Genomic DNA, 65,586 nt, shown 5'->3' on the forward strand with positions numbered 1-65,586 from the left:
TAGTGTTATTAGTGATAAAAAATTTGCATCGCTAAAAGTACATTAAAATAAACACTATCGGTCACTTTGTCTACTACTCGCTCTCCGTGAAACGTCGAAACCCTCTCCCTCTCTTGAACCCCTCTCCTTCTCCATGAAACCTTGCACAACGAGTGAGCCCCCCTCTACTACTGTTGATGCTGCCGCTACTGCCGACTGAAATGCCATTGACTTTTAATGTAAATCATTTTTTTTTGGTTGGCTTTGCTGGGAAGGAAAGGGAGGGAGTGGTGGGGGGGGGGGGGTGGTTGTCACCTGGGGTTGGAGGAGGGGGGGTTTTTGGTGGGGGTGGGTCACGTCGGGTCGGAGGGGGGTTTCGTGAGGGCAGGGGTTGGTGGGGGGGCGAATGGGTTTGGCGGGGGTAGGTCACACTAGGGCCAGAGGGGGTGGGGGTTGTTTGGCGGGAGTGGGTCATGCCAGGGTCGGAAGAGGGGGTTTTCGTGAGGGTGGGGGCCGGAGAGAGAAGGGGGGTTTTTGGCGGGGGTGGGTCACGCTGGGGTCGGAGGGGGGGGTTTCATGAGGGTAGGGGGCCGGAGAGGGAGGAGGGGTTTTTGGCGGGGGTGGGTCATGCCGGGGCTAGAGGAGGGGGGTTTGGCCAGGGTGGGTCATGCTGGGGGATGGAGTGTTTGGCAGGGGTGGTCACATCGGGAGATGGGTCGGGGAGGGAGGAGCTGGGGGTGGGGGTTTTGGGTGGGGCTGCAGGGGGTTAGGCGGGGCTGCAGGGGCTTTTTTCTTTTTGTACCCATGGTGGAGGTGGGCCAGGGGCAGAGCGGATGGGGGGGCTGGTCACGGGGAGGTGGGTTGGGGGCAGAACGGAGGTGGGCCAAGGGGGTGGGGGTGACATGAGGTGGGGCGAAGGATCGAGGGGGGTTGGGGCCATGGGGGGTGGGGGGCGGAGGGCGCCATGGGGGGTGGTGATGATAGGTCGGGGGCCAATGATTGGTGGGGGAGGGTAAGAAAAATAATATTAATAATAATAATAATACTAACTATTAAAAATAATAATGATAATTAAAATTAGATAAAATGTTATAAAATATTTAAAAATAAATATTTTTTGTAATAAAAATAGTTAGTTTTTAAAATAATGATAAAATATTATTTTTTAAAAAATATTTAATTTTTTTGCTTGTTGTAATTTAATACTTTTGCTTGTTTAGTCCTTATATTTTATTATCATAATAATTTAATGCTTTTACTTTTGCTTGTTATGCTTTTGCTTGTTTAATCGGGATCTGGTCCGAGATTGGATCGAATAAACTCGGATCCAATCCAGGATCTAGGTTAGAATCCTGGTCAGGATCCAATCCGGATCTTGATCAAGATTTGGATCCAGATCCGATCAGGATCCAGGTCAGGATCCAGATTCGGGTCGGGACTCGGATCGGGATCCAATCCAGATCTGGATCAGGATCTGGATCGATTCTGACTACATCTCTCTATTTCCTTAGAGAGATGCAAGGTAGTCATTTAATGTATGCATTGATGTAACCTTAGACTTTCGTTCAAGAGTCGGTTACAGGTTTGCCAAAACGGACTTTGTGAATGGCCCTTGAATATTTCATTTGGGCAGTTCAAAAATGCATCAATTTTTTATTATTTTCATGATGTTCTTTATTCTATTATAAAAAATTTCATCATAATTATCTCGTTTGTTCTTTGGATACCTATTAGATATGGTTAAAATATGATCCATCTGTATCGTGTACTTGAAAAATTGTAGGGAGATGTTGCTAGATTTTCTTTGGATATGGAACAAAGAACAAAGCTATGGCAACAATAAAAGTGATACATTTTTGAAAGGGATAGAACCATACCTATTAGGAAGGAGTTGGTGGTGTTAGGACCCATTAAGCATTATTCTTCATTGTTAGATGGATATCGATAAAAGTTGGATGAATTATGTACATTAGTTAATTGATCATCTGGGTTGGAAATTGGATCGGGATTTGATCCGAATTTAGATCGAGATCTAGTCTGAGATCCATGTTGGGATCCAGATTGGAATTCGATCCGAGATCTAGTTCGAGATCTTGTCCGAGATCTGGGTTGGGATTCAGTTTGAATGATTGCTAGGGATAGTTTCTTTATTGTTAACGATTTTTTTTGTTGTCGGTGGATATTGACAAAAGTTGGATGAATGCTAGGATATTTTCTTGCTTGAATACTGAGCAGGTATTCAAATTTTATTGAATTTGCACGGCATAAGGCTGACAGTGCTGGTAGGATAAAGTGTCCATGTAAGAGATGCATCAATATGATATATCATCATATATCATTTGTTGAGGAGCATTTGCTGTGTTATGATATGGACAAGAAGTATACTCGTTGGATATGGCATGAGGAGGATAATCTGAATGAAATTGTGAGTGATGATGATGATATTGAAGATTATAGTGATGCTGCTGAACCTATCGAATATGGTGTATAGGTTCACTATTAGATGATTTATATTAGGATGTTTGCTTAAATATACCCATAAGTACTAGTGCATCTGAAGGCAGTTCTAATCATGAACGCAGTATTAATGAGGTAGAAGGGACTTTTGAACAGTTTGTAAAGCTTATAAGGGATGCACGAGAGCCACTCTACCCAAATTATGTAAAATTTTTCAAGTTAGAGTTTTTGATCAAATTACTTTATCATAAAATCGTAAACCAATAGAGTCAAAATCATTTGATCAAATTTGGTGTTGATTAAAGTAGTTCTTTTCGATGGAGAGAGACTTCTAAAATTATATTCTGAAGCAAAAATATATATGCAAAAATTGAGACTTGGCTATATTTCTATTCATGCCTACAAAAATGACTGTATATTATTTTATAGGATGAACGAACAAGCAAGTGAATATCTGAAATATGGTAAGCCTAGGTACAAAACTGATAATAAAAAAGAAAGAAGATACCTCATAAAGTTTTGAGATATTTTTCATTGATTCTAAGACTTCAAAGATTGTATATGTCCACAAGATAGCTGAAGAAATGAGATGGCATCATGAGCAATGGGTTCTAGAGGAGAACATACTTAACCATCCGACCGACTCTGTAGTGTGAAAAGACTTCGATGCAAACATCCACACTTTGTGAATGATCCATGCAATATCTGGCTTGGTCTAGCGACAGATGGATTTAATCTCCTGGCAATTTGAGTACTTTCTACAGTATGTGGCCTATGATGCTAATATCATATAATGTGTCACCTTGAAAGTGCATGAAAGAATCATTTATTTTTATATCACTATTGATTTTGGGTCTGAAAGTACTAGATAATGAACTTGATATATATCTACGACCCTTAATCGATGATCTAAAAGAGCTATGAGAAAATGGAGTATAGATATGATTCTGTCAGTCAAAAAAATTTTAAGTTGCATGCTTCAATTTTATGGATCATAAATGATTTTTCAGCATATGAAAACTTATCTTGATGGAGTACCAAAAGATATCTGGCATCTCCATTATGCAACAAGGATACGTCCTCCTTACATTTAAAGTATGGAAGAAAATCTACTTCATGGGTCATCGATGGTTTCTACTTGCTAATCACTCTTAGAGGATCCGTTATAATGAATATTGATAGTAAGTTCGACCGACGTCTGCCACCTATGGAGCTAAGTAGAGCATTAGTTTAGAATAACTTTAAGTCATTGAAAATGTAAAATTTAGAAAAATATCAAGTACTCACAAGTAGAAGCATACTGTAGTGGAGCTGAATTGGATGAAGAAAAGCATATTTTTTGAACTACCATACTGAAAGTAGCTACTACTTCATCATAACCTAGATGCAATGCACATTGAGAAGAAATATTTATAATAATGTTATCGGTATAGTATTGAACATCGCAAAAAAATAAAAGATAATTCAAAAGCTCATCTTGATTTGTAAGAAATAAAAATTGATCGAAGTTGCATTTAGTTCATCGAGGTGATAAATTTTTTATGCCACATGCATGTTGTTCGCTATTTGACGAGGAGAAGAAGAGTTTCTGTAGATGGTTCAAAATCATAAAATTTTTTGATGCTTACGCTTCAAATATATTACGATGCATTGGCAACAACGATGGTAATATCTCTGGTATGAAAAGTCATGACTCCCATGTGATGATGTAGCACTTACTTTCTATGGTCATACATAGCTATCTGAATGGTGATGTTTAAGCTGCATTGATTGAGTTGGAAGTATTTTTTGAGAACTATGTTGTCAAAAATTAAAGATTGACTTACCTGAAAAGTTTGAGAAGGATATTGTGCTCATTTTTTATAAATTAAAAAAATATTTTCATCATCATTTTTTGATGTTATGATGCACCTGGCTATTCATCTCCCAAAAGAAGCTCTTTTGGCTCGACCAGTACATTATCGATGGATATATCCTATTGAAAGGTAAAGAAATTATAATTTTTTATCATATCTGTTATAAGATGTAAATGTATTAGTTAAATTTAAATTTATTTTTATTTATAAATTATTATGTACTCTAAAAAAGTATGTACGCAATAAAGAATGATCTAAAAGGTCTATAGCGAGAGCATACATAGCTATGAAGTATGTCATATTTTACTTGATGTATCTTGATGATATCAAAATAAGATTCAATTGTACAGATCGTAACATAGACTGTGAATGGGGTGACGATAAGCCGACGCTGTTCATATTCAAACAAACAGTTTAACCCATGAGTGGAAGGAGATATGAGTTTATGGACGTGAATGAGCTATCCATGGCACACTTCTATATTCTAAATAATTATGAAAAAAATTGAAAATTTTATTTAGTAAGTACCATCTTAGCATACTTTTTAGTGTTTTAACTAATTTTTTCATGTCGATATAAAAATTATAATTTATTGCAATGAACACAAGAGGATACTGTCCTTGGAGAATAATATAGATATTAATAATCGATAAGTAGGAAATTTATAAAATAATTTGGAGACCATGTAAGTTCACTAATATTATGTTATATTTTAATAATTATAAAATTAATTATTTAAACCAAATAATTTTTTATTTTATGTTGTAGATGAAATCTAAATATTTCAATAAAGAAGAGAGTGCGATCGATGAATTATACGATTTAGCATGTGGCCTTGATCGAAGGATTAACCACTACGCATCCTGCACCATTAGAAGAATAAAATTTCATACAAAAGAGCTTGAGATGCAAAGACGGATCCATAATAGTAGGATTGCTATGATAGAATATAAAAGAAAGTGGAGATTGAATATCTTAGTGTATTGATAGATATCATAGAACTGAAGTATGGATCCAACAATTTTGTATTCTTATTTTAGTGTGAATGGTGGGATATTAACAATAAAAAGATCGGTATTCATATCGATCCACACTTTATCAGTGTAAATTTTGCACGAACATAGTATCAAAATGAGTCGTATCTATTAGCAACTCAAGAAAAATAAGTAATATATTTGAAGGATCCAAAGTATCGAGATGATTGGCATGTCGTACAAAGAATAATATTTAGAGACGTATATGACATACCAATCCAACTAGAAATGGACAAAAATTTAGATCTACATGAAGAGGAAGCTTTTCAAGAGGAAGAACAAACATTGACCGAGCTCCTTGTTGACGAAGAACTTGTGACAACTCCTTTGAATAGGGCGAATCTACTGTCCAATAAAGTTGAAGTTGATTTTATATTTAATCTTGATAATTCAGAGGGCGACGATCAGTTTATAAATGATGATGAGATAGAAGACAATACATCAATCGATTATTGTGATTCGAAGAAAGACCTACAAATCAGAAGGATATATATATTGATGAGTTGATCTATATTCTTTGTTAAATCTTCTCTTATAATAATGGTATGCAATATAATTTATTCATTAGTATTTATGTATTTTTTGCTATTATTGCTTATTATTATATTTATTTATATGTCAAGTTAGTTATATGTATGATTTAAGCATTGCAGGTATGGCATCAGGAGGGAGACGACCACGTCCAAGTTTCTAGCCTCCCCTTAAGGAGCCTTCCCCCATTTCCACTGCCACACCATTGGAGCCGCCAGAGGATGCTGCAGAGGTGGGTTCGAGTAGTATTTTAATATTTTTTATACAATGATATTAGATTTTAGCTGTATCTATTAAGTTTATAGATAGCTATCATACTAATGATTTATTCATTATTTTTTCAAGCCATTCAGTGCAGGTGGTGAGGCGAGGGTGAGGTCCGTCGAAGAATCTCATCCTGGAGCATTGGAGATGCGAGCATGAGGGATAGTATCTCCATATCGAGATTGCGCATGGCTACACCATGCCATTTTGGGATGGTGCGAGCCATGATGGACTGTGCTAGGCATCGTATGCCGCAGCTATGCCCTGTGACGCTCTCCGATTGGCATCACATTACACGACTTAGAGGGAGGTCTTCTATAGCCACTTACAGATAAAATAATATTTAGTAAAATATTTAATTGGCACTGTATTTTTATAATGATAGGCCATATTTGATATTATTGATTTTGAACACGATTACGGGTGGTGAGCTGTGGATGATCATCTATACTCGCACTTCAAGGATTATTAGCATCATGTTCATCACCATTGGTACACTATAGTGCATGATCGGAGGGTGGAGGCAGTGCGACAGCGATCATATCATAGCATCAATATCGAGGACTGGGCTATCATATACCTAGGTGTGAGGATCCAACATATCAGATTAAGCATCCAAATTTTTTTTAGAGTTTAATAATTGAATCATTTATACTTAAATTTAGTTAGTTACTAATTTGACTATTAACTATACAGGGTTGATATACCCAAAATATTGCTAATCGGGTGAGACAGACCATCGTGCACAGTGGGGTTCGAGGTCGTTCGCTCGCCATATAGAGTAGATGGTAAGTAATTTTTATTTAGTATATTTTAACTCTTTAACTATTTAAATTTTTTATTAATTATTCTCAAATTACAGAGAGATATAGAGAATGACGAGCTTCTTAGTAGGATCGAGATCTACCAGCGGACACACTAGTGATGGTTAGAAAAGTGGATGGTGGGGAGTCAGGAGCTTTATATAAGTTTTTTTTATTATTTTTTTCATTGGTATTTTGACTTTTAGTACAAATATAGAATAGTTATAATTTTAATTTTGAGGATCGTATGATAGTGATTAGATCCCAGCCTACCCCTGAGGGTTCGATCGTACCCATAGACGATGAGATCTGTGATTAGGTGCTTGGTATGAACTTTATTATGTTCGGAGGCTAGGATATGGGATCAGAGCTCCCCCATCCTCATGCTCATCCAGGGCAGACATCCATGCTGCCTGTGGTGTCTAACTAGTGGAGATACAGAGACAGACTACTAAGGATTGATAGCAGGCTAATGAGGATCGATAGTTGATGAGGCAGATGATGGAGCAGATGCATAGATGGAGCAGATGATAGAGCTGATGAGCAGCGGTAGGTCGGTCTGAGCTTCTCCATCCATTCTCTTTCTCTAGATATTAATGCTCGACGGTCAGCGATTTATTTTTATATTTTTATTTTAGATCTATTGTAATTATTAAATTTATTTTTTTATAATTATATTTTAATATAATAAAATTATCAAATTTATTTATGGCTTTATTATGTGAATTTTTTATTTTTATTTTATAGATTATAAATATAAAATATTAAAATATAATTGAAAATATATTTCTAAATTATATTTTAAAAAATTTAAATTTTATTAGTAATGTAATTATTTATGATATAATATGCATCACAAAAAATTTTATTTGGGATGAAAATATTTATCATAAATAATTTATTTTTTAAAATTTAAAAATCTTTTTAAAATTATTTATGATAGAATATTATCATCATGAATAATTTTTTTAGAAAAATATTTATGATAAATTTTTTATGCAAAAAATAATTTATTTATTTTTTAAAAAATAATAAATTTATTTATTAAATTTTTTGTGATGGAAAAATTTTTATCATAAATAATCTTTTTAAGATAGAAATATGTTTCTATTATAAAATAAATTATTTTGACAAAATTTTTTTCATCATAAATAATTTAAAAAATAAAAAAAATTATGATACAAATATTTAGACATAAATAATTGATTATTAGCTACAAATATTTATTTTCATCATAAAATATTATCTGTGATCTCATTTTTAGCGACCAAGTATTAGCAATATAATTTTTATTATAAATTAATATTTGTGATAAAAATTTAGTATTTATGATACTTTTTTTGCATTGCAAATAATCCTTTCTATTGTAGTGATCATGGAAATCCAAATGAAATTCTTGTTTAATGATGGATATTCTATAAATCATCTCCTACTATTTAATAGATCAAATTATTCTTATTAAAAAATTAAGATGAAAATCTTCATACAAGCACATGATTATAATTTTAAAAGATTATTGTCAACGGCCCACAGACACTCAATACATTGATGAATGACAAAGAAATGGTCCACCTGAATGCTAAGATTATGAATATACTTTATTGTTCATTAGATTTAAATAAATTTAACTTAATTTCTTCTTGCATTTCGCTAAACAAATATAGGATAAATTGAAAGTACCTTATCAGAGAGCAAATCAAAAAGAAAAATCAAGCTCCTAAGAAGATAAGGAAGCTCACCTTAACTTATGCCTCATGACTTATGAGGATAAAAAGAAAAAGAAAAAAAGAAACAAAGAAAAAAGAAAGCATCGATTAAGGGAGTGCAAATTAATGAAAAGAAAAATAAGGAAGAAGGAATTGCAAGTCTTTACCTCATAGCTCACAAGATGAGGTAAATATTGAAAACTCATCCAAATATACATTTAAAAATTATTTAAGTCTTCAATGATTTAATAGATGAATACAAAAGGATAAGGCTAAAAAATAAAGAGTTTAAAAACTCAAATCAATTTTTAGCTGAAGAGAAGGACAAAATTTTGATTGAAAAAGCTCAATGATTGAACAAAAAGAACTCTTTGGCTATAGAAAAGGAAAATCTTTTGAAATCAAAAAACCTCTTGTAGAAGAAAATATAAAGTTAAAAAAGAGATTAAAATATTAAAGCCTGTAGTTGAAAAGTTTACATATAGTTCTCAAAAATTCAATTAATGTTGAATAATCTTTTGATAACATGGATTCTTATTTCCCAATGATATCCCAGATGAGACAATTGGCTGAATCCTGTGAAACTATGTCATAGAAGTTCATTGATATCTTCTTTTTATAAAGCAAATCGACTTCGATTCCTGAATGATCCACATCACTTCTGGTTCTATTGTAAAAAAGATTCTCTTTTTATGTGGAAAAGATTGTATCAATAATTATGATCTTATATATGGATAATTTTTAATATCTTATTCATTCGTAAAAAAAATTTTTTTGTGCATCGATAAAAAAAATATTTTTTTGGAGAGGGAGACTATTTCATCAATCCATAAAGCAGGAATTATTTTTAAACCTTTAAGAAAACAGAAACTCATCAAAAATATCTTTACTAGAGCATCACATGAAAATCATTCTATAGTTTGTTTTAAATGTAACAAAGTAGGCCATAAAATTTTTGAATGTAATACTGAAAGAATTGGTCATAATTTGGTGAAACAAATTTGGATTCCAAAAGAAACCATATGCTTTAACTCCAATAGACCCAAGATGGCTTGGATACCAAAAATTGAAAAATGATTTTGTAGGTATGCCAAGCATTCAATGATATGAATAGAGTGAATTCTTGAAAATAGATGCTTAGGATTTAAGATAGATGGAAGATGATGTTTGGTAAAAGCAAACTTATTTTAGCATCATACCATCACAATTGCTGTATTTATTTGGCTAAATTGATTGATTTTTATGATCCATTGACATGTATGCATGTATGCTTATTATGATTCCTTGCTTCAAATATTTTTTATGTATTGCTAAAAATTAACATAATTGACTGATTTTGATGACTTTTCTGTATTTGTAATGATCTTACTCTATAACTTGAATGATTTGATTTCAAAATCAATATGCTCTCTTCTATGTATCATTTTCATTATTATAAGCATAAATTTTTACTTTAAATTCGTATGCTCCCTTCAATCCTCATATCTATTCGATGTGTATCCTAGAAGTCAAATTGGTTGAGATATATACCACTCTAGGGATATAATTTTGTAATTTAAATTTTGAAATAAGTAAAATTTAAATTTTTTTATTCATATTGTGTTCAAATTATGTTCATAAATTATTTAAAAAATTAATGGATGATAACACATATTCTCAAGAGTTAAGAATTTGAGGCACGCATTATTAGTGGTTAATTCTTAAATGCTCTCGATCAATATATGTCATGGGGATGGTGATTAATCAGATTAGATCGGTGTATGGATCATTTCCTTCATGGATAGATGAGTCTCGAGTTGACAGTGTAGGGGAGTGAGAGTGTAGGTGCTTGATAGAGATCAAGGATACTGAGTGTGACCAACACGAGAAGTCACTTGGATGGCTATCCACCCTCGATGACTTGCTCAAACTTGTAGTGGTGTAGATAGTTCTTTGACCTGCGGTGCTCGACTGTTCACATGAGATTGCGGTAGTTTGACTACGCAATCACTTGATTACCTAGCCATTCAAAATCTTATGGTGTATGTTGGCTACAGTAGGTCCATTGTAGAATAGGATATGTACTTAGATGAGATCTATCGATCTTGATAGATAGGAAAAGTCCTATACAATTCATGAGACTGAGTCTTAAAATCTATGCCGTAGTAGGTAATGATGGAAAGGAGTTTCCATAAGATTTTATATGGACTCGAGTCTAACATATGACGGATGAACGATTTGACGAGTCTTTCTTGACCAACATCTTGTCGGGATTCATGATAGAAAAATCAAACAACACAGTAACTACATGTAGAGGTTTATTATTTCGTTATCTAGATTGCCACTACATACTGCTAGATGTTACTAGTGGATCGTGAGAGTATTCGTCAAGCATCATCTTGATGATCGATGATCTTGATGAGAGAGTTAGAATCATTCCAATCCATCGAAAGGAGTTTTGATGATATTTGATGGAGATTACAGTATATCTCACTATTAGATAGAATAGAACCTTTTGGTCACATACAAAAGAGGTCTTTATCTGATTAGATGGTTGATTAGTGATTATGAGTCACTATTGGGTCTAATCATCAATACGATTGATGATTGATCTAGTGCAAGTGAGTTATAGGAGGATTAATTAGCGATTAGATTATTAATTGACTTAATTTGATTGAACAATGAGGTTAGAATTAAATCTAATTGAATTAGATTTAATTTATTTTGATTTGGATTTGATTGGATCAAGTCCTATTGGATTATGTGATAACCCAATTTTCAAGAAATCAATCCCTAGATTGATGGAATTTAACCTAACTAATTTTCTAATTAGATTAGGGCCTAATTGGATTCCTAAGTAGGCTAGCACCTAATTAGCTAATTGGTTATAACTAATTCTTAAGTTAGTTAGGATGGTCCAAGAATTGGATAGAGATTAAACCAAGATTCATGAGAGACCTAGTTGGACTAGGACTCTCCTCCTTGTGCCAACCCCATATGCATGCCAAAAAGAGGAACGCCCCAATCTATTTTGTGTGAGATTTTTCCATACAAAAAGCTGATTGTCACCCCTTCTTAACGCCCCAAGGATGAGATAAAATTGATTTGATTTGAGTTCAAATTTGATTTGGATTCAAGACTCAATCAAATAAGGATTGGTCCTCATCTTGAAGAGTTCTCCCTCATCCAAACTCCTTGATGCCAACCATAAGAAGCCCTTTATTTTGTGCGACTAGAAGAGGCTGTTTCACCATGGAAAATCTATTTTAGGGGTGTGAGAAAATTAAGGAGGTTTGGCACCTTTTCTGGGCGTGAGTTTTCTGAGGAGAGGCATCTCCACTTATGGGGTGTTGATTTAGGATTCCATCTAGAATTTTGGGAAGAGAGAAAAAGAAAAGAGAAAAGAGTTTTCTCAAAAAAAAATTTCTTCCTCCTCCACATCTTCTTTTTTCCTATTCTTCCTTTATATTCATCTTTAGAGTTCTAAGAGAGTCTGAGAGATCTGAAGAAGAAATCAGAATCAACCATCAAGAAGCGACTTTTGCAAGGGAGCTAGCATCCCGATGAAGTCAGGAGCCTCTGATCGGATCACGGATTTCGTGCGGATATCCGTAGAGGTCGGATGCTTATGCGACTCATCGAGGATCTCATCAGTTTACCACAAGATCAGTAGTAGAGATCATCAACCCACACAAAGGTATCGAGATATGATCTTGGGTTTCTTGATTTAAATTTGATTTTAATTTCAGCATCGTAAATCTTGCATGAGATTGATCCTGTTAGCTGTAGATTAGATCTACTTAATACATGTTAGATAGATTAAAAAGCTTTTAATCTAGATCAGATTTTATTCCATCATATTTATCACTATAAGAAAAGAGTATTTTTGCAATAAAATTATTTACGATATAAATTTTTCATCACCACTAATTGTATTTATGATGAAAAAATTGATCATAAATAATAAAATATTTATGATGAAAATAATATTTCATCATAAATAGTTACCTATCAACGATGAAAAAGTTATTTATCATAAATATATATTATTTATGATGAATATTTTTATCATAAATAATACATCATTTATTTTAATTTTAAATTTTTTTAATATTTATGATAAAAATATTTTTATTATAAATAATTTAAGTATTTATGATGAAAAATATTTTTTCATCAAAAATAAGATTATTCTTAATGCAAATATTATCATCACCAATATTTAGAAAAAAAAATTTTAAAAAATTTTAAAAATTATAGATTATTTATGATAAAAATATTTCATCATAAATAATTGAGTATTTGAGATGAAAAAAATTTTCATCATAAATATTTGATTATTTATGATAAAAATATTTTTATCATAAATAGTTAAAATAATCAAAAATTTAAAAAAATAAAAATTACTGATTATTTATGATAAAATTTTTTATCATAAATAAAAACTTTTTATAATGAAAAAAATTCATCATAAATACTTGATTATTTATGATAAAATATTTTTATCACCAATAATTAAAAAATTAAAAATTTTAAAAAATTAAAAATTACTCATTATTTGTGATAAATTTTTTTATCATAAATAAATAGTCTTTATGATGATTCATTATAAATACTCGATTATTTATGATAAAAATATTTTTATTATCAATATTTAAAAAAATTAGTAATTTAAAAAAAATTAAAAATTACTTATTATTTATGATAAATTATCCTCATAAATAATCAAGTATTTATGATGAATATTTTTTTATTATAAATACTTTTATTTATGATGAAAATATTTTCATCACCAATATATAAAAAATTTAAAAATTTAAAAAAATTATAAAATTTAAATTTTGATTTTATGTGAGATTACTGTATCTATTTTTTGTAGTGGTTGTATACATCTTTTATCTTTTTACATAGTAAAGAAGCAAATATGAGTTATGATCCAGACTGAACTTTTTATATGAAAAAAATCATTTGAAACTGGATGATATTCACGGATTAGAATGAATAGATCTTTTTGAATGAAATGAGCTATACATTTATTTGTGACGTATAATTCATTTGTTCATCACTGTCACTATTACTAGTGATATCAATGAATCCTTGTAATGGAATGTCTGCCTTAATCTGCATGAAAGGAGCCTCTTTTCATATAGAAACTATATAGTTAAGCAACACATTCTAGCATAGCTTCCACAATCTCGAAAGATACTATGCTTCCCACATCGATCGATGCTCAAATGTATCTCTGTAGGAGTTTTAATCATGAGAAGATAAACAATATGAGCACTCATTTCCTAGCAATGCAAAGCATAAATATGAGCTTGTGTTTTATAACACAACTTGCGCTACCCGCAGGTCTACTTTGATTCTGATTAATTGCTAGATCTTTGATGCTTATGTAACTTCTTTGATTTCTCAAGCTCGATCCTCACATACATGCAATATACGAGCTTCTGAACCTCTAACTTTTTATCCCTATTCTATCCTTCAAATCTCAATTTTGATAGATTTCTCTCACAATCTTAGAATCATCATGATATTCTCATACTTCGACTTTCAAAATGAGGACTTCAAGAAGAAGACGAGCTCCTCGGAGATTGAAAATCTCAGAGCTATCGATCTCCCATAGTTTCTATTCTATTACAGAAGTCGAAGAGCTATTTTTATAATAATTATTAGCGACGTAAATTAAACCTTTCATTGTAATTATAGTTTTTATGTACGTAATTTTTTTTGGAAAAAAATACTTTTTTTTGAAGAAAAAATCATAAATTAACTATTTATATAATTTTTTTTATTAGTAAAAATTAATTTTTTTGATGAAATTATTTTGAAAAATTTTTTTAGATCAAAAATTTTTTAGATTAAAGAAAATTAATTTTATTTTTTATCATGAATATTTTTAATGTTATTTTTTGTTAAATTTTTGGATGAAAAATTTTTTTGATGAGAAAAATATAAAATTATTTTTTTATAAAATTATTATTGAAAAGATATTTAATTATTAGCAACGTAAAATAAATTTTGTTGCAAATAGTCTTTAAATTTTTTTATAAATTTTTTATGAAATATATTTATGATGTAAATTTATTTTTCATTAATAATGATGTTTTAAAAATATTATTTTAATCAATTTTTGTGAATAAAAATTTATTAATGGAAATTTTTTTATTAGCGATGAAAATATATTTTCATCGAAAAAATCATTTTAAAAATAATTTTTTTAATTTTTTTGAAGGAAAATTGTTAGGGAAAAAAAAAAATTTTGGACGGTATTTATTAGTGACAGAAACTAGATTTTTGTTGTTAATAGACTTATTAACGATGAAAATTTATTTTTTCATCATCAATAATTTATTTTTGGGCAAATTTTTTTTGAGAAAAAAATTTTTTTAGTAGAAAATTTTTTTGATAGAAATTATTGACGATAAAAATAATTTTCTATCATTAATAATGGTATTAGCAACGAAAATTTTTATCGCTAATAGTTTTATATTAATTACACGTCAACTCGACATCCTTTCGTGCGAAATCCTCTTCCTCCCCCCTCCCCTCCCTCTCCGAACGCTCCCCTCTCCCCTCTCCCTTCTCCGACCAAGCTCTCCCTCTCTGAGCTCTCCCCCCTCTTTTCCCATCGACGAGCGCATCTCCACCATCGCCGCCGCCATTGCCGTCCACACCGTTGCCATGGGCTTGTTCGACGCCGCCGTTATCATTCGTCGGCGGTAAGGGTTCTTCCCACCCTTTTTTTTTGGTTGATCGGGCCACCAGAGGGTGGAGGGGGTTACGGGGGTGGGCGGCCGGTGGCGACATAGGGGTCGGGGGACTGAGGGGATTGCTGGGGTGGGGTGGGCGGCCGGGGGCAACATGGGGGCGGGGAGGGGGTCGGGGATGGCCGGGGGCGGGGAGGGGCTTGGTCGGTGGAGGGGGTTGCAGGGTGGGAGTGGGCGGTCGGGGGCGACACAGGGACGAGGATGGGGTCGGGGGGCGACCGGGGGCGACATGAGGGCAAGGAGGGGGCCGTGAGTGATCGGGGGCAATACGAGGCCGGAGAGGGGGTCGACTGGTGGAGGGGGTTGCAGGGGTGGGGGTGGGCAGTCGGGGGCGACATAGGGGCGGGGATGGGGTCAGGGGGTGGCCGGGGGTGACACGGGGTAGGGTCGGGGGCCGTGGGCGGTCGGGGGCAACACGGAGTCGAGGAGGGGGACGGTCGGGGAGGGAGGGAGGGAAGAGAGAAATGAGGAGGAAAAAGGAAAAAAAGATAAAAAAATAAAATATTAATTAAATATTTTATTATTTAATTAATAAAAATAAAATCTGGATCACGATCCGAATTGGATCGAGGTCGGGATTTGGATCGAGATTCTGATTCGGGTTGGGATTCTGATCGGGATATGATCTGGATTCAAGTTGGGATCCGGATCGTGGGGGGTTGGGGAGGATGGCGGCACCATGAGGGGTGGGTCACGAGGGGCAGCATCACAGGAGCGGGGGTCACGGGGGCCGAGTTTGGGCAGCGCGGGGTGGGTGATGGTGCCGGTGCCATGGGAGCAGGGGTCGTAGGAGGTCGAGTCCGAAGCTCGTTTAGGAGAAAAAATATTTAAAAAAAATATTTTAATGTAAAAAATATTTTTATGTAAAAAATATTTTAAAAAATAAAAAATTATTTATTATTTTTAGGTAAAAAATATTTTAGAAAAAAATAAAAAAACCATCGGGCTCTTAGGATTGGGTTTTGTGTTATTATTTTGCATTAATATTATTTTGTATGCCCAACTATTTATAGTTTATTTTATATTTATTACATAAATTTTTTAATATTACTGCTGAAATTTATAATTTTTTATTATTCCACTAGCACAATGCACATTGCTTTGCTTATTATAATTTAATTATTTTATGTATTATTTTGTATGCTTTTACTTATTATAATTAAATATAAAAAATATTTTTATTTTAGAAAAAACTCAACTAAAATTTTTAATGATAAAATTTTAATGTAGGTTACTCTTTTTTGATAAATTAAAAATTTATCTTTGAATGTATGTTCAGATATAGTAGTTAAATTGTATTGAGCCATAGATTTTCATTCAAGAGTCGATCTTGATCGAGATCGACTCTTGGATGTCCCATATTTGAGCTTTTTAAAAAAATAATAATCTTACTATTATTAATAGTTAATATTTTATTTCATTATATAGTACCTAGCAGTTATCTATCTACTGTTCTCTGGACATATAGTGGATAGAATGCGTAGGCACCATATTCACATCGTATACTTGAGAACTATAAAGAGATACTGTCAAAATTTTTATAATAATGAAATAAAATATCAACTAATAATAATAATAATAAGATTATTATTTTTTTAAAAGAGATAGGACCACACCTGTTAGTAATGATTTGAAATGGATAGGATCATGTATTTTTGCTTCATTAAATTAGTGAAAGGAGATTTTCTGTATTACTGTTCAGTTTTTGTTCTTTAATGCATGTTGTTTTATATAAAATGATCCTTGTCTGGATTCAGATCGAGATTTGATTCAGAATTCGGGTCGGGATTCGATCCAAAATTCAAGTCGGGATCCAGTTCGGATGAATACCATTGAAAACTTTTTTATTGTTAATGACTTTCATATTTGTTGTTAGATGGATATCAACAAAAATTGGATGAATACTAGTGATATTTTTTTGCCTGAATATTGAAAAAGTGTTCGAGATTTTATTGAGTTTGCACGGTATAAGGCTGACAGTGCTAGTCGGATAAAGTATCCTTACAAGAGATGTGTCAATATGATATATCATCACATAACACTTGTTGAGGAGTATCTGCTATGTTATGGTATGGATAAGAAGTATACTTGCTTGATATGGCATGGGGAGGATAATCCGAATGAAGTTGTGCGCGATGATGACGATACTGAAGATGATAGTGATGCTGCTGAACCTGTCAAATATGGTGGTATAGGAGAACTATTGGATGATTTATATCAGGATGTTTGTTCAAATATATGCGTGAGTACTAGTGCATCTGAAGGCAATTCTGATCATGAACACAATATCTGACTTGAGATAGAAGGGACTTCTGAACAGTTTGCAAAGCTTGTAGGGGATGCACGAGAGCCACTCTATCCAAATTGTGAAAAATTTTCTAAGTTAGAGTTTTTGATAAAATTACTTTATATTAAAATCATGAATTGATGGAGTCAGAAGTCATTTGACTAAAATTTGATATTGATTAAAGCAGCTCTTCTTGATGGAGAGAGACTTTCGAAATCGTATTCTGATGTAAAAATATACATACAAAAATTGAAACTTGGCTATACTCCTATACATGCCTACAAAAATAACTGTATATTATTTTATAAGGATAATGAACAGGCAACTGAATATCCAAAATGTAGTGAGCTTAGGTACAAAATTGATAACAGAAAAGAAAAGAAGATACCTCAGAAGATTTTGAGATATTTTTTATTGATTCCAAGACTTCAAAGGTTGTATATATCCACAAAGATCGCTTAAGAAATGAGATGGCATCATGAGCAGCGGGTTTTAGAGAAGAACATACTTAGCCATCTAGCCGACTTCATAGTGTGGAAAGACTTCGATGCAAAGCATCCATACTTTGTGAGTGACCCGTGCAATATCCGGCTTGATCTAGTGATAGATGGATTTAATCTTTTTGGCAATTTAAGTACTTCCTACAGCATGTGGCCTGTGATGCTAGTTGTATATAATGTGTCACCTTGGAAGTGCATGAAAGAATCATTTATTTTTATGTCAGTGTTAATTTCGGATCCGAAAACACCAGGTAAGGAAAGTAATGTATATCCACGATCGTTAATCGATGATCTGAAGGAGCTATGAAAAAATAGAGTACAGACATATGATTCTATGAGTCAAAAAAATTTTAAGTTGCATGCTTCGATTTTATGAACCATAAATAATTTTTCTGTATATGAAAACTAATCTGAGTGAAGCACCAAAGTATATCTGACATGTCCAATATGCAACATGGATGCATCCTCCTTACATTTAAAGCATAGATGGAAAATATGCTTCATGGATCATCGATAATTTCTACCTGGTAATCATTTTTGGAGGATCTATTACAATCAATACTTTGATGGTAAGTCTGACTGGTGTTCACCACCTAAGGAGTTAAGTGGAGCAGAAGTTTTAAAACAACTTGAAGTTATTGAAAACATCCAATTTGAAAAAACATCGAGTACTCGTAAGTGGAAGCATACTGAAGCTGAGCTGAATTGGATGAAACGAAGTATTTTTTTTGAACTACCATATTGGAAGCAGCTATTACTTCATTATAATCTGGATGTAATACATATTGAGAAGAATATTTATGATAATATCATCGGTACAGTATTGAACATCTCAGAAAAAATAAAAGATAGTACAAAAGCTCACCTTGATTTGCAAAAAATGAGAATCCGATCAGAGTTGTATTTAGTTCATCGAGGTGATAGATTTTATATGCCACCTGCATGTTATTCACTATTTGGTGAGAAAAAAAAGAGTTTCTGTGGATGATTTAAAATCATAAAATTTTATGATACATATGCTTCAAATGTATCGTGGTGTATTGGCAATAATTATGGTAATATCTCTGGCATAAAAAGTCATGACTTTCATGTGATGGTGTAATGCTTACTTTCTGTGGTTATGCGTGACTATTTGGGCGGTGATGTTCAAACTGCATTGATGGAGTTGGGAGTGTTCTTTCGAGAAGTGTGTTGTCAAAAATTGAAGATTAACTTGAGAAGTTTGAAAAGGATATTGTGCTAATTCTTTGTAAGTTAAAAAAAAAATTCATCATTATTTTTTGATGTTATGATGCACCTGGTTATTCATCTTTCAAAGAAAGCTCTTTTGGCCGGACTGGTACATTATCGGTGGATGTATCTTATTGAAAGATAAAAAAATTATACATACTTTATCATATCAGTTATAAGATATAAATATATTTTTAAAATTTAAATTTATTTTTATTTACAGATTCTTATGTATCCTAAAAAAGTATGTGTGCAATAAAGCACAGCCTGAAGGATCTATAGCGAAAGCATACATAGCTATGGAGTGTGTCACGTTCTGCTCGATGTATCTTGACGATATCGAAATAAGATTCAATCATACTGATCGTAACATAGACCGTGAATAGGATGACAATGAACCGACACTATCTATATTTAAAGAAATAGTTCGACCCATTGGTGGAAAGAGCTATAAATTTATGGATGTGAATGAGCTATCCAAGGCACACTTCTACATTCTAAATAATTATGAAAAAATTAAAGATTTTATTGAATAAGTACTATCTTAACATATTGTTTAATATTCTAAGTAATTTTTTTATATCGATGTAAAATTAAAAATCATGACTTGTTGCAATGAGCACAAAAGTATACTATGCAGAGAGAATAATACGAATACTGACGATCGATATAAAAAAAATTTACAAAATGATTTGGTGACCTTATAAGTTGTACCAATAATATGTTATTTTTAATAATTATAAAAATAATTATTTGAACCAACATAATTTTTTATATTATGGTGTAGATGAAATATAATTATTTCAATAAAGAAGAGGGTGCGATCGATGAGTTGTATGATTTAACATATGGCTTCGATTGAAAGGTTAACCACTATGCATTCTGTATTATTAAAAGAATGAGATTTCACATAAGGGAGCTTGAGATGCAATGATGGACTCAGAATATTTGGATTGCTACGATAGGATATGAAGGAGAAGAAGAGATTGAATACTATGGTGTACTGATAGATATCATAAAACTAAAGTATGGGTCCAGTAATTCTGTATTCTTATTTCAGTATAAATGACAGAAATTAGCAATAAAAACATCAGTATTCATATCGATCTACACTTTATCAGTATAAACTTTGCATGAACATGGTACCAGAATGAGCTAGAAGGATCTAAAGTATCGAGGTAATTGGCATGTCGTACCAAAAATAATTTTTAGAGGTATATATGACATACCAATCTGACTAGAGATGGATAAAAATTTAGATTTACATAAAGAGAAAGCTTTTCAAGAGAAAGAACAAAATTAGCCGAGCTTCTTATTGATAAAGAACTTATAACAGCTCCTTTGGATAGGGTTGATCTGTCGTCCAACGATGTTGAAGCTGATTTTGTATTTAATCTTGATGAATCAGAGGGCGATGAATAGTTCATAAATGACGATAAGATAGAAGACGATACATTAGTTGATTATTGTGACTCGAAGGAGGACCTACACATCGAGAAAGATACAAATATTGATGAGTAGATCTATATTCTTTGTTCAATCTTCTCTTGCAATAATAGTATGTAATATAATTCTATTCATTAAAATATAATTTATTTTTTGCTATTATTATTCAATATTATATTCATTTATATATCAAAAATTATAGGTATGGCATCAGGAGACAGACGATGACGTTCGCGTTCACAGTCTACCCCTGAGACTGAGGTGCCTTCATTCATTTTCACTACCAGACCAGCTCCATCGCCAGAGGGTCCTGCACTGGCAGGTCCCAGTGAGGCAGGTCTAAGTGAGGCGGATCCGAGTGAGACAGATCCGAGTGGTATTATTATATTTTTTATATAATAAAATTTGATTTTTTTTATTTAGATAGCTATTATACTATTGATTTATTTATTATTGTTTCAGATTAGTCTCCACCGGTGGTGAGGCGAGGGTGAGGTCTATCGAAGAACCTCATTTTAGAGCATTGGAGATGCGAGTACGCGGGACAGCGTCTTCGTATTAAGATACCACCCAACTACACCAGGCCTATTAGGAGATGGTGCGAGCCGTGATAGATCGAGCTGGGCATCATATGCCGCAGCTATGCCCCACGATGCTTTTCGATTGACGTCACATTGTACAGGCTCAGAGAGAAATTTTCTACACCAATTACTGGTAAAATAAATTATACTGTGAGTATTTAATTAGCATGATATTCTTCTAATATTTGTTATTGGTAGGGTGTATTTGATATTATTAATTTTGAGGAGGATCGCATATGGCAAGCTGTGGACACTCATTTATGTTTGTATTTTAAGGAGTATCGCCACCGCATCCATTAGCATTGGTACCATATGATGCAGGATCATGGGGTGGAGGCAGCATGGCAGCGGCCCTATGACAGCATCACTATGGATGATTGGGCTCTCATATGCCGGCATTATGAGGATCTGGCATATCAGGTTATACATCCAAACTTCTTTTTTTTAGAGTTTAATGATTGAATCATTTATTCTTAAATTTAGTTTGTTACCTACTAATTTGACTGCAACTGTACAAAGATGACGTGCCCAGAATACTGCGAATCGGGCGAGACAGACTGTATCGCATTGTAGGGGTTCTAGGTCGTTCGCCCGTCATATGGAGCAGATGGTAAGTAATTTTTAATTAGTATATTTTAACTCTTTAACTATTTAAAAATTACTTAATTAATTATTCTCAAATTATAAAGAGTTGCAGAGAGTGACGAGTTTTCTGGTAGGATCAATATCTACTAGTAGACCAATCAGTGATGATCAGGGGAGTGGACGATGGAGAGTCAGGAGCTTTTTGTAAGTTTTTTTAATTATTTTTCCATTCATAATTTGATTTTTAGTATGAGGGCTCGACCGTACCCACAGATGATGAGATCTGTGATCAAGTACTTGGTATGAGATCCTATTATGTTAGGAATCTAGAGAATAGAATCAGTGCTCCCTCATCCTCATGCTCGTCCAGGGCTGACATCCATGCTGCCTGCAATGCTTGGCTGGTGGAGGTGTAGAGGCAGGCTACTGAGGATCAATAGTGGATTGAGCAGCGAGCTGATGAGTTGGCTGCACGTATGGATGAGTACTAGCTGCTCTAAATCCAGATGATGGAGTGGATAGCACAGATGGAGTGAATGATGCAGTTGATGAGATAGCAGCAGGCTTGTCTGAGCTCTTCTGAGCGCTCTCCTTCCCCAGCCCATTTTTTCTTCTGCAGATGTCGACACTTGACAGCCTATTTATATAGCTTTTTATTTTTATTTCAAATCTCTTATAATTTTAGTTTAATATAATAAAATGATAAAATTTATTTATAAATTTATTATATAAATTTTTTATTTTAATTTATAAAAAATATTATAAATATAAATTAAAAATATATATTCATAAGTTATTTTTTAAAAAAAATATGTGTAAATTTTTAATGATGGAATTATTTTTGATGAAATACTGATCACCCAAAAAATATTAACGATAAAAAAATGATCATAAATAATTTTTTTTTAATAAATTTAAAAATATTAAAATTTTATTTTAAATTATTAGTGATGAAAATATTTTCATCATAAATAATTGATAATTTATTAATGATAAAAATTTACATCAAAAATTATCATATTTATGATGAAATATTTATGTTGCTAATATTTTTTTTAAATCTAAATTTTATAAAAAAATTTAATTAAATTAATAGTGATGAAAGTTATTCATCACAAATAATTATTCTCTTATTAGTGACATAATATTTCTTCATAAATAACTTTTTTTATGACTAAAATTTTTTATTATAAATATTTTCAAAAAAAAGATATTTTTAATGATGAAAATTTTTGATCGGTAATATCGATTATTGATGATGAAATTTTTTTTATCATAAAAAATTATCAATGATACTATTATTTGTGATTAAATATTAGCGATGATAATTTTATCACTAATAATTATTAATGATGAAAATAGATTATTAGCGATGAATTTTTTTCGTCGCTAATACTCTGTTATGTTGTAGTGTATGAATTTTAAAAGTTAAAAATTTGTATGTTCTGATTCTGCATATATGTTCTTCAGATGCACGACATCCTTCAAGTGATATTAGAGCCACGGGTTATCGTTCACATGTATTTTTAAGATCTAAAAATTAGATCTTTAGATCTGAAATCAGATTTAATAGATCAAAAATTTTTGGTTAAAAGTTTAAGGTTGTTCTGATAGAAGTTTGTTCTAAAATGATAGTTGAAAGTTATTTATTAATGCATTAACCAAAAATTTTAGATCTAAATTTTTATGATGTATGAGATTAATATCTGAATTTTACATGATGCATGAGACATATTTTATGATAGGATCATATTTAGATCTATCTTGCATGAGATGTAATAAGATTAGATCTGAATTACATGTTTATGATTTGATTTTTAGTTGATATATGAGATGTATGTTAGATCTAAGTTACATGAGATGTATGATTAGATTTAAAATTAGATTTAATAATTAGATTAGATCTAATTTAAAATATGTAATGATGATCCTGTTTATATATATGAGATGTATGATATCTTTGTTCTTTTATGCATATATGATATACATAGATATAGATTGATTTCTTAGTAGCCTAATACTCTTTGAGATCATAGTAAAGACCGTCCTGCCATAGAGAACTATAGTAGAAGGGGTGCATGTATGAATCAAGAGGAAGAACTGAGAAAAGAAAAGAATTTACTTTTATGCAAAATCATAGATCTGAAACCATCTAGGATCTAACATGAATCTGAATTTATGTAATTATGTATGAGATGTATAATTAAATATTTAGATATTAAAATAGTTTTGGCATCTAAACTAAATTTGATTTCATAATGCACTTAATTAAGATCTGAAATTGAGAATTAAAGATCTAAAGTTAAGGTAATTGAATTTTGTATGGTTCATCGATACATGTACTGGTCGCATCGAATCATTATAATTCTTAATGTAAGGTGTATCGTAAACTCAAATTGAAAATGATTGTGATTGCAATGTGTAGTGGGGAACCGAAGCTAACTCAATCTTGAATTGGTGGACCAATTTGGTGTCTAAGGTAAGAACATAAATGGTGGTTATTTAATTAGGATCATTGCCATAAGTAGTGGGGAGCCTCCCACACATCTTATCTTACCTATCCATTTTGGGGATCAATTTTGATTTTGTGGTGCTTAAGGTTGAGTCCACTTCAATTTACATTACACCAGGGGACTAATTTGGTGAGACCAAATCAAGATCTCTTTAGTGGATCTAATTTAATTGTGGATCTATATGGGATGTAGTAAACAATTAAACCTAAGAGACCTAAATTAAAACTTTCTTAACAATATTAAGTCGAGGGATCTTTCATCATTGTAGAGTATCGTGCCCTCTCTAATGTTGATTGTTTTCGATTGGATATAGTGATTCAGTTGCATCAGGGGAGAAACAACTACTTTAAATGTAGGGTGGAGATTGGGTTGGGGTCAAGATATGTCAGGTGAGGGTCCAATGATGGCTTCACTCATGCTTAATAGTGGATCTGACTTAACTAAAAAATGATGTTAAGATCTGTCAGGTGAGGTCTTAGAACTAGAGATCAAGTCTGCTGTAATTTACTTGAAAAGTATTGGATAAGAGTTATCTATCTATTGATTGACACATTCATCAAGATCTATCCGGTGAGGTGGTATGCTATTCGATGGAACCGCAGTACCCACTAAGAACCTTAACTCTTGAAAAAAATTTTGCTTTCTAACCTGAGGAGTGTTAGGATCCAAAATATTAATGAGATCTCTGAAGATATAGTGGGAGCTAAGTTTATTTTTAAAATAAATTTTTAAAAATAAACTAAAATCAATTATAAAAGTTTAACTAGAAACTTCTTCTCTTTGTAGGAAATTATCTGCCTCTAATAGTCTAGCCCATATCTTAGAAATTAACCAATTGTCAAGTTTCAACTGTAAGGATTGGCTAAGAAACTTGAAAGGTGTTTTGAGTTCTGAAAAGCTAGATTGTGTCTTAGATCAAAAAATATTAATAAGGACCTTGAAGAGTTTGTGGAACATACTTTTAGAATGTACGTCAGATCTACTCGTGATTGAGACTAATCTTACGATTTCTTCTACTATCAGTTGGGTAATAGACTCTGGTTCTAGTGTACACTTGTACACTTCAATGCAGGATCTTAAAGAATGTAGAAGTTTGAGGCTAGGAGAAATAATCCTCCGAGTAGACAATAGAGCAAGAGTTGTTGCTGTGGGTGTAGGGACCTATCCTCTTCGACTATTATCTGATTTCTGTCTAGAACTAAGAGACTGTTACCATGTACCTAATGCGAGCAAAAATTTGATTTTTATTTCATGCTTAGTATAGGATGATTATGAAATTAGTTTCAATAAAGGCCATTGTACTATTTATTTTTTGAAATAAAATGATTGCACATGGTCATTTAATCAATAGTCTCTATCATTTGCATGTTGATGCAGGTGAATTAGTTAACTTATCCAAGCAAACTGTGAGTGCCATTAGATTTAAGAGATCCAAAGATGAAGTTAATCAAAAGTACATGTGGCACCTTAAACTAGGTCATATCAGAGAAGAAAAAATTAACAGACCGGTGAAAGATGGCCTTTTAGACTCTTTCTCAGATAAGTCATATCCAGTCTGTGAATCCTATCTTCAAGAAAAAAATGACTAAGCTACACTTTGTAGAATATGGATAGAGGACCACTGAGGTACTAGCTTTGGTACATAGTGATGTGTGTGGCCCATTTGATGTGTCAGTTAGAGGAGGTTATCTCTACTTCATCATTTATCAATAATTTTTTACGATACAGATATGTGTTTCTTATGAGACACAAATCTAAAATCTTTGATTCAAAGAATTCAGATGTGAGGTAGAGAAGTAAATTAAAAAATTACTTAAGATACTTCGATCGATCGAGGAGGAGAATATCTGAGTAAAAATTTCTCGATTACCTCAAAAAAAATGGTATAGTCTCTCAATGGACTCTACTTGGAACACCTCAGCTCAACGAAGTTTCAGAATAAAGAAATCGAATCCTATTGGATATGGTTCGGTCCATGACAAGCTTCACCGATCTCCTTTATTTCTTTAGGGATATGCTTTAATGACAGTCAATTACTTAATTAATAAGATTTTCTCTAAATTTGTTCCTACCACATCATATGAGATATGGCATGGTAAGAAGCCAAATTTTGGTTAACTCAAAATTTGGAGATGTCCGGCATATGTCAAATGACAACAGACAGACAAGTTAGAGGCTGGGTTTGTGAGAGCTTGTTTTATAGGGTACCCAAAAGAGTCTTTGGGATATTATTTTTTTGTTTCGAAGGATCATAATATAATTGTGAGCCGACATGCCAAATTCTTGGAAAGAGATTTTATCCAGGATGGAGGTAGTGGGAGAAAAATTCAGCTTGAAGAAAGTATCTTTGAAGAGTAACAAGCCATAGATCTGTGGAACCCATTCCACCTCATAGATTCAGTAGGATCAATGGCAGGTACTTGATAGAGATTAAGGATACTGAGCGTGACCAATATGAGAAGTCATTAGGATGGCTATCCACTTGTTGGTGACTTGCTCAAAGTTGTAGTGGTGTAAATAGTTCTTTGACCTGCGGTACCTCGACTGTTCACAGTGGGGTTACTGTAGTTTGACTGCATAATCACTTAGTTATCTAGCCATTCAGAACCTTATAGTTTATGTTGGCTATAGTAGATCCATTGTAGGAATAGGGTGTGCACTTAGATAGGATCTATCGATCTTGATATATAGAAAAAGATCCTATACAGTTTATGAGATTGAGTCCTAAAATTCATGGTCATGATAGGTGAATAATAGAAAGGAATTTTCATAAAATTTCATATGGACTCGAGTCGATTGAATCTGATATATGATGAAAGAACGGGTTTGAAGAGTCTTCTTTGACCTGCATGTTGTCGGGACTCATGACAAAAGAATCAAATTATGCGATAACTACACTTAAAGATTCAATATTCTATTCTACTAGGTTGCCACTACATACTGCTAGATGTCACTGATGGATTGTGAGAGTACTCATGAAGCATCATCTTAATGATCGATGATCCTTGAAGAGCAGACTTGGAATCATTCTAATCCATCGAAAGGAGTTTCGATAATATTGTGATAGGAATCATAGTATATCTCACCATTAAACAGAATAGAACCTATGGGGCTACATACAAAAGAGGTTTTTATTCGATTAGATGGTTGATTAGCGATTATGATTCGCTATTGGATCTAATCATCAATATGATTGATGATTCATCCAGTGCAAGAGTTGCAATTAAGTAATTCGCTAAGAGTTAATGAGTTGTAAGAGGATTAATTAGCGATTAAATTGCTAATTGGCTTAATTTGATTGAGTAATAGGGTTAGAATTAAATCTAATGGAATTGGATTCAATTTGATTTGATTTGGATTTGATTGGATCAAGCCCTATTGGATTATGTGATAACCCAATTTTTAAGAAATCAATCCCTAGTTTGGTGGGGTTTAATCTAACTAATTTTTTAATTGAATTAGAGCCTAATTAGATTCTTAATTGGGCTAGAACCTAATTAGTTAATTGGTTATAACTAATTCTTAAGTTAGTTAGGATTGATCCAAGAAATGGTTAGAGATTAAACCAAGATTCATGAGAAACCTAGTTGGACTAGGACTCTCCTCCTTGCGCCAACCCCATGTGCATGCCAAAAAAAGGAACGCCCCAATCTGTTTTGCATGAGATTTTTTCACACAAATAAACTGATTTTCGCCCCATCTTAATACCCCAAGGATGAGATAAAATTGGTTTGATTTTGAGTTTAAATTTGATTTGAATTTAAGATTCAATCCAATAAGGATTGGCCCTCATCTTGAAGAGTTCTCCCTCATCCAAACTCCTTGATGCCAACCATAAGAAGCCCTTTATTTTGTGCGACAAGAAGAGGAGGTTTCACCGTGGAAAATCTATTTTAGGGGTGTGAGAAAATTAAGGAGGGTCAGCACCTTTTCTGGGCATGAGTTTTCGTAGGGGAGGCGTCTCCTCTTGTGGGGTGTTGGTCCTAGGTTCCATCTAGAGTTTTGGAAAGAGAGAAAAAGAAAAGAGAAAAGGATTTTCTTAAGAAACTTTTCTTCCTCTGTCACATCTTCTTCTTCCCTATTCTTCCTCCTATGTTCATCTTCAGAGATCTGAGAGAGTCTAAGAGATCTGAAGAAGAAATTAGTATCAACCATCAAGGAGAGACTTCTGCAAAGGAGCTAGCATCCCGGTGAAGTCAGGAGCCTCTGATCGGATTGACAGCTTCGTGTGGATATCCGTAGAGGTTAGATATGTATGTGGCTCATCGATAATCTCTTCAGTTTACCACAATCATCAGCAGTGGAGAACATCAACCCATGCAAAGATATCAAGATCTGATCTTGGATTTCTTAATTTAAATTTGATTTTAATTTCAAAATCTTAACTCTTGCATGTGATCGATCTTGTTAGCTATAGATTAGATCTACTTAATGCATATTAGATAGACCAAAAAGGTTTTAATCTAGATCAGATTTTATTCTACCATGTTCATGATTTTTAAAAGTTAAAAATCTATATGTTCTGATTTCTACATGCATGTCCTTCAGAAGCACGACATCCTTCATGTTATCATTTAAGAAATCTAAATTAAAGTAAACTTGGCTGTATAAGAAAATACTTGTATGCAAATCATATGAAATCATGTGTGTATCTTACAAAGTAAACTTTGACATTCTCATAAATTATCCAATAATTGAAATATTTAAAAAATTGTATGACCTAAGAACATCAAGATAAGGTAATTACTCATAAAAAGTCTTGTGCTTGATATGCTTATTATACATGATTGTATCTTAGTTTGACCCTTAAGGATTTGATAATCCCCTAGTGAACTTCACCGTTAGAGCTTTCATCTAGATTCTCCTTGATTTAATCCTATTTGATTTATTTTGATTGATTTTTAAACCCCCAATTGATTAATTTTGATCTCTCAAATTGATTTAAATATCATTCTTGATCTTTGATTTGATTGCCCATTGATCTCTATTTAATTTAAACAAATATTTCTTGATTTGAAACTCCTTGAACTTTTTTTCGTATCAAGGAGCTGACTCTTGATTTAGCAGGAGTCGACCCCTATATCTAGGACGAATTTTTTAATCAATATTTTCTAAAGCTCTATTCATCTTTTCTCATTTCTTTCAAGCCGAAACCTCTTTCAAATCCCTCTTCTATCAAAATTGAACCTTCCCTCTCCATTTCTATCCACTACTTTTGGTCCTTGTTCTTCAATGGCACCCCGAAAGTAATTCACCCAAAAGAAAAAGATTTCTCATGCAAAAATTCAAGAATTTAGAGCCTCTTCAAGTAATTCTCCCATGCAAGAAAGAAGGACCAAACTTCAAAATAATCATAAGTAGAAAAATAGAGTTTGAGTTTATGAAGCAATATATATATATATATATATATATATATATATATATATATATAAAATTGATCAGAACATTAAGAGGATAAGTTGGAAGTCTAGTTGCCAAGTGAAAGGCATGCAGATTGAGATAGATGTTGATAGCATTTGATGCGCGCTGCATATACAAACTGATGAGAGCATCTCGGATCGTCTCGAGTAGTGACACATTAGATTCGAATTTATTTTAGATCGAGATAATGTTGAGGGTATCAAGGATGTCAATGCCAGCACTCATGCTACAGTAGATGATGATGATGAGACTCCTTTAGCAGAACTCATTGTAGTAGATATCAGAACTGAGGAGCCAGTAGAGTAGCATGAGAGACCACTTCTCCTTTATAGACCAGCTATCTAGAGAGTTCAGATCATCTACTTGATAGACTAGATGAGGATTTATTTGTTAAGAGAGTTTTCACTAAGACTATCACTTTAGTTTGTGTATAGCTTCAGAGATATACTTCGTAGGCACAACAGATAAGATGAGATCTAATAGAAGCACTATCTTTAGTCAAAAAGGAGTCAGAAAGATTGATTCAGGCACTTACTTCAGTGAGGGAGGATGTTCATGATCGAGGTTAGTCATCTGGAGACATCAAACCATACTCTCCTTCTATTTAGTCTGGATCATCATCTTAGGATTATCCTGACCTATACTTGATTAAGATGCTAGGATTCATTTTTTAGATCTTTAGTAACCCTAGCAATCCACCTTTTGATAGATATAGATCTCATACATCGTATACGTTTTCATCATTTTTTATAATTATATTTTGCAAATCAATGAAATGCTACTTTTTATGAAAATATAATGTACTTGATGTTTACACTTGTTTGATTGAATATTTGTTTTATGTGTAAAACAAAGGGAGAGAAATAATTGCTTAAATTAAATGATTGCTTGCTAATACTTAGTTGCTTAATTGAATATTTATCTTGTTTATAAAACTAAGGAGAAGAAAAATATGCTTTTGTGATGTTTAAAATAAATATGCATAATTTCAAAAAAAAAAAAGGGGGAGAATCTTGAAACATAAATTTTTTTGTATTAACTCTTAAAAATAGGGAGAGAATTAAGAAAATTAAGCTTTCTAGCATCTATTATAAAAAACATGGGGAGAAATGATTTTGAAACTTAATAGAGAAAATCATTATTAATCTTAAAAAGAAAAAATATTGATGAATATTCGCATCATGCTTGTCTTGATTTATTCTTATGAATTTATTTGAATATTTTAATGGTTTTATTTATTTAAGCTGATTCATACCTTGCATGCATTGAGTTTCAAGCTAAAATTTAAAAAATATTTTGCTTCATAGGTTTATTTTCGAAAATAAATATGAAAATTGCTCTTCTTAGATCTTCAAGTGATATCTTCATTGGTTTGGAGCTGTAATTCTTCAAGAGAAATCATTTTACCATTTCAATATTTATGTTGTTTGACTTATTTTTAAAAAATAATTTTTAAACTTACAAAGAAAATTTTTTGATGAACTTGTGTAATTTGGTTATCTTGATATATTTGAGCATTCATGTGGTTTTTTTCATTTAACTCATTTTGAGAAATTTATTCATACTATTGCATGTTTCGATCTTATCATCATTTTTGACAATCAATTGGTATTAAGAGAGAAATTTGAAAATATTCTTCTTAAATTGGTATCAAGCTAAATTTGAAATGAATTTGATAGTTTTCTTTTAATTGTTATCAAAAAAATCTTTCAAAGAAATGACTATTTGGCCTATTTTCTAAACAATCAATAAAATTTGAATATTTCTCAATTGGTATCAAGATATTTGTTCTTAAGAAAATTTTCAAATTTGGTATCAATTATATCATTCTTGCCTTGCACCTTACTGCCTCATTTCTTTTTGACAAAATAATTGAATATTGAGTCTCAAATCTGACATTGCATTGCTACATCCTTCAACTATTTTGAGATAAAATCAAGAGTTTCATATCTTTTCTGAACTTAATTGAATGATGTTTGTTAAGAAAAGAAAGATTTGTATTTAAATAGAAGATCTCTCAATGATTTATCTTGCACAATCTATTGATATCAATTCAAAATAATTTATCAAAATAATTTGATCTAAATTCAATCGATTCATCTCTTAAGATCAAAAATTTAAACAATTGATATCATATTTTATTGCCCTATATACTATTTACTTATCTTTTGGTAAGCAGAAAAAAATGCTTTGTCTCAAACCTATTTTACTTCGCTATATCTTTCATTTTGAGGCAAATTCTAAAATTGATAAATAACCAAAAAAAATTAAAACAAATTTTTTGAGACTTAATTTGAATTTGAAGGAAGAAATGTGTTTTTGAATCTATATTGTCTAGAATAAGAGAAGTACCATCAAGCTTATATTGTTCAAAATTTAATAGAAATATATTTTCTAAAACTAGCTAAGCTTAAATTAAATCTAATGCAAATCTTTGGTTCATTCAAAAAGAGGGGAGAAAATATTTTTAAATCTATATTATTTCAAGAAGGGAGAAAGATACTCAATTTGATCTTGCTGTAAATTATACAAAAAGGGAGAGATGGTATCACAAACTAAAAAATCTTAATTTAAATGTTGAATGCATGTATATTTAAATTTGAATTAAGTTTGATGATTTTTAATCTGCTTTATATTTTTGATGCTGTCAAAAAGGGGGAGAATATGTTGTGTTGAGTATATGCTTGAAATGCTTGGATTGCTCACATAATTCATTATGCTTGAAATACTCATTTGTTTGCTTAAGAACATCATATGAAATGAATGTATGTTCAATATAATTTTGATATTTGAATTGAAGATAAATTTAAGCATTCATGAAGTTGACATTTACAAGTTCTTACTTTTTAACTTCATGACTATATTTGTAAATCAATTGAAACATATTATGTTTTTATTGCGCATATACTCAAAAGTTTGTCATCATCAAGAAGAAAGAGATTGTTGATCCTATGATTGATTTTGATGATTCTAAAATTTTGAGTGATTATGATACTAATCATATATTCATGAGTGAATGTAGAATTTTTCAAGTGTTGAAAATGAAAAAAATTATCTATAGAAGAAATCTTCTCAAAAGAAGCTAAGTTAAAAAAAGAAATAGATCTAAATGCCTAAATAAAATACCAATGAGAAGTTTTTGGAAGCCTACATGTTGTGAAAGACCATAAAAATTAAGATAGAAGAAGCCCTCAAAAGTTGAAGTCAAAGAATCACTCGTAGAAAAATATGCAAAATTTTTCAGTGGACTGTCATCCGAGTTAATTCAAATTTTATCCGAATCGATTCAAGCTAAAAATAAAAATAAATTTTTGGTATGTCAAAGTTTCAGCTGGCACGTACTCGAGTCGACTCGAGTGTCATTCGAGTCGACTCAAAGAAAAAAGGATAGAAAATCCGAATAGACTCACATAAATTCGAGTGGAGTCATAGAAATTTGAGTGGACCTTCGAGTCAATTTGAATATCCAAGCTGAAGTCCTTAGAAAAAGATAGAAAGTTAGATTTTTAGAAAAAAAAATTGAGCGGACTTGCAGATAGCTCGAGTCGACTCAAATCCTATCTGAGTCGACTCGAAGTCCAACGGCTAATTCTGTTGAATTTTTTGAAGTGTGCAAAATTATTTCTAATGGCTAATTTTTATTTTTCAATGATTAAAAATGGTTATTTTAGCTTCTAAAAAAGATTTAAAAATTTTCAAACTTAATGAAGAGCCAAGAGAATAAGATTAAAAAGGAAGAACACATCAGTTTATGTGAGTATCATTGAATGTCATTGGAAAGAAAGAAATGAGAGGAAGTTGTGCATAGATTTTAACAAGCTTTCAAGTGCAATCTTCTCCAATATTTTTCAATCCTCTCAAGCATCATTTGAAGAAAGTCACATCTCAAAGAGCAATTTTTTAGCTTCTACTTCAGGCTTCAAAGAGTTCATCTTTTATGTTTTATTTTGTTCTAAAATTTCATACTTATATTTTATTTTCTTTACAAATTTCTTTAGAGAAAAGAAATTTAGAGATTAAGACTGTCCAAGCTAGAAATTAGACTTGTTAAGTGAGCCCATAAAACCAACTAGGTTTATTGTGAATCCAAAAAATAATCAGTGTATAGATTTCGATTTGTGAGCCCATAAAATCAATTGCATTGAATATGAGCCTGAAAAATAATTAATATATAGGTTATGGTTGGTGATCTTAAAAAATCAACTAGATTTATTTGTGATCCCAGATAAAACAAATGCACTGTAGTCAGATTGATTATAATAGAATTTTTAAGGGGCTCTTGGGGAGTGGATGTAGATGCGGGGTTGTATCGAAATACTATAAATTTCTATGTTTTTGAATTGTGCCCTTTCATTCTTGTCTTGCTTTGCTTTTAATTCTTGCTTTACATTCATACTTGCTTTTATTATTTTAATTCCATTGCAATATAATTGCATACATCTTACAATCACTTAAGATAGCTTAAATTGAAGCATATTATTGTTTAGATTATTAATTTAGTTAAAATTTTTTTAAAGAGCCCAATTCACCTCTCCTCTTGGGTTGCTGCATTTTTGGACAACACAGCAATTTATGCCCTAAAGTAGCATCAACAAGTTGATCGATCTTTGAAAGAGAAAAATTATCTTTTGGGCATGTTTTGTTGAGGTCGGTGTAATCAATACAGATCTTCCACTTTCCATTGACTTTTTTAACCATAATGACATTTGCGATCTACTTCGTGTACAGTACTTCTCTGATGAATTTAGCTTTCAAAAGCTTATCAACTTCTTCATGTATTGCTTTCTACCTTTTTAGAGCAAAGCTTCTTTTCTTTTGCTGCACTGGCTTATATTTTGGATCAACATTGAGTTTGTGCACAATAACATCAGTTGAGATTTTAGGTATGTCAGAGGCTGATCAAGCAAAGACATCAGTATTTATCCAAAAAAAAAAGATATCTACTTTTTTCTTAAGTTTGGCTCTAGTAAAGATCCAATCTGAACTATTTTTTCTGGATCATCATCCAAAGGAACAGTGGTAAGCTTCTTTGTTGGTTCTCCTCAGCTTTTCTCGATGTCAGATTTATTTTTCTGATCAGGTACTTCAATTGGTAAGGCTTCCACGGGCTTCTTCATTCTTGTTGCTATCAAGAAAGCATCGTTTAGCAAGCATCTGATCCCCTCGCATTTCTCTGACTCCACACTTAGTGGAGAACTGGACTAACAGGTGATAAATAGAAACAACAGCTTTGAGGGCATTGAGTCTAGGTCAGCCAAAAATTATATTGTAAACTGATGGTACTTTAACAACTAGGAAGGTGAGTCATATAGTTGACTGGCATAGTTCTGTGCCTACTGTGACTGGCAAAGTGATTTCTCCTTCTACAGATACAGAATTTCCAGAGAAGCCAATTAAAAGGGTGTGGACCTACTTCAGCTGACTTGCCAAATTTATTTTTTAAAAAGTATCATAGAATAATACATCAATAGAGCTTCCATTATCAACTAATATTTTTTTATATCATATTTTGCTATTGTCATAGAAACAACAATAGCATCATTATGAAGAGTTTGAACTCTTTTGATATCATCATCAGAAAAAGAAATAATATTGTCTATGCGTTGACATTTTGGAGAGCTCCCAGCCACCTTAGCTGCTTCTGCAATTCCATCGAGGTTAGAAATCATGTTGATAACTTCAGCAGTAGGTCTATTGAGGTCATTCTCATTGTTTGGCTTTTGCCGCTGGTCGATAGTTTGATTAGTTTGATCTTGGATATATTTGCTAAGTTGACCTCAGCATATCAGTGCCTCTATTGCATCCCTCAGTTGTCAGCACTCCTCAATATCATGGCCGTGGTCTCAGTGGTAATGGCAATACTTTCTTTTGTCTCTTTTTTCTGATGGAGCCCTTAAAGGATAAGGTCAGCGAAGATATCCTTGGTTCTCAATCTCCATCAGTATTTGAGCTCAAGAGGTGGACAGTAAAGTGTAGGGATCAAATTACCAAGGTGGGTTTCTATACTTCAAATTTTTTTGAGGTCGATCAGTGCTGTTCTGTTGATTTTTGCGGTCTCCCTCCAAAGGCTGCTTTTTTCCATCTTCTTCTTTTTTTGCCTGATGGAGTATGCTATCTTCTTCTTCAACCTGTGCATACTTCTGTATCCAGACTAATATTTGCTCATAATTATCCAAATAGTTCTTGTTGAGGGAGAAGATCAGGCGGCTGCTCCTGAGTCCTTGCTTCAAAGCTGCTATGGCAATGGACTCATTAAAATTTTTAACTTCCAAAGTGGCTGCATTAAAGCATGCAGTATAATCTCATAGAAATTCATCTTCCTATTGCTTCACAGTAAAAAGACTGTAAGTGTTCTTCAGATGAACTCTGTTGTTGTCAAAGTAAGTGATGAACAATTTGACTAACTGTTCAAAACAGGAAATAGATCCTGACTGAAAGTTAGAGAACCAGATTCTTGCAGATTTTTTAAAGGTGTTACAGAGTAGGGCATCAGATGCCCCTTGTAGCCTCATGATGGCTCTAAAACCTTTCAAATGATCCAAAGGATCATTGGAGCCGTCAAATAACTCTACAGCAGGTATCTTGAACCAAATAGGAATCGATTCATTAAGGATTTATTGAGAGAAGAAATATTACAAGCTGAAATCTCTCCCACCCTATGAATTGCCGATCTGTATCTCCATCCACTTTTTCTTAAGATCCTGAATCTTTTATCCAAGATCTTCTTTCAAATTCATCTTTCTGCTTGGAGTAGATGATTCTGCCCCCCAAGATTGATTAGTGAGATCCAGAGCATGATTGCGAGAAAGATTATAAGGGGTTGGTTGTTGGGAGTGGTGAGATTGAACCACTTGAGGGATTGGTTCTCACTACTGCTACTCAGTGGTATACTAGAGCTGTTGTACCGTAGTAGTGAGGGCTTGAATTTGCTAGACAAGGAAACTAAATTACTGTGAATCAACAGTAACTGATGATTGAGTAACCTCTTGAGCATCTCCAGGAGGAAATGAGGCAGGAAGAGGATGAATTGATGCTTTTTTATTCATCATTTTTCATTAAAAATTTTTAGATATCCTTCCTCTAGCACCAATCTATTGCTGCAAGGCTCCGGAGGTGAGATCGGTGCTGAACCGAACTGGAGAACAAAGAGTTGTGTTGATATGAACCACGAGCAAAACCTACAAAAGAAGTTCCAAAATCATGGGGTGCCCTCCAGTTTAGGACTCTCTGATGCTTAAGTCAACCGAGACCTTGAGAACAGGTAATGAAAATGGAGAAGTAGAAAGTAAGAAGTGAGAGTTTGTGAGTGGAGAGAAGTAGAATGAACTCTAAGTGGAGAGAACTATGATTTCTTAGTGAAAATTTTAGCAGAGTCTTGTCTCTGTGAGTTTAGACTTAGTTTGTACTTGACTTGATTTGACATACTTTCCAAAGAGCATCCTGTCCCCCTTTTATAGAGGAAGCTTGCTTAGGCATTAAGAAAAAGCTGTTAGGCCATTGGAGATCTGTTAAGCCGTTAAAATCTATTAGGTTGTTAGGTCATTGGAGATCTGTTAGGCCGTTGGATTATTGTAACAGAATGGTCAGTTGTGCAAAGATCGTGGGGCGGCTACCTATATGGCAAATGAGCTGGAATACAACTAAAAGACAGCTACGACTGAGATAGATGATAGTTGTTAGATAATCATTTGTACTACGAATGGCACGTCGGTAACAGACCGATGTAGAATAACCGATATCAGTAAATATCTGAACTGGACGTTATGCCTTGAGTGTCCATAATCAGGTCGGTTAGAAACCAACATAAGTTTTGATTCTGTTGAGGAAAATCAATAGATAACCGAGGTGAGTGTCCTGCTTACTAGTAGTTCTGGATTAAGTCGATTAGCAGATAATACTGAAGAGGCAGGTCAGCTGGATGCCGAATTGATCATAATGCTTCATTAGGAGTCAATTCAGGTTAGCTCAAATCGGTGTTTAGTTGAGCTAAATTGAATTAGGTCGGTATTCAATCAATCTGATCTAGAAGTAAATTTTTATCAATATAATTCTCAGACGATTCTCTCTAATATTGTCACATGCCAGAGATATTTTTATTTTTAGCTTTCTGATGAGATTGGTCTTATAATGATTTTAACCTTCCGATGAGACCGGCTTTATGATGATCTCAGCCTTCCATTGAGGTCGGCTTTCTGACGAGCTCTATAGTTGAGCTTCATATCGATATTCTTATCAATCAGAGAACTCTTGAGTCTCAAGGACATCAGCTGAGATGGTAAAATCCCACAACATTCTCAATAATATTAAGACCTCTTAGCTTAGCCACACAGTAAAGTATGAATTTGCTTCAGAAGATAAGTGAGATTGAGTCATAATTATGCCAAAACAGGCTAACAACAGCATCACTCTCTTCTTAAACACACTCCCTGCCATAGAGTTGCTTAGCCAGAAAATGGACCGGATGAATCCCAGGCCCTTCATCAGAATAAAACACTGGAAATCTAATAATTCAATCTGATAGTCAAGTGCCAACAATGGGTAAATTAATGTTACAGTCATATATGTAGACTAAGTTCGAGCAGCGAGTTGCTCAAGTGCTTAACCATCCAATTGTCACGGCACCGATACCATTACACCATTCCTAATTAAGAAACTAACATGAATATATCTGGTCCAAGTGCAGGTTGGTTTTTCCACTCTTCTCAAATCCTTAGGCCTAACGCAATAAAACAGTACGGCAGGGACTATAAATTGGAAGTACAGCCCCTCCATCAATTTGGCCGTGTGCAGCCCACTTACTGTGCATCACATTAACAGGATTACCAAAGTTCCCACCAAACGGGCGAAGAAGATAACATCCAACATTACTACTCCGTCCAAATCCATATATTGCTTCCACGAGAAATTCTTTGTGCACCACGGGCGGTGGAGCTCGGCGCACACCGCCCACGGTGATTGGCTCGGGTGCGGGGCTGGAGAGCAGCGCGGGCGGAAGCATGCCAATCCATAGACCATTCTCAGCACAAAAACATACTGGGAAGGTGGTGCTAACAGAGCAAGACAGCTCATTTTGCTTGTTAAGAATTTAAAATCTATGAGTGCAAAAGCAGAATAACGCATAGTTGAAGAATGAGAGAACCCATAACAGTTTAGCTCTAACTCCTCGGCAAAGGTGGACCTGATTGAACTTGAGAATATTTAACTTGGAAGTTCCGATTGAATCCCCAGTGGTTTATCAGTTGTTACGCATGCATCAACTAAACCTCAAAGGAAGCAAGCCAAAGGCTTGAGAAAGAAGTCGTTAAGGGCCTTCCTCTGATGCTGCCATGCTGGTATATATTCTAAATAATACATAAAAAAACTTCCAGAGCAATAGCATAGCAGAGCACCAACACTGTGGAAGTACTGCATCAAACTTGATTACGGCCATTGCAATTATAAAATTCACAAATACAAGAATCAAGCAGGAGAAGAGTGAAATTGAATGTATCTGGCCTGATCAACGGTACCGAGTGTATGTGACTTCCATTGTTCTGCTCTAATTTCACTTGAAGCCATGTATTGAAAGGTTTCCAACTCCAGAAGTTAATAATCATCAAGTGTATCATTCATCTGAAAATTTGATCAAATATCCAAGGGAAAGCATTGCCTCAAACTTCCACGGTTCAGTAGTCCGAAGTCGATAAAATTTGTGACTAACGTATATATGTTGCATGCAAGTATGTCCACAAAAAGAAAGCAAGATTGGGCTTAATGGGGGGCTCATGAGTCATGCAGAAGGTTCTTGCTTTCATTGACCACAGAGCAATGCATCCCTCTTCACAAAGAATCATATCCATGGAAACTCAATGCGCTCTTGTTAAGCCATCTAGCCACCTTATGCATACATTTCTCATCCACCACCTCTAAATTGCCACATCTGCAATTATTTTCAATGCAATTGCACCTAATACTACTTCATTTCCGGTGCATCTTTGTCTTGCTTCCAGAGTAACCTTTTCCTAACTGAGCAGATAACCACTCCATTTGCTGGCACCAAATAGCTGGAACAACACTTGATGGTCATCATTAAAGGGTGTTGGTTGCTCGTTACGTGGGCAGCTGAAGCCATTTCAGATATGCAGGAAGTGACTGCATGCATTTGGTTGTCCTGAAATGATCTTAAGTCACCTTCTGCTCTAAGAGGAACTAGACTCAAAAATACCCGAAAGGATTTCAGCTGGCGGAGGATGAAATCATGTCAGCTAAGCGAGTCCCCATCCAGTCAATCAAACATGCCCTGAGGTTCGAAATGGCCAATTCTGTGATTAAGTTAGACCAGCAGTGCAAATGAAAATGAAAGCAGGTTTCAGAATCAGATCTGATACAGTCACTTCAAACCTAGTCACTCACTACAGAGGTTTCCCTTAGCAACATATATCATCATATATGGTATACCTGCACACTCTGCTTCTTATCAAATACAGGGACAATCTTAATAATCCATGAGACCTCTTCAGTGAAAACAAGGAGGCAGGTATCACAGATAACTTCCAAAAGTAAACAGATTGCCAATAACTTTACAATTTTATCTACAGAATAGCATAAAACACTTGTCAATCGAGACAGTCCACACAAAAAAAAAGAGAGCAATTACTAGTATGAAAATAACTGCCCAGAATTTCTAGTTTGTTGATTAATACTATGCAAATAATGAATCCCAAAGCAATTATTGGTCAGAAGCAAGTTGTGACATGTCAACACCCAAGTTCATCTTGAATCCCAAAGGATGGTGTTGGGATTTTAGCGTCTCAAATTCGACCCACAACAGCGAAAACTCAGATGCGGAGAAGCCCAGCTCGAAGAGCACATCGCGAGGAGCCTGCAGATGCGGCCCACAGGTGCACAAGGACTGCAAACATGGCCCACGGGTGCACAAGGCCCGCTGCAGCGCACGACCTAGCATGGGCGCATGGTTCAGGCGCGAGCGCGTGGCCCTGTGCGTGAATAGGTGATGCGGTCCATGGTGGACTGCGGGAAAAATCGCAGTCCATGCATCCGCCGTGGACTGCTGCAATCTACATGCGAAAAATCAAAGTGCACGGAAGTCTTTTGCATGATCCAACAGCCAGGAGGGCTTGCGGTCGCAATCAGACGGCAAGCAACGTGCGCGGGCATGATTAGACACAATCGGATGGCTTAGGAGGTTCTGCGGGGAAGATCCAATGGTCAGAAAGAGAGTTGAGTCCTTTTGAAGGTAGGATTTCGATCCAGGTTGGATTTCTGATCTATAAAAGAGGTCTGAGAGGCTGGTAGGCAGAGAGGAAGCAATTTGGTATGAGCAGCTATGGCAAGGGTATCAACAGCAGCCGAGAGTGTCTCAGAACAGCCGTGGAAGCGGTCGTGAGTGTAGAGGCAGAGGCTGCACTATGATGTAGCAACTATAAGAATGCAGAAAGCATCTAAGGGCATTGAGAATCCTAGCATGATAAGCCTGTGAGAGGGTTTTCTTAAAAAATTTTATGAGAGCTTTTGTAAGGGGTGAGAGGTGAGAGCTTCTTGTTGAGAGAGAGATTTATATATGAGAGTTGAGAGTGAGTATTCTCCTCTTGTACTTATTTTCTCTTTCATAGTAAAGCCTTGGCATGCCCCATAGAGGTAGATCTTGGTCTAATCTACGTATTTGATTGTGTCTGTCTTATTTTTTCTTTCTTTCTGTAGCAACAAATGGTACCAGATCTTCGATAATTAGTATCAGAGCCAGATGGTACCAGAGCGTGCAGTTGTCCAAATTGTAGCAGTATTCATCAAGATTGAAGAAGATGGAGAAGACATGCACAATCAGGATGGAGATCAACTGCGAAGGATTGATTGATGCTCTCTTATGCAAGAAAAAGCCGTCTATCATGGAGGATGCTAGTGGGAGCCTAGTGCAAGATAGAGCTCCAAATGAAGGTGAATCGGATACGAGATGGGAGACTCAGAAGGATGATATACGACATCACCAGGAGGTTACCCTGAGCAGATCTCAAGTCATACAGGACAAAGTTGGAATCGAGCGGCCTAGTTCGACTCCCATATTTGCACATCCATGAGTAGCAGACGTATGTCCCAGGGCATAGAGGCGAGATCATCTAGATGTTCTCAAAGTTAGGAAGAGGTCGAATGTCGAATCATGATGGAGATTATTGAAATTTTGGCACCTTGAATTCGACCAACAGTAGCGAAAACTCATATGCGGAGTAGCCCAACTCGAAGAGCACATCGCAAGGAGCTCAGAGATGCGGCCCATAGGCACGCAAGGCCTACAGGTGTGGCCCATGGGCTTGCAAGGCTCGTTGCAGTGCGCGGCCCTAGTGTGGGTGCATGACCCAACATGGGTGCGTGGCCCAAGCACGGGCACGCGGCTCAGCACGAGCATGCAGCCCAAGCGTGGGTGCACAGCCTAAGCACGAGCGTACGAACCTGTGCATGAATAGGTGACATGGTCCACGACAGACCATGGGAAAAATTATGGTCCATGTGTCCGCCATAGATCATCGCGATCTACACGCAAAAAATCATGATGAACGGAAGTCTTTTGTGTGATCTAGCAGCTAGGAGGGCTCACTGTAGCGATCGGATGGTAGGCAACGTGTGCGGGCATGATCAGGCACGATTGGATGGCTCGAGAGGCTCTACGGGGAAGATCCAATGGTCAAAAAGGGAGTTGAGTCCTTTTGAAGGTAGGATTTCGATCCAGGTTAGGTTTTTGATCTATAAAAAAGGTCTGAGAGGCTGGTAGGCAGAGTGGAAGCAGCTTGGCAAGAGCAGCTATGGTAGGGGCATCAACAGCGATCGAGAGTATCCCAAAATGACCGTGGGAGTAACCGTAAGTGTAGAGGCAGAGACTGCAATATGATGTAGCAGCTGTGAGAATACAGGAAGCATCCAGAGGTGTCGAGGACCTTGGCACGACAGGCCTATGAAAGGATCTCCTTAAAAAATTTCATGAGAGCTTTTGTACGAGGTGAGAGATGAGAGCTTCTTGTTGAGAGAGATATTTATGTACAAGAGTTGAGAGTGGGTGTTCTCCTCTTGTACTTATTTTCTCTTTCATAGTGAAGCCTTTGCATGCCCCATTGAGGTAGACTTGGTCTAATCTACGTATTTGATTGTGTCTGTCCTATTTCTTCTCTCTTTTTGCTACAACAAGTGGTACCAGTTCTCCGACAAATGGTGTCTAAGCTGAGATTAGAGATGCAGACATGTATTGAGGAAAATCATTTCAGCATGAAGAAAAAAAAATGCCAAAAGAAATAGCTGTGTAGCATACTTAACAATAGTAAAGGTTTATAAAAGGAGCAATAAGCAATTGAATGGCACATAGATTATGTAAATTTTACAATGGATTTCTCGGGTAAGAAATGCATCACCCTAATGCTACTGTTATGGCAAAAAAAATCAAAAGCGTTCATGTTTTTGACTGCAGTTGTTTCAGCCCATTTAGGGCGAGACTTGGTAAAATAGTAAGATTGCTCTATTGTGACCTAGAGGTCACAGGTTCATAACATGGAAACTGCGTCTCCATGTGGAGGGATAAGGGAGTTTGGGGGTTTAAGTCTGGATGAACCCATTAGTCTAACACATAGAAACATTTCTATGTTCTGTTCCTCCACTAACAGGCATAAGTTGGCAACAAATAAAGGAATTGTCAATCATAGAATTAAGCCACATGAACATACGTAAATTGTTCATACACAATTAACATGGGAATACCAGGCAATGCCAAGCCTTGAAGCACAAGTATCTTCAGGCCGACAAATAGTGAAAGAATGATGTTAAGACACTCCTGATTGTCATGCTAATAATTAGTGAATATTGTTTCGCAGCAATTTTACCTAAATAATATTATTTAAAAAAAAATATCAAAATAATATTCTTTACAAAATATTTATCAAAATACTATCCAAAATAAAATCGTCCTACCATAAGACGACTTTATATGCTGACTCACCACAACTCACGTCATGTGGATGGTAGAGTCAATAACATAGAATCGTTCTATGGTAGGATGACTTATAGAGTCACCCTATGATGGAGCGACTTTGAGTAACCACCAGCCTACATCGAGAGACCACTACTCTTCAACCATTGAGAGGGAGGTTGGGGGGGTGTGGGGAGGGATGACGGGGACCGAGAGGGCCGAGAGGTAGAGAGTCGGGGACTGAGAGGCAGAGAGGTGGGGTGTTTGATTTTTTTTTTTTTCTCCTAAGTGAGAGAGAGAGAGAGGGGAGAGAGGGGTTTAGTCAGGAGAGAGGGGAGATTAAACTCCTCTCTCCCCTTTGCCCATCACTAAAAAAAATAAAAAAAAACCAAACACCCCGCCCCTCTCCCTTTTGGTCCCCCGACCCTCTCTCTCTCTCGATGTCCGCCGCCCCTCCCCGTGCCCCCCAACCTCCCTCTCGATAATTGGAGAGTCTAATGGTCTTTCGGTGTAAGTCCGCAGTTAAAGTCGCTCTATCATAAGGTGACTCATACATATTGTTTGAATTGGGGGTACACGAGGGTTCATAAGGGGAAGGGAGGGGAGGGTAAAGAATAAACCCCTATTTGGTAAAATATTTTGAGAGGTAAAGGAGGATAAAGAAGGGTTCTCTCAACCCCTTCGTACCCCTCACTTATTTAATTTTCTATACCCTCCGATTTGGGATGTAACGGAGGGGAAGGTTCACGCTTAATTTTTATTTTCCTAACTTATTCTTAATAAAATTTTAAAATTACAACTAGACCATTATATACTCTATCTTCCCAACCGCCCTTTTGCTCTTCGCACAACTCAGAAACCCTATAGCCATCCCTTCGCTAGCAGGCCGCTCATGCAAATCCGGATATCACAATCTTTGAAAGACAGATTACAGTGATAGAGATTCAAAATCTACCAGTATCTGAGCTGACGGTAATCTATTAATGAGAAAAGACATATTAGTCAATATATATATAAAAGTTCTTCTACCCCTCTCTTAATCCCTCTATTCAAACAAAGATAAGGTATGTACCCTTCTTTACCCTTTCCCTCCCTTTTCAAACAAGAGTTCATTAATTTCTTTACCCTCCATTACCCTCCCTTTCCCTCCATTACCCTCCTCTCTCCTCTCCTTATGAACTCTCGTGTACCCCAATCCAAACAAAGCAATAAAATCGCCCTACCATAAGACGACTTATAGAGTCGCTTTTTTGTAGGACGACTCTACGCTGTTGACTAAGCCATCCATATGGCGTGACTTGTGGTGAGTCAGCACATAAAGTCATCCTATGATAGGATAATTTTATTTTAGACAGTATTTTGATAAATATTTTATAAAAAATATTATTTTTATATTTTTTTAATTAATATTGTTCAAATAAAATTGCCTTGTTTTGCCTATATTTAGGTATTGATCCTGTTCATAGACCCCTTTGCAAAAATTTATAGGACACCTTTCAGGCAACGTCATGCTCATGGGTCACAGGCCTCCTCTAAAGCCGATGCTTACCCGACTGTTTCCAACCTGCAAACCGGTATTCTTACTCTCGTTTTCTTTGTAACTGATGTCCCACGAAGTATGAACATAGATATGGGATATGAATACAACATGATATCCACAGGTGACTTAATGAACCTTGCAAAAGTAGGATATGCTTCAGTGCAGCTAGGATGGACAATCAATAAATGTGTGCATATTTTTATACATAAATGTAAAATAGCATCAATAAAGCATAGTAGGTTATCAATATAATATAACATAGTTCATATTTCATACAAATAGTGTTAATATCCGCATACCTTAACATTTAGTTACCATTTAAAAACTCCAAAAATTAAATTCTTCATCATTAAAAGGACAATAATTTACCAAGAAAAGAAAGAAAATAAATCCTCACCAAAATAAGTCCTCACTTCATTGTTGGAGGTATCAGGACCTAGCCAATATATCTTAAGTGTAAATTGTTGCACCTACAGCTTATGTCTAGGACCATGAAGTCCCTGATCCTAAAGATTGATATCTGATCGAGCAGATTTTCCATGATTATCATAGTAGCAGCTGCTTCTTCAAAGACACCCAAAAAAAAAGAGCTTCTCTGAGAATATTAATAAATCATCAGAATACCAGAAGAGTGGCAACATCCCAAACTTTGAGCATCTGAAAATGCAGGAGAGAAAACAACTCATCTACATTACAGCTCTCAAAGGAAGAATACAATTCTACATTACAAGAATCTAATGCGAGAGAAACTTTGTATTAGTTAAGCTAAGATTTCAAGAACATGCAGTCTAATGGTGAAGAACAACAAATAAAATGCATTTCTTTTGTTCCCCTGACAATCTGGGCATCCCATGAACTTTGTGCCAGTCCAAACATATACTATTCTTGATAAAGGCCTTTCTTGAAATAATTAATTTGCAAAGAAAGGATCCATAAAGTTGACAATAATTAGATGGGAGAAGGCTTAATGGTTATCGATTAGGTAAACAAAGGATACATTCTAGAGGCAGTTTACAAAAAACAAAAAATTGTGAACAAAACAGTGGTTGTCAGAAAGACACCAGTTAGGTACTATTAAACCTTGTCTACCATGAAAATGATCTAAAACTACCTAGTACTCTATAAATTGACCTAAAATGCACTTACAATCATGTTGAAAATCACAAACCAGGTCTCCTCTACAAAGCTATCTAGAGTGTGCATGAGGACACTCCACCTATCAAACAGATCCATCTCTACTGTCATTGCATGGTGTTCTAGATTGAATTATCACCTGAGCCCCCGAAGTAAGCCTGCTGGAATAAATTAACACATTCTCCATGAAGAGACAGAAGTAACCTTACGACCATAAATATGTTGGGGGAGGGCAAATGATGCTGTTGAACTTAACTTTCCTCAATCTTCTTGCTCACCTAATGCTTTTTCTTCGCTGAATGATTCTAACCGCAGGTGTGTACCTTTTACCGAGGAAGCATCAGTTATTCTTCTGCTTGCAACCTTAGATGACTCTCTGCCCCAGCTGAAGAGTTCCTTAGGCCATCTGAAATAAGTGAGCTCATTGTTTCTTTCTTGGGCTGCTTGTTGGATGTCAATTTAATTGTTTGGGGGAGGCATTTTGATCGTGACAAATCCACTACCTTTTCCTTATCCTTGTTTGCATTTGGTGACTTGCAGCTCCGGCATATTCTGGATTTATTAGTATTAATTGCTACAGTAATATAAAAATCAAGAATATTTCAATCCACCAAGAGAATCAACAGCAAAATGAATAGCAACTGGGAAGGACAAAACAATAAGAGCCAAAATCTATAAACTGAAATTTTCTATAAAAAGTAGTCCATATGGCAATTCCTGGTTTATCCTCTCGGCCATCTACAAGAGTGAAAACTAAATAGGGCATTGAATTCATTAAGGTAGAACAGCAGTCTACTGGGCAGTGTACATCTAGATTTAAAAAAAAAAAAAAAAATCTTTGCATAGATGATGAATTAAAATACGATCTTGCAGACTTGGTGCTTCCTATTAATTTGTACAAATGGAATTCATAAGAAGTTGTTCTGATGAGAATCAAGAATTTGCACGGAGACATCGTAATTTAGAAATTATGAGATTTTAAATAATTAAGAGATATTTGAGAAATTTTATCTTATTTTTATAGATTTTAGATTGTTTTCATTTAGATTTTATCTGGTTTCTATATTGAGAGAAGATCTTGTTTCCATTTTAGAGAAATTTTATTTTGTTTCTATCTTATCTGAGAGATTTTATCTTGTTTCTATATTGAGAGAGATTTTATCTTGTTTCCATCTTAGAGAGATTTTATCTTATTTTCAACTTATTTGGGAATCTATTGAAAGACTTCTATTGTATTGAAGGGCAGCTTGGAATGACAAATTAAAAATCTTAAAATAGACTATTTTTCTTTCTCTTGATTTCTTTATTTTTCTTTCATTTTATTTTTCTTTTTTATTTGATTTTTTGAGTTTTTTTTGGGGGGTATCACATCAATTTGGTATCAGAGCCTTGTCAGATCACTTTCTATGCACAATGCAAATCAATTTGAGATAATTAATCTCATCTTATATAAGGTATTGAACCTTATAACTTCTTCAAATTGTGGATAGCTTCTACGATTGCTTAGATCCTCTTTTTTATTTTATGTTTTCCCAAACCCTCCCCCTAAAAAAAACTCAAGAAAGCAAATAGGAAAGAAAAATAACATGAAAGAAAAATAAAGAAATCAAGAGAGAAAAAAATAGTCCACTTTAGGGTTTTTAATTTGTCGTTCTAAATTGCCCCTTCAATACAATAGGAGTCTTTAAATGGACTAATAAGATGAAAATAAAATAAAATCTCTCTTGGATAAAATAAGATAAAATCTCTCTCAATATGGAAATAAGAAAAAATCTCTCAAATAACATAGAAATAAATAAAATCTTTCTAAGATGGAAGCAAGATTTTTTCTCAATATTGAAACAAGATAAAATCTCTCAAATATCTCTCAATTATTCAAAATCTTATAATTTTTAAATTATGACATCTTTGGCTAAAATAAGTGCAAAATTTCTGATTCTCATCATTTTTACCTATAACAGCTTAGTAAATTGGTCTACTGGCAAGAGCCTTTTTGAAATTGTTTATTACTTTAATCCTCATCAATCCATTGACCTTGCTCCTTTACCTCTAGATAATCACTGTCAACTCTTTTGCTCAATATATTCATGACACTCATGCCGATATTCAACGAAAGATTGCAAAGAACATCAAAAAATATAAACTTCCTACCGATGCTCATTATAGGAATGTGGAGTTTAATGAGGATAACTATATGATGGCTCGTATTTGTCTAGAATGTTATCCCAAATATTAGTCCAAGAAATTGCATACTTGAGCTATTAGTCCCCGTTGCATCCTTCGTAAACTTTGATCCAATGCTTACAATTTAGAGTTACCTTTTGATTTAAAATTTAGTCTAGTTTTTAATATTGGAGACTTGTTTCCTTATCGGGGCATATTTGAGCATCCTACTGTGTGTGTAGGTATTCTTACCAATTGCATTACTTCATCTTCAGCACCAGTCCCAGTTCTTCCTTCACTTCTATCGTCGTCACTAGACTATATTGAGCGTAGTATCATTGATGAGATTGTTTCTTCTATTCATGGTGGATTTTAAAGATTTTTGATTAAATGACTGGACCGGCTAGATTCAAATGCTACTTAGGTTTATGAGGATCAGTTATACCATAATTTCTTGTCAGAAACGAGTTCTTTCGAGCTAGAAAAAATGATGAGAATCAAAAATTCTACACTTATTTTAGGCAAAGATATCGTAATTTAGAAATTATGGGATTTTGAATATTTGAAAGATATTTAAGAGATTCATCTTGTTTCCATCTTAGAGAGATTTTATCTTGTTTGCATCTTATTTGAGAGATTTTATCTTGTTTTCATATTGAGAAAAAAATTTATTTCTATCTTAAAGAGATTTTATCTTATTTCTATATTGAGAGAGATTTTATCTTATTTTTATCTTAGAAAAAATTTATCTTATTTTTATCTCATTTGAAAGTCTATGTAAAGACTCCTATTATATTGAAGAGGCAGCTTGAAATGAAAAATTAAAAATCTTAAAGTGGGCTTTTTTTCTTTCTCTTGATTTTTTTATTTTTCTTTCATTTTATTTTTCTTTCTTATTTGCTTTCTTGAGTTTTTTTTTGGTGCCACATCGATTTGGTATCAGAGCACTGTCAGATCATTTTTTGCACACTGTGCAAATCTATTTAAGGTAATTGATCTCGTCTCATATAAGTTATGGTTCTTTCATTGAACTTTGTGACTTTTTCAAATTATTGGTAACTTCTACAATTGCTTAGATGCTTTCTTTTATTTCATACTTCCCTAGATCAAAAAAAAAAAAATTAAGAAAGCAAATAGAAAAGAAAATAAAATAAAAAAAAATTAAGAAATCAAGAGAAAAAAAAACATCACACTTTAGAATTTTTAATTTGTCATTCTAAGCTATCCCTTCAATACAATAGGAGTTTTTAAATAGACTCTCAAATAAAATAGAAACAAGATAAAATCTCTCTAAAATGAAGACAAGATAGAATCTCTTTCAATATGGAAACAATATAAAATCTCTCAAATAAGATAAAAATAAAAAAAAATTTCTCTAAAATAGAAATAATATTTTCTCTCAATATGAAAATAAGATAAAATCTCTTTAAAATAAAAATAAGATAAAATCTCTCAAATATCTCTCCATTATTCAAAATCTCATAATTCCTAAATTACGATGTCTCCACCTAAAATAAGTATGAAATTTTTGATTCTTATCATTTTTGCCTATAATAGCTCAGTGAAATGGTTTACTGGCAAGAATCTTTTTGAAATTATTCATAGCTTTAATCCCCGTCAACCAATTGATCTTATTCTTTTACCTATAGATAATCATAAATCTGAGCTTGCCATCTCTTTTGCTCAATATATTCATGACATTCATGTTGATATTTGGTGAAAGATTGTTACGAGCATTAAAAAATATAAACTTTCTATTCATGCTCATGATAAAAAAGTAGAATTTACTGAGGGAGATTGTGTGATGGCTCATATTCATCCAGAATATTATCCTAAACATTCATTCAAGAAATTGCATTCTTGAGTTACCGATCCCTTTCACTTTTTATGTAAACTTGGATCTAATGCTTATTATTTAGAGCTACATTCTAATTTAAAATTTAGTCTAATTTTTAGTATTATGGATTTATTTTCTTATTGGGACACATTAAAGCTTCCTACTATGCATGAAGATGTTTCTACCAGTTGCACTACTTCATCTTTAGTGCCGGTCATAGTTCTTCTTTCACTACCATCGTGATCATCGGATCGTATTGAGTATATTATTATTGATGAGATTATTTCTTCTGCTCAAGATGGATTTCAAAGATTTTTAGTTAAATAGCAGGACCGGTCAGATTATGATACTACTTGGGTTCATGAGGATGAGTTACACAGCAAGTTCTTGCCAGAGGTTAGTTCTTTCTAGCTGGAAGGAAATAATGTGAATCAGAAATTCTGCACTTATTTTAGACAGAGACATCGTAATTTAAGAATTGTGGGATTTTGAATAATTGAGAGATATATGAGAGATTTTATCTTCTTTCTATTATAGAGAGATTTTGTTTTATTTCCATCTTATTTGAGAGATTTTATCTTGTTTTCATATTGCGAAAAAAATTTGTTTCCATCTTAAAGAGATTTTGTCTTGTTTCTATCTTATTTAAAAGTTTATTTAAAAACTCCTACCTATTGTATTGAAGGAGTAGCTTGGAATGACAAATTGAAAATCCTAAAATGGATTGTTTTTCTTTCCCTTGATTTCTTTATTTTTTTATTTTATTTTCCTTTTCCATTTGCTTTCTTGAGATTTTTTTTTTTTTTTTCTGGTGCCACGTCATGTTCTCATCTAACATTTGTACAAGAAATAAGCATTAAGGGAAGGTCAAACAAGCAACTATCTAAGCTGTCAATGCACCCCAGGCCCCAAACTTCAGTGTCCCCTTGCAAAGAACAGCAATCAGAGAGAATATAAATTATCATGTTATCATTCCAAGCATCACCTTTACAGCTTTACCCTGTTAGTCCAAAAATGTAAAAGGGCATCATCAGATCCACGGAACCCTGAACCACTTCCTGATTCTACGAAAATGGCATCCATCTTTCCTCATGAATAATACCCATATCTGAAAACTAGAAAATCAAAAGCCCCCCAGATAAAAAGAGCTACTTTTAATTGTATATATTAGCTGCTCTATAGGAAGGAGGGAGGAACTCTTATGTCCCCATGCAGAATCACTGTTGCCAAAGTCTAAATCCAAAAGTAGTATAGTTAGTCAAAGCAAGATATCGTTCATTTGACAGAAAAGCTAAAGGGGCGTTTGGTGACTCAACTTGGATCACCATGGTGATCCAAGATCCTAATGATCCAAATCCTAAGGTGATCTAATCTCTAATGATCTAAGATTATGATGTTTGGTTTGCCATAGTGTAGTGATTAAAGATCTCTAGATGTATACAAGTAACTTGTTTGGTATGCTACGGGAATCCAATATTACCGACTATATAATACCAAAAATACCTCCGATATATCTCAAATAAATTTTTTTATGTTATCTACTAAACAAATTGACTAACTATAATATTTATTTAAAAAGTGACACTTTAGTTATGGACCGAAGATTAAAAAAAAATATAGTATTTAGCTAGATACAACTAGAAACATAAACTTCATATAGAAACCAAAAAGAAAAAATGATAAGAAGAGATGGAACAAAAGGAAAGCCTCGTGATTGGGTTGAGGAAATGCCACTTCGAATTATGCTGCTTTGGGAGTTGGGATTGAGAATTGGGGTAAAAAAAAGTTTAGAACAAAACCAAATAAACTTTTTCTCTTTTTAATCAGAAAATAAGAGGAAGAAAGATTTCTTTCTCTTTCATGGAGATGACGCCCCAAGTATCAGCATGCGTTATTTCTCTTTCGTGGAGCAGACTCCTCGAGTACCCACCCCATACATGCGGAAAAAATATCATAACTAAAAAAATGATTTTTCTTTTCGAAAGTTTCGATTGCGAGGATATTTTGGTTAACATATTTTAATATAAAATCATTGTGATAGAGTAATGTTGGATACCCATCCTCAAGAGTAGATTGTTTATCACCGCATTGGACGGTGATTTGTAAAGAGGATGATTTGAAATCACTGCCATGTAGGATCACCATGATGCAACTAAATATAGTAATCTCATCAGCTCCATCCATATCACTCTTGACCCCGAGTGGATTATGCATACCAAACGTCCCCTAATGGTAATTTGTTTTGACAAGCAATTCATTTATATGTGATTTTTTTTCAGGAAAGCAGATTTTCAAATATCTAGCTGATTCATCCAAAAGAACAAGAAAATGCAACATAAAACTTTAACAACCAGGAATCTATTCTACCATAAGAAGTACTTCCGTAAACGGTATCCAAAGAGAAAACTATATGATATAAGAGTCCTGAACTCTAATAAGAATCTAGCATATTTTATCTTACAACTAGTACAAAACACAACTACCTACTTAATTCACTCATTTTCATCTCAGTAGTAATTCAGATTTTACGGAGTATTTTGTGCTAGTACAGATTCAAATTAACAAAGAATCTTCAGGCAACTGCCACAAACACAAAGAAAATGTAGTATATAAAATTAAGTATGAAAGTGAGAAGAAAAAATTCCAGCTCACTTGTCTGCACTGTTGGAAGAAGAGCACTTCAGAATGGGCATGCCTTGCCCTGCTTCCTCTTTGTGCTTCTATCAAGCTCCCATTGTAGTACTCCTTGTCTTCCATTCTCAGTCCCATCAACCTCAGATTCCTTAAGCACTTCCCCCGGGAGTATCATGAAGCTGTTCATCTTACTGGCATCTGCTCCCATGTCTGTCTTTCCGCTGGAGAAAAATGAACTCCATGTAGTCGGTGGCTAAGAGATCTTATGCGCATCCATCTCAGGCCAGAAGACATCATTTCCCATATGCCATCATAAGTCGATACGCCTCGAATGCAGGTATCACGACCTCCAAGGGCCCTCCTTCCACCTCTGTCGTCAGTCCCCGGGGGAATTTACGTCCCATGGGGGAGGTCTTGTGGGTCCAAGTTCCAGTGATATGTTGCCAGAGAAACCTGCCCTATGAGATGAGGGAGGCTACTCATCGTCACGAAAAGTAGGTGATGAAGGTGGAGGTTTGGCCGCTTTAATGACAGTGGTGAGAGGGGAAGCAGAAGCAGCAGCTTCCTGGATTCTAGAAAATGTAGGGTTTTCCAGTCGAGTGGGCTTCGCCATTGCCGTGATGAATCCGATAAAAACAAGCGGAAGAAAAAGAGAACAGTTCTGGGAGTCCAAATGCAGCATCTTAGTTTTCTATTTCAATAACCAATTCAAAAAAAAAAAAAAAACTTTTGCCAGTTTTTTTTTCTAAATTTTATTTTGAAGTTCCTTAAGAGATTGATCCAAGAGATCGATCAGAACCCTCAAGGACAAACTCATTCCCATGAGCTGGGAGCACAAGATCAACCTTGGAAAGGTCATGCTGCAAAAATCCATACTTGTTGCTCCAAAAGTTTGTATTGAAAATGAGATTTGAATTACTTGCATGTTCATGGTACTAATAAGCTTTATATACAAGTTAAACTTCTTGATTTTAGGATTAGATATAGTAGAATACAACAACAAAATCCCATAATTTGATACATATACTAAATGTGAATACGACAACCGGATCTCATGAGCTTTGGAAGGATATAGATTGGCATATCAAGATTCGGCGTACACTATATAGATATCCAAAATGCTATTACTTACTAATATATCGAGATTCTGCATGCAATATATGACAGTTGTAATATCTAAGATTCTATAATAGATGAGATTCTAACGATCATAATATAGCTCCTATATTACCATTCCAATGCATCAGATCAACCCATCAATGAAGAAAAAAGTTTTTATTTATCATTGGAACTTCTTCATTACCTCTTATAGGACCACGGATTCATGACAGCCATACCTTTCCTCTCAGCATTGAGACGATTAACGAAATCTATCAAAGAAACCAAGAAAACCACCAAACGAGAGCAAAAAAACAAGATTACGCATTTCTTCTTATCTTAGCTTTCATTTAGGTTATTCTACTGACATATGAGGTGGAGCCCAATGGTGGCCTTCCACAATTGTGCCCGATCCTGATAGGAACCTGAAAGTATCACTACAAGAAATTTGATTTTTTGCGACGAAATTTTTTCGTCGCTAAAAATCATATTTTCGTCGCTAAACGTATTTGCGACAAAATATATCGTCGCTAAAAATTTGTAGAGAAAGCCTCGTAGCAAAAGACCTTAGCGACGAAAATATTTTATTTCGTCGTAAAAAATAGTAAACCCAGACGACGAAGTTATGTATTGTATTAGTGATGAAAATATTTTGTCGCAAGAGCTTAAATTTTCGTCGCTAAAATTGCAACGAAAAAAATTTCGTCGCTAAATATTTTGATTAAAAAAATTTTTTTCTTATTTTTTGCGACGAAAATGAAATTCGTCGCAAAACTTAGCGACGGATTTCGTCGCAAAATAATTTGTCGCAAAAATTTCATCGCAAAAATTGCGACGAAAAAAATGTTCGTCGCTATAATTGCGACGAAAAAAAAATTTCGTCGCTATAATAGCAACGAAATAAAAATTTCATCGCTAGAAGGGCGACGAAATAAAAAAATTCGTCGCCATAATTACGACGAAATAAAAAATGCGTCGCCATAATTGCGACGAAATAAAAATTTCGTTGCAAAAAGTTTAAATTTTTAGCGACGAAACTATTTTTTCGTCGCAAAAATAGCAACGAAATAATTTCGTCACAATAATTGCGATGAAAAAAAAATTTCGTCGCTATAATGGCGACGAAATAATAATTTCGTCGCTATAAGGGCGACGAAATAAAAATATTCGTCGCCATAATTGCGACGAAATAAAAATTTCATCGCAAAAAGTTATAATTTTTAGCGACGAAACTATTTTTTCGTCGCAAAAATAGCAACGAAATAAAAAATTTCGTCGCAATGAATAATAAAAGTTTTACTTTTTTGGATTCACAAATTTTTTTTGCGACGAAATTAATATTTCGTCGCTAAAATAAATTTTGGATAAAAAATAAAATTTTTATTAATTTTCCAAAAAAATCTGCTCAAATACAAATTATCTGATCAAATATATTTTAAATAAACAGTATGTTAACACAATAAAAATATTCTAAGTCAAAAGACCAATTTTAAGTATCAAAAAGTTTCATAACCATCTTTGTCATATACAAAAATATAAGTCCATACACCATTTTAAATTTAAAATAAGTACAAACTAAGTATGATCTGACTCATTGGCCTCGTTCCCTCCTCCAGGCATCGATCCCTGACCCGATATGTGTCGCGATGGTGGTGCAGAGGCGGCATCATGTGACTGTAGAGGTGCTAATTCAGAAGCATCAATACCGAGCCGTCCCACCACCGCAGCTACGATCCTCTCGAGCGTCTGACTACGATTCATCCAGTAACTAATCTGATCTTGCATCATGCTCATGGATGTCCTAACTGCCTCTGGCACCGATGCATCATCAGACCGGCCGGATGACGAACTGCGTGATTTTTTGGACCGCATGCTATGATCAGATCCTAGCTGTCGCCCGAGGACGGTATCCAAAATCGTATCATCTGTCATCAAACAAACCTGCTGCGATCCAGTATCACCATCAGATCCCACCTCCCTCGTCGCCTGCTCTCTCAATTCTAACATTTTTTCCTTCACAATAAACCAAATAAAATCATAAATTTTTTTCAAACTCTTTAAAAGTATTCAAAATGTAGAGTAATGATACTTACATGACGCTGCCTCGCCTCCTCGATCACGAACTCGCCACTCTTGTTTTGATAGAATTTAGCATAGGCGTCGACTCCGGATAGTCCCTGTTCAAACAAAAAAAAAGAAAAAAAAGATATCAAAATAATATAAATATTTAATAAAAAGTTACAAAGTATGATTGCAAATGTAGTTACGTACCATCCTTTTCATTCCCTGTGCAAAAGAGGCACTTCCTTGCGTGTGAATAGAATCAATCTTGCTCCTATTCACCTTATTCGCCTCCGATCGTCGCTACAAAATACATACAGTTATAACCAATAAAGGACATAACATCATTAAAAAAACTTGGAACACTAGACATACCTGAAATGCCTCACTTCCAAAATGCTCACATAACCACCGCCAATCGTCACTAGACCCAGCCCAATTTCTATATGGCTGGGTCACAGGATCAATCCCTTCGCCTGCAGCTCATTGCAGTATTTATGAAGCCTACATCGCCGATCTCTGTATCTATTTGCAGCCATTTTGAGAATACATGCCGTCACTTCTTCGTCAGTGCAATCCTCGAAGTCAATATTATCCTACACAGTAATCATACCAAAAAGCAATACATGAAATTATTCATATAATAAAAAATTTATTTATATAACCAAAAATAATATGGATCATGTAATGATATGCAAGACATCCAAATTTAATTCTTACCCTGATGTGAGAGACTAGAGCATCACGGTATCGAGGAGCTACATGCTTGAAACTTTCAGCAGCCCACGGAAAATGATTCCACATATACAAACTGATCTCATTTGCGACGATGCTAGCCTCTGTGCCAACCGGATGATCTCGAAATATATGTACCTTCGGTTTTTCATTGTGTGTATGCACATATTTTTCCAAAACAAGACCCCTACTAGGACCACGCACTGCACGTCGATGCTGTGTTCCTACATGTAAAAATTGATGAAATGAACATATATCATGTATCACTAAATGCATATAACAAAAAAATATATGTGGTTTATAAATTGATAGAGATGTACCTGTAAGAGGATGATGCTGCGGTACCATGGCCTCCGGCTGGGCAAGCTCTGGCTGAGCACTAGGCGGCTCTGTGGACTCGGACAACTGAGTCTCATCTAAATCCTCTGACTCATCATGCAAAATGCTAAAGTGAGGATGTGTATCATCAAGCAGAGCCTGCTGCCTACCCCGTGAATGTCTACGTCCAGGATCAGTCATGATGCTGCAATGATTAAAATAATTTAAATCAGTAAGTAATCAAAAAAACTCAAGTATTACATGATATAATAAAAAAAATAAATTGAATTACTTATTCATATTAATTATTGTTCTCAGATTCTGAACTCGTGTCCATATAGTCATCTTCGACGGGAGTCATAGAAGACTTTGACCCTGAAGTGCTATCATCATTGTCGTTAACGAAGTCATTATTGGATCGTGCTCGTGTCCGTGCCCTTATCGACGATCCAACAACAGAAACATCCTCAGGTTCATAGTCGTCTCTTTGTAATTGTCCTATGTCAATCGTATCATCTGGCACTAATATGTTATCTGATGCTTGCATTTGATATGCTTCATTTTCAATAATTGCACAGACTTCATTCTCAAGATGTTCATCGTTCGGGCATGTGAAAAGTGCAGGATCAAACAAATGCCTATGCTGAGCCCTTATTGCAACTCGCCAAGGCTCTTTCATTTTGTTATCATCAATATACCACACTAGTCTTGCTTGCTTTGCAAAAATATAAGGATCACTTTCATACCATACATGACCAGTGTGGATACTGACGAGTTGAGGATCTATAACAATTGGCCTGTGTCGTCCTAAGTCATACCATCGACACTTGAATAACACAATCCGTCGAAGATCACTATATCTCAACTCTATAACCTCATGCAGAACACCAAAAAAATCTATTATTTCACCCTTGTGCTCGCCCTCCATGCTTATTCCACAATTCTGTGTGGTTCGATCACGATCGTGATCTTCCGTTAAGAATCGCACACCATTGACTATGCATGCTGAATATACTGATACACGTCTGTCAGATTTTCGTGCAAGTGCAGCTAAGTCATTACTGATACAGTTAGGATTGTCTATACGTAGCTGAGCTATCTACAATTAAAAGAACAATAAGCAGGTTAAATTTGACAAAATAAATACTATATAAACAAACTTTTAATCATGGATGAACATGAACATAACTTACCCGTTCGTCAAACCATGATGCGAATTGATTCCTATGTCGTGCCGCTGCTAATGTAGGATTACTTCTTCTGAGCTCACTTTCGTGTTCTCTGAAGTGATACAGTAATACCATGTATATTTTAATTTAGAGTCCACGTGCATTCATTGATATATCAACAAATAAAAATTAAATGTATATACTCACATCATGTAGGCTTCTACCTCCTCGCAATTGTTTAGCACATACCAATGCATGTCATCCGTTTCTTGTGGTGTCAACATTCGAAAATCTTTTTTACCATATGGTCGGGCAACATTGGAGAACACGGACAATCCATCGGTCAGAATCTCGTCAACATCAATATTCCGCTGTGGCCTTGTAAATTTGGTCTCCACTCGTCGAAGGTACATAGAGCAGAACGTCAGACATTCATTCATAACATGTGCCTCTGCTATTGAACCTTCAGACCGTGCTTTGTTAGTGACGGCACTCTTGTATTCACGCATCTCCCTATTCAATAAATTATCAATTGATATCACATATAATAAGAATACAATAATGAATAATAAATATTACAATATCATGCAATTACCTTTCAATTGGGTACATCCATCTTGTATGTACTGGCCCACCCAATCTAGCCTCATGTGGAAGATGAACAGAAAGATGCACCATGATATCAAAGAAGGCGGGAGGGAATATCATCTCGAGCTTACAGAGAGTAATGATAATCTTCTTCTCCAATATGTCGATCTGACTTCGTCTCAATGTCTTCGCACATAAGTCTCGAAAATAAGTTCCCAGATCAAGTAACGCATCACACACATTATCTGGCAACAATCCGCGCAAACCAACTGGGAGCACATGCTGTAGAAGTACATGACAATCATGACTTTTCATCCCGACGATCTTCCCATCTTTCGACTTGATGCACCGTTTCAAGTTTGAGGCGTATCCATCAGGAAACCTCACTGATCTCAAAATATGAAAGAAATTGATTTCTCTCTCTTCGATTCAGTGTATAACATGCCAATAGCTTCACCAGCCTATCCCCTCGTCGAATCAAATGTAATTCCTTTCTAATCCGCATATCCTCTAAGTCAAGACGAGCCTTCACGGTATCCTTTTGTTCTTCCTTCGATATTGAGAATGGTATAAAATACATTATCAAATATATTTTTTTCAATATGCATGACGTCAAGATTATGTCGAAGAAGAAGCATTTTCCAATATGGAAGATCAAACAACTTGCTCTTTTTTCTCCAATTTTCGATACTTGTTCGCACCCCTACTTGGCTGGCCAGACCCTTACCAAATATGACATCCTGTGGGTTTGGTAACTGATTTAAAATATTGTCCGTAGACCAGAATCTTGGCTGCGCACGTCGTTCATGCTTTGCCATTGAACTTAAGACTTCTCCTCCATCTATGATCATCTGGCAAGAAACGTCGATGGCCGGTAAAACAAATCTTTCCGCGAATACGGTCCGATGTAATATCATCGTTACAAGTTGGGCATGCTTTATACCCTTTTGTACACCATCCAGAAATATTGCCATATGCAGAAAAATCGTTAACTGTCCAAAGCAATGCTGCATGCATACGAAAGATGCCTCCTACAACATGATCATATGTTTCGCATCCTTCTTCCCACAAATATTGTAACTCTTCGATCAATGGCTCTAAAAATATGTCTATGTCTCTTCCAGGGGCACGGAGACCCGGATCAACAAGGCCAATAGATTAAAAGGTTATTTCATGCACTTTCATGGTGGTAAATTATAAGGAAATACCATAACAGGCCACATACTATAAGCAGTACTAAGATTACCATATGGATTAAATCCGTCTGTTGCCAACCCTAGCCTGACATTTCGTGAATCAGCTGCAAACTATAGATGTTCACGATCAAAATGTTTCCATGCATCTCCATCTGATGGATGTCTCATGACATCATCGTCCATATTATTTACCTCCTTATGCCACCGCATGTCACAAGCAGTATGCCTCGACATGAACAATCGACGCAATCGTGGTGTAATCGAAAAGTACCGCAGAATCTTGCATGGTATTTTTTTTTTCTTCTTATCCTTACCACGACTTTCTTTCCATCTGCTTGAATGACAAATTGGACATGCTTGTAGATCTTGTTTATCCTTTCGAAATAGAACACAATCATTCGGACATGCATGTATCTTTTCACAGCGTAGGCCCAAGTCATCGACTCCCAAACCGAGTCCTTTCAATAATTTTTTGGCTTCATAATGACTTGACGGAAGTAACTCTCCCTCTGGCAGTAAGTCCTTCAAAAATTTGAGCAACCAATTAAACGAGTTGTTTGACCACTTACCAAGTGTCTTCATATGTAATAACTTTATTACGGCGGACAACAGAGAGTACTTCTTACAACCAGGATAAACATCACTTTGTGCATCTCTTAATAGACGCTCGAATCTATCATTTATAGATATATTAATGTCCTCTTCAGCTTCTTATCTCGGAATGGAATGCTGATGTTCTGCTCTCGCTTCTACATTTACTTCAAATAATTCCGGATGAAGATCCTCTAAAATTTCTCTATCTTCTTCACCAAGTGTTTGTCTTTCACGACTGCATGATCCACCGACTGACGACGGATTTATGGGACTCCTGGACAACATGTTCGAGCTAGTCGGCAAATCTTCACCATGACAAGTCCATCTCTTGTAAGTCACATCTATACCATGTTCGTATAAATGATTCTGAATGTCCGATAAGGTACACCAAAATAAATTCCTACATCGACGACATGGACAACGAGCTTTCCCATCTTCTTTAGTATGATTGGACGCCACATTCATAAAAGTCGTCACACCCGTAATATACTCGGGACAGAACTTATCACGCAAAGACATCCAACCACGATCCATACCTACATATTTATGATGCAAACTATACAATCAATTTTATGTAATAATAGTTGACTAACGCCTTATATCTCCTACCTATAGGGTGATGGTCCTATTCCATTCAGGAACGTAAGAATTTAATATTGCAATACATGTCTTGTATACCAAAAAATTTCGACAGCATTTCGACGCAGTTCTCCAGATACACAAGCATTAAAATTGTGCTATGTATCCAGAGAACATGATCGAAAATACCGACAAAACTCTGCGATATAGAAGCACATGTGTTGCAATATTAAATTCATTCATATGCCCAAACTGTCCACGAGGATAATTCGAGAATAGTGTGTAAAGCACCAATATTTTTTTCATAAAAAAAAATATTAGTTTATGCACGCTATCCTCGAACAAAAATTCTAAGGCTTATAAATTTTTTATGCTACAATTAATATATTATTATTAAAAAAAATATATTTTTAAAATATTTTTAAATCATGATTAAAATTAATTATATCAAATAAATAATTATATCTAACATTATATCTAATTACTAAAATAATAAATAATTATTTTTAATGACTAAAATTTATTAAAAAAATTAAAAAAATATATAAATTAAAAATTGGTTTCACCTTCAACTCTTCCGTGAGCAGTGATGGTGACAATCCGCGGCAACCGGCGGTGGCGGCCTGGCGGTGGCGCGGCGGTGGCGGTCGGGCGACGACGCGGCGGTGGCGGCCCGGCGGCGACGCCGGTGGCGGCTGCGGCGGCCCTACGAAAACAAACAAACCAGACTGAGAAAGGGAGGGAGAGGCCGGCGTGGCGGCGGCGGACGAAGGCGTGGAGCTGGCGGGGGGAGAGGCCGGCGTGGCGGCGGAGGAAGGCGAGACGGCGTCAGGCTTGTCGGGGTGGTGATGTGGAGGAGGGATTTGGAGGCGACGAGGGCCTTATCCTTGGCCGGCGAGGAAGAATAGGAGGAAAGTATGGAAGGAGGAGGAAAGGGAGGGAGGAGAGGTGGCCGCCACCTTCGTTTTATGGATTGGAGGGTTAGGGTTTCAACGGATTGGAGGGAACCGGAGGGAAGGAGGCAGAGAAGAGGGAGGATTCGGTGCGCGGAGGAGAGGGTGGCGAGGCGGGAGGGAGATGGCCGGCGCGCTGGGAGGTGGGCTCGATCAGCGACGGGGGGCGGGCTCGAGCGGCGATGGTGGCGGGGAGGGAGGGCTCGACGGCGGTGGGGAGGGAGGGAGAGAGAGAGGAGATGGTGGCGGGGAGGGAGAGACTTACCGGGAAGGACGACCGACGACCGGGGAACGACGACTGTCGCCGGAGATCGGGGAGGGAGAAGATTTGGATGACCGTGGCGGAGATCGGGGAGGGAGATCAACAGTGTTTTTTCAATTAGGGCAGAATATCAAAGGTTTTATTTTTAATTAAAAAATATTTAGCGATGAAATAAATTCGTTGCTAAAAATAAATATTCTGTCGCAAAAAATATATTTTTTGCAACAAAAATATTTTCGTCGCAAATGATTAATTTTTGGCACGAAAATTTAATTTCGTCGCAATGATCGGGGAAATCAAGTTTCTCGCAACGAAACAAATATTTCGTCCGCTAAAAAATTCAATTTTTGGCGACGTAATTATTTTCCTCGCAAAAAAAAAAATTTAGCAACGAAAAATTTTTCCATCACAAAAAAAAAAATTTTTTTGCGATGAAAAAACTTTCGTCACTAAAATCAATTCTAGCAACGAAATTTAAATTTTCGTCGCAAAAATATTCAAAAATTTTTTAATAAAAATAAAATTTAGCGACGCAATAGTTTTGTCGCTAAATATAAATAAAATTGATCGCAAAAGTCTTTCTTTTTAGCAACGAAATATCAATTTCGTCGTAAAAAATATAATTTTTTGACGACAAATTTTTTTTTGTCGCAAAAAAAAAAAATTTTAACTACGAAAAAAAATATTTCATCGCCAAAAAAAATTATTTTTTTGCAACGAAAAAAAAATTCGTAGCTAAAAATGAACTTCTAGCAACAAAAAAAAAATCGTTGCAAAGATATAACTTTTTGTAACGCAATTTTTTTCGTCGCAAAATACCTAATTTTTGGGGACGAAATTTAAATTTCGTTGCAAAAGCCTACTTTTTGGCGACGAAAAATATTTCGTCACTAAAATTTTATCGTAAAAAATTAAATTTCTTGTAGTGGCATGCGCACGTATACATACACATATCAACTTGCAGTCTAGTTCTAACTAATCCAATCTGATCCAAATCTAGATTGGAATTTCTCAAACCCAACAAAAAAACTCCATCTTTCCTGCCTTTCTTTTTTCTTTTTATTTTTTCCTTGTTAATTTTCCTTTGCATTCTTCCTCTCCATTTCATTTTTAATAAAATGTGCGGTAGCCTCTCTCACTATTTTGCCCAAAAAAAGATTGGATAGGGTTTCACCATATTGAATCACATAAATCAGGATAGGTCAAACTGTGTTAAAGCAATGCTTCAAAATATTTTTGTTAGCTTAGTACTAAGCGAGCTAGGATCTTCCTTAGGTGCACTTGCATAATTTATGACTTGGGGAGACTCCAAATATAGCTAAATGAAACTCCAAGTATTTTCCACAAAATACATGTATAAATTTATTTATTTTTACATTGGGTCAACCTTTCTGCTTGGTTAGGCTTTGCTTGGTGTGGCCATATTCAGGCTAGGTTAAGCCCAACACCATTCCAACCCGAATTAGGTTCTACTCTTGAGCCCAAACCAACCCAAGTCCATAAAACCTTGATCCAACTTGACTCCATATGATTAGATTAGGCTGATCGGCTCTGGTTGAGTTCAATCACAGCCATAAATTTGCTGATTGATTCATGCAAATTTAAATATTTAGAAAGAATATATGTAAATAATTTTAATTTAATTTTTTTTAATTCATCTAAATGGAATTTGGGCTACTTACTCTACAATGTAGTAATATATTATATAATATAACAACACTGATAATATTATCTAATATTTTATATATTAAAATAATATATTATATTTATTTTTAGGTAGGATGGGATGACTATGACCATCTTATAACAACATGATATACCTTATACATTTCACAAAGATATTTTTGAAAAAAAAAAAATAAAATAAAATATAAAAAATTATAAATTTTTATTGTTATTTAATGCTCAAACTCACAACTATGTCCATTCTTTGCAAATATATAAACTATCCATCTAATATCAGATTTAGATATTATTCTCGGAAGCATATTATTATATATTAGAAGAAACATGAATGGTTACGATTTATCTATTTTCTAGATAAAACAATTTTGATCAATCATTTTGTAAAAAGATCATTTTATCTATGTAATCAATAAATTAAGTATATTTATTATTTTAGTTGTGCATGTTAATTTTTTTTCATTAGAATGAAGAAATAATTAACAAATCAAGAGAAATGTATTACATAGAAAAAATTTTATTTTAGATTTTTTGCATGTATATTCCTCCAAATATTTAAATTTATATGAATTACTCTTATAAAATTATTATTTACATATATACCCTTAATTTTTTTTTTGCACATCTACCTATAAGAATATTTTAATCATTTAATTTTAAAACCATTAATTTTTAACGATATTAGATATATGGGGGCATATGCAAAAAAAAAAAATTTATGACGGTATATGTAGATATCAAGGGATATTTATACAAAGATTGTGCTACAGTGCTCTTTAAATATATTTTATAAAAGATTAAAAAACATCCTGACCATTGATTAGTAAGGTTAATAAGGGATTTTCATCCCAACAGGTTATCAATCGATAACCCGATTTTTTTTATTATTTTTGTTATGTGACGTCCCTCACCATTGCTCGATCCAGTCGGTGCCCTAGTTTCCTTCGCTGCCCCTACCTCGCCCACAATGTCCCCATATCGACGGCCTTCTTGCACTGGTGGCCTCCTACACCGGCAACGTTGCTGCCCCCCCTCTCCATCGTGGCTTCCAGGCATTTTCCCCCCTGGACCCTCACCCGTTGCATCCCCATACCGATGGCCTCCTTGCAACGGTAGCATCGCCGCCCCCTCGCATTGCCTTTCCCTTCAGTGCCT

General features: G+C 34.7%; 1 protein-coding gene and 1 pseudogene across 1 annotated transcript; both read right to left on the minus strand.

The window, feature by feature from the left end:
• Positions 1-46,646: 46,646 nt before the first annotated feature.
• Positions 46,647-54,621, minus strand: LOC140852408 (protein SOSEKI 4-like; annotated as a pseudogene).
• Positions 54,622-55,797: 1,176 nt separating this feature from the next.
• Positions 55,798-56,483, minus strand: LOC140852630 (uncharacterized). Its single transcript, XM_073246153.1, has 2 exons — positions 56,387-56,483; positions 55,798-56,306 (listed from the first exon to the last, which is right to left on the minus strand). Exon 2 carries the CDS (start codon positions 56,298-56,300, stop codon positions 55,869-55,871), a length of 432 nt encoding a protein of 143 aa, XP_073102254.1. The 5' UTR covers positions 56,301-56,306; positions 56,387-56,483; the 3' UTR covers positions 55,798-55,868.
• Between the last annotated feature and the right edge of the window lie 9,103 nt (positions 56,484-65,586).

This window comes from Elaeis guineensis, chromosome 11, assembly GCF_000442705.2.
Source record: "Elaeis guineensis isolate ETL-2024a chromosome 11, EG11, whole genome shotgun sequence".
In the NCBI taxonomy this organism is placed as follows: domain Eukaryota; kingdom Viridiplantae; phylum Streptophyta; class Magnoliopsida; order Arecales; family Arecaceae; genus Elaeis; species Elaeis guineensis.

Bases quoted from the DNA above. Each gene is read 5' to 3' on its own strand.
- LOC140852630 (XM_073246153.1), bottom strand. From the start codon at position 56,300: ATGTTAGAATTGAGAGAGCAGGCGACGAGGGAGGTGGGATCTGATGGT.